The sequence below is a fragment of the Leptosomus discolor genome, chromosome 6 (genome assembly GCF_034619465.1).
Source record: "Leptosomus discolor isolate bLepDis1 chromosome 6, bLepDis1.hap2, whole genome shotgun sequence".
Classification (NCBI taxonomy): Eukaryota; Metazoa; Chordata; class Aves; order Leptosomiformes; family Leptosomidae; genus Leptosomus; species Leptosomus discolor.
In genome coordinates this window covers 21,775,316-21,845,806 of record NC_141396.1, presented here as the reverse complement: position 1 = coordinate 21,845,806, position 70,491 = coordinate 21,775,316, and the positions used below count along the sequence as shown (strand labels likewise).

At 44.6% G+C, this 70,491-nt stretch overlaps 3 protein-coding genes and 1 long non-coding RNA gene across 8 annotated transcripts in view; 2 read left to right on the top strand and 2 right to left on the bottom strand.

Annotated features, from left to right (window-relative positions):
* Positions 1–20,324, bottom strand: part of LOC104353676 (polyunsaturated fatty acid 5-lipoxygenase-like) — a 20,552-nt gene extending 228 nt beyond the window's left edge. The window contains exons 1-11 of the mRNA XM_086467294.1: positions 20,206–20,324; positions 19,192–19,298; positions 14,648–14,820; positions 13,770–13,916; positions 13,468–13,671; positions 13,134–13,220; positions 11,164–11,342; positions 8,373–8,494; positions 6,039–6,139; positions 2,120–2,290; positions 1–867 (exon numbers count right to left, since the gene is read on the bottom strand). The exon at positions 1–867 is cut by the window's left edge and continues 228 nt beyond it. Of these exons, the coding sequence (XP_086323420.1) occupies positions 688–867; positions 2,120–2,290; positions 6,039–6,139; positions 8,373–8,494; positions 11,164–11,342; positions 13,134–13,220; positions 13,468–13,671; positions 13,770–13,916; positions 14,648–14,820; positions 19,192–19,298; positions 20,206–20,324 (1,590 nt within the window). The 3' untranslated portion in view covers positions 1–687. The remainder of the gene's footprint in view (positions 868–2,119; positions 2,291–6,038; positions 6,140–8,372; positions 8,495–11,163; positions 11,343–13,133; positions 13,221–13,467; positions 13,672–13,769; positions 13,917–14,647; positions 14,821–19,191; positions 19,299–20,205) is intronic.
* Positions 20,325–33,641: 13,317 nt separating this feature from the next.
* On the top strand, positions 33,642–41,275 carry LOC147415339 (cytochrome P450 2H1-like). Of its 3 annotated transcripts, none has more exons than XM_086467135.1 (9): positions 33,642–33,821; positions 35,259–35,421; positions 36,279–36,428; positions 38,204–38,364; positions 38,734–38,910; positions 39,348–39,489; positions 39,784–39,971; positions 40,459–40,600; positions 41,094–41,275. In XM_086467135.1, exons 1-9 carry the CDS (start codon positions 33,642–33,644, stop codon positions 41,273–41,275), a joined length of 1,485 nt encoding a protein of 494 aa, XP_086323261.1. The 3 variants fall into 3 exon arrangements, with proteins under 3 accessions (XP_086323261.1, XP_086323260.1, XP_086323262.1); XM_086467134.1 differs by having other exon boundaries at positions 38,204–38,373; XM_086467136.1 differs by lacking the exon at positions 38,734–38,910.
* A 5,744-nt stretch (positions 41,276–47,019) lies between these two features.
* On the bottom strand, positions 47,020–50,648 carry LOC104341255 (biogenesis of lysosome-related organelles complex 1 subunit 2). 3 transcript variants are annotated; one of them, XM_086466508.1, is made up of 5 exons: positions 50,549–50,648; positions 49,643–49,759; positions 48,648–48,767; positions 48,058–48,162; positions 47,020–47,574 (listed from the first exon to the last, which is right to left on the bottom strand). In XM_086466508.1, the coding sequence occupies exons 1-5, from the start codon at positions 50,631–50,633 to the stop codon at positions 47,543–47,545; spliced, it is 459 nt and encodes a 152-aa protein (XP_086322634.1). In that variant the 5' UTR covers positions 50,634–50,648; the 3' UTR covers positions 47,020–47,542. The 3 variants fall into 3 exon arrangements, with proteins under 3 accessions (XP_086322634.1, XP_086322633.1, XP_086322635.1); XM_086466507.1 differs by having other exon boundaries at positions 50,582–50,633; XM_086466509.1 differs by having other exon boundaries at positions 47,020–47,571; positions 50,582–50,624.
* A 285-nt stretch (positions 50,649–50,933) lies between these two features.
* LOC147415338 (uncharacterized) lies at positions 50,934–52,735 on the top strand. The gene is made up of 2 exons (XR_015183537.1): positions 50,934–51,225; positions 52,054–52,735. It is a non-coding gene; the product is annotated as an uncharacterized LOC147415338 (long non-coding RNA).
* Positions 52,736–70,491: the final 17,756 nt, after the last annotated feature.

The window sequence follows — 70,491 nt, the reverse complement described above, 5'->3', positions numbered from 1 at the left end:
CTAAATAAAATAGACAAAACTCAGTTGTTTCTAAGGTGGAATATGCCAATTATCCTTAACTGGCCAGATCTAAAGATTCCTCTTAGAAGCTATCAGTTAACCCTTCTCCACAACTTTTATCATATCCCACAACACAGAAGAAACTGTCCACAAAAATGAGCAGCCTCAGCAATGAAACAGAAATAGAGCATAAGCACTGCTGGGTCTGTACTTGGTGACGTGGTGCTAAGCAAAACATTTGTCCATACATATGAGTGATATCAAACTCTGCTGGCAGAGGCTAAAACAAACCTTCCTAGTTTTATGTAGAAAATACATAGGCTTATGTAGGTACAAAATTTTCATCTCCTATGAATCAGGCTATCTCATTGCACATGAACTCGGTAAGAAAGTGATAAAAACCCATCAGCTATGTTAAGAAAATGTCTTGCTTCTACCCTCTAAGATTAACTAAAAAATCTTGGAAAAATAAACTTGTAACAAATTTCACCTAGAAGGTTGTCAACCAGACTTTGCAAGATGTCATAGTCAAATTTGTTTTGAAAGTTCAAATAGACTATGGGTCAGCTCTGACAGAAGGGGTGGGTTTCTTACTTTATCCACTTCTGAAAGTTCATTGAAAAGACGCATATGTAACAGGAAAGCATCATTAGCTCCACACGCCTCCAAATTCTCCTGGGTATCTGCTCAAATAGCAACGCTGTTGGGAATGCGATCTGGGGACAGGTAGTAGTAAGGAAGCTTTTTGTTCTTGTTGCGCTCAGTGACGGCATTGACAATCTCGTCCAGATTCTTGCGGAATTTTGCCATAGCCTCTTTCACTGGTTTCTCCACGAAGTGTTCATCTGGGTACATGCCCAGAAACAGCTAGTTGAAAAACACCAAGAAATCATGCTTTGAGAAAGCAAAGGCTATTCTGTTGCAACACTATGTCATCCAGCAGAACAACACTCAGAGCGTCACAAATGCTACTGTTAAAATAGTACTACCAGTATTTAAGCTAGCCTACGCTGGCACTGCCAATGAAAGATACTGTGCCATCCTCCCTCCACTGCTGGCTGTTTCTTTCCATCCCTGCATCTTTCTGCAGTGCTGGTTCAGTCTATGCAGCACAGTCTATGTGGCACCTCCTCCACCTGCAGGGAGCTGATCCACCAAAAAATAAGCACTTTTATTCAGGCTAGTGGTCAGCCAGATCAGCTTCCCAAGCCAGATCTCTGCATAACCACTCAAACATTTGTGCTGCTAAAGAAAAGGACAGCATGGGAGGGGAATGAACAGCCAAGGATGAAAAAGGAAGACAACTGCTTCTTTCAGTGACAGTGGAAGTTTCTGTTGACTTAAAAATGTCCTTCAAAGTTGAACCTGACAGTTGCTTTAGTCAGCTTGGACTCTAAGGGTGCCCGGATTGCCAATATGCATACTGGCATATTACCTGCTTTAGGTAACTATTTGCCATGGTACTACCCATACTACTAGCTTCTCAGCTGAAATCTGCTTTCTGCTTAAAAAGAAACTTGATTTGAAGTATCCTCTGTCTATCATCTTCCATTTAAGGATTTCAAAACACATCCTCCAGACACCGCCCTTGGGTGAGACAACCAAATACCTACAACTTAATTTTACATGAAGGAAATGGCTATAGACCATGCTGGCAAAGCCTCCTGTAGAATTCCACACCAGCCAGGCACAAGGCACAGCTGTAGAGCACGTGGCACTGGGGCAGATTTTCCAAAGGGACAGGACATGGGAACACAGCAGTACTGTAGCTTCTCCACCAGCACTGCTGGGGCAAAGGGTGGAGAAAACCCTTGTGCCTCTGCAGCCCTCTTCATTCCACACCAGCATCCTTACTCAGCAATGCCACGCTTGAGTTTAAAAACTTTCATTTTGGCTGAAACACAGCCTCAGAGTCAAAATACGACTTCTTGCTCAGAGCTGGTTTGCATCTGGCAGAACAAGGGCAAACCCACACCACTGATATATCTCCCAAAAAAAGGCAAACATGGTCAAGTCAAGCACAGAGCAGCACTACGATCTCATGAGTCCATGTGGTCTTGCCATGGCCCTTGTGGTCTCACCTACACCTCCACCACCTAGAGAAGTGAGGTTGACTTACTTCATTGTCTTGGAATTGGCTCAAGGCCCAGACAGCTCCAAGATGCCAACAAGAACGTCCCCTGTCTGGCAGACTCTCCACAATTTGCTCGATGGTGACTGTCCCCTTTTCTGTTGGAGGAGGGCAGCGCATTGTTGGTGGGGCATTGGGAATCCAGGAACACCAGTCATACTGCACAACAAAGTGAGAGAACACAGTGAAAAGCTACGGTGGCTGGTATTCAGGAATACTGCAAAGAAAATCAGGAGTCTTGACACCAGGGAGCTTGCTTCTGGCCTCTTGGAAAGAGAAGATGCTAACTAAAGGACAGAGAGATGCTCTAGAGAAGGACTGAAGGAGACAAGGAAGTCCTTACTGTCCTCCTCACAATCTCACAAGGGAGAAAGTTGGGTTGTCTAAATGGGAGCAGTTAATTTGCTAACCATGGGCATGCACCACACAGCCCAGATTCACCAGCCAGTCCAAAGACTTTTATTAAACAAAGATCTCCTCTGATAATCTGAGGCAGCCTCTGATAAAAAACCCTATAATTGATAAAATCTCCTTTTCTCCAGTTACTCTTTTCTGCAAAATTTGCTCTAAGAACACGCCCACAGTAGTGTGGTCAGGCAGTAAGTGAGGCAAAGGATGCTGGTGCATCATGGAATATGGCATGTGGATGTGGCCATGGTGAGCACCAGACTGGGAACTCAGAATCACTTCTGGCCTTCTTCAATGTTGTGGGATGGTGATGTCTCATTTTGCCTCGTATGTGACCACGAGTTTTGCCGCCATCTGAGGTGTTGCACTCACTGTAACTCTTTCTTTTCCATTTTTCTTTTTCACTACTCCTGCCCTGCCTGGAGGAAAGTCCATTTCATTTGTCTGCCATGCTTACACTCTCCAATGCATAGCCATCTCCTCCTACCCTCAGTTCTCTCTCTGCCATTTTTTCCCATGGCTGAAGATCCTTTTGCTGATGGGCTGAATGTCCTCTGCATGCCAAATCCCCCCTCTCATTCTCTGAAGGCTCTCCGCTAAGCTAACAGCCTGGGCAATATTAAGAGACCGTTTCTTAGTGATACTTGAACAGAGAGGATTTCCTGAAAGGGAGGTTGGGAGATGTCTCAGTCACTTGTAATGACAGTTTAGAAGTGAATAGTCACAGAGGTCCTCGGTCATCAGTGTGACACAAGAATGCCACCACTCTACACCTGCTCCAGGGCTCCTGAGCTGCAGGGCTGGACAGGAGGATCAACATGGAGAGTGATGTGGGATGTGTTTGGGAATAATCACCATAGGAAAGATGGTCTCCCTGATTATCTGTGAGATCATCCATGCCTGAAGCCAGGACATGTGCCAAAAAAAAAAAAAGCTCACTGAATCATTGAATCATCCCTCAAGTTGGAAGGGACCCATAAAGATCGAGTCCAACTCCCTGCTCTTCGCAGAACTACCTAAAACTAAACCATATGACTAAGAGCATCATCCAGACACTCCTTGAATTCTGACAGGTTTGGCACCGTGACCACTTCCCTGGGGAGCCTGTTCCAGTGACCAAGCACCCACTCAGTGAAGAAGCTCTGTGCAATACAGACTGACAGAGATTTGCTTCTGGCTGTGAAGTCTGCTTTCCAAAATGCCTTGATGTTGGAAGAAACGGCATTTGAAAGGCAGGCTGTTACTATAGTTTCAGGGTAGATACACATCAGTAAAGGCAGGCAGGGGTAACACACGCTGTCAGTGTGTGACACATTAAACATCACAGAGGAAGCTCAAAGTTGCCAGTTGGCTTGCAAACTCAACAAACAGGCAGCAATGCCCTTTCCATGTGTTGGGAATATTAAGCACATTGGTACTTCTGAAAACTCATCCATACTGACCAAAGCCTAGATCCTCACAGACATACTGCTTCGAATTTCTATATATGTCAGTGGGAGTTAAGTATCTAGATATCACTGAAGACTTTACCTTGTAGAGGCTTGTCTGAGCTGCTGCAGAAAGTAGAAGTGGACATCCTGCAGACATGCAAGGCAGCTTTCAACTAGTTAACTCAGGACCCTCGGTAAATGTTCCATCAGGCCAGCTAGATAGCTGTACTGCTGGGACTGAGCTGTTGGAAATAGCCAGCTGTACAAACTCAAGGACAGACGGCTTATGCAGCTACATGAACTGCAGTGACAGCACGGAGCTGCGCTGCACATGTTCCCTAAGCCACATCTGAAAATGGGGCGTGTGCTGCTTCGGCACAGGCATACTGCCAAGTTAGTGCAGCTTACGATAGCAACCCATGGTAGTTGCCCATGCATGCGCTCACAGCAAATGCAAAGTAAAGCCATTTAGCGTAACTCATTGCATTTCATTGCAGAATGTGCCACAGACTACCAGCACATATCATAATCAGGCAGTTCAGGTGATGTCTGGAAAGCATGGCAGGTAGACTGTGCACCTGAACCCTTCAGCATTTCTGAAAGGGGTCTTAGCAACCCATTTAAATGCTTAAAAAAATTGTTCCCCATAACAAAATCACTAAAACTAAAACATACAAGTTAGAACCCCTAAATTTGAGCTTTGGTACACATTTAGGACTCAAAGACGCCTTTCACAGCTTCTAAAATACTTGTTTCCACAGGCTTCATAGGGGTTCGCACATGGATCTGCAGTTAGGTTGGCCAGAAAGAGTAATGTAATGCCTATACATCTACTAAAAACATTTCTCAGACCCTGTAACGGGTCTGCGTGGCAAGGTTTTGGTAGCGGGGGGGGGCGGTTTATAGGAGTGGCTTCTGTCTGAAGTTGCTAGAAGTTTCCCCTACGTCAGATATAGCCAATGCCAGCCGGCTTTAAGACGGACCCGCCGCTGGCCAAGGCCGAGCCAATCAGCGACAGCGTTTTTCGCCTCTGTGATAACGTATTTAAGAGAGTGAAAAAGTTGTTGCGCAGCAGTAATTGCAGCGAGTGAGAGGGATGAGAATATGTGTCCTGCAGACACCAAGGTCAGTGAAGAAGGGGGGGAGGAGATGCTCCAGGCGCCTGAGCAGCGATTCCCCTGCGGCCTGTGGAGAAGACCACGGTGAGACAGGCTGTCCCCCTGCAGCCCATGGGCGGTGGAGCAGATGACTGCCTACACCCCGTGGAGGGCCCCCACGCCGGAGTAGGTGGATACCTAAAGGAATCTGTGACCCCGTGGGAAGCCTGCACCGGAGCAGGCTCCTGGCAGGACCTGTGGCCCGTGGAGAGAGAGAAGCCCACGCTGGAGCAGGTTTGCTGCCAGAGACCCCGTGAGGGGGGCTGACACTGGAGCAGTCGGTTCCTGAAGGACTGCACACCATGAAGGAGACCCACGCTGGAGCAGTTCGTGAAGGACTGAACTCGTGGGAAGACTCACGCTGGAGAAGTCATGGAGGACTTTCTCCCGTGAGGGGGACCCCCACATTGGAGTAGGGGAAACGTGTGAGGAATCCTCCCCCTGAGGAGGAAGGAGCAGCAGAAAACAACAGTGTGATGAACTGACCCTAACCCCCATTCCCTGTTTTCCCCCCTGTGCCGCTGGGGGGGGAGGAGGGAGGAAAATTGGGATCAAAGTTATGCCCGGGAACGGAGGGAGGGGTGGGGGGAAGGTGTTTTAAGATTTAGTTTTATTTCTCATTACTCCTCTCTGAGTTAATTGGCAATAAATTACGTTTTTCCTTTAATCGAGTCTATTTTGCCCGTGATGGTAAATGCTGAGTGATCTCCCTGTCCTTATCTCAACCCCACAAGCCTGTTGTTATTTTTTTTTTTTTCCTCTCCTCTCTCCTGTCCAGTTAAGGAGGGGGAGTGATAGAGTGGCTTTGGTGGGCACCTGGGATTTTGGCCAGGGTCAACCCACCACAGTCCCTGCCCTGGTAGATGCACCTCCCAGCCCAGAAAGAAGAACAGTCTTCCCAGAAATTCCTACCTGACCAAAATTCACAGCTGCATGCTGGGCAGATGTGGTGAATATTATCACTGTGAGATATTCTGCTAGCTTCTCTCGTGTCCTGATCATCTTGGGAAACCCTAAATGAGGGAGAAGAAAAGCTTAAGTAACCCAGCTATGAAGTAAGCCAGTTACCCAGTAGTAATCAGGTACTCAAATGGCACGAGTTAAAGGACCGTGCAGCAGTCACTGAAGAGCAGGGCATTCTCTTTCTGAATTTTGCTGTGTGGTCTAACAGGAGCTTCTCAACCTCTCTGTGCCTTGGCTGTCCAGCTGTAAAAACAGTGTGATCCTGCCTTACCTCATACAGGTTTGTGAGGCATCACCACTGTTTCCAACGTGACATTCCTTAAGGGATGGGCAAAGTATAACTACATCTTTAAAAAATACTGTATCCCTGTCCTCTCACCCTACCTACCCTGCAACAAGGAACTAGAGAGTCCACAGGGCAGGGGCCTCAGATGCGATCTTTTTCTTCAGTCTGCAGTGCAAGCGAGGAAGGTTCATGCCAAGGAGCAAATGATCATGCGCTTGTATTGATAAAGGGCTGAGGCCCAGCAATCAAGTGCGCTGGAAGTAAGAGTGCAGAGAGAGCTTATATGCTGAAATGGGAAGTGCAGAAATGAGAACTCCTGAAAGAGAAACAACAGAATGAGGAACAGAAATAGTTGCATCAAGCTGTCCTTGAAGGGGAATAATCAAATAGAGCTATAGAAAGAAAGAAGGGAATAGTCAGGGACCACGGGAATACCTTGCTGCCAAAGCACGCCCAAGCCTGTATCTCTCCTACCTCCACTAAATCACAGTCCTCTGTTGTACTCCCTGTCTCAGCCCAATGTGACCACAGGTCTCAGGATACCTAGAGACCTGTCTGCACCCTGGGGCAAGCTGTCCTTGCTCAGGCTGCCTGCGCCAGCTGCCTCACATCTCCACCACCAACCTCATGCAGATGTAAACTCAACCTGAGAGGGGCAAGAGGCCCATGGTAGCTCTAGCCAGCCACCAAGCCCAAAGAGGAGAGGATGCACCATCCCCTTCTGTGTCCTCCTATCCTAAGCACACTGTGCTCATCTTTAAAGGGGCTTGGCTTGCTCCTAGTCAGAGCAACCCTCCCAGGGCAGGAACGGAGACTGGAGAGGGAGACCTGGGCGCAACAGCCTCCCCCATTTATCCCCTTTCCATTCTTTACAGACCCAGCCAAGTCGTGTGTTGTCCGTCGTGTGTCGTGTCCCCCCCCCCGGCTCTCTTTGCCAGTCCTTGGAGCGGGGAGATGCTGCAGGCCTGGCAGGTTTCCCATGTGTAGTGGCAGTCCTGCCACCAGTGGTGCTTGTAGCATCCCACTCCAGTTCTAACCCTGGAAAAGCTCAGTACTTGTCCTGTATCAAGATACTTAGGTCAAGCACGAAGTTCCTACTAGCAGACCATTTCTAAGCTTTTCCTGAGAGACAAACAAAAATGATAGCAACTAGGTGCCCCCCAATCCTTTGTTTGTCCAGGTGAGTAGAGCCCAGGAGGCCGTTATACACCAGCGCATATTGGTAGTGAGTAGAAACAGCGCAGTTTTGCCTGGAAGTCTCACACACAAACATGTGTGCATGCAATGCCAGAGCCATCTGCCCCGGATCGCTGGCCAACAGGTGTTTTCAGATGTAAATCAGTCAGGACAGTATGAAGAATCCCTGTCCACCTGTATAAATTCCTGAAAACCTGATTGGACAAAATGTGAATGGAAGAAAAAAACACGTTTAGAAAAAGGCAGGAGAGTGTTAATTCAGGTGGGAGAACAGAGACATGTAATGGATGAGAGCTCCTACAGCCAAGTAATGGTTTGCAAGAAATGAGAGGCAATGAGAGCAGACAGAGCAAAGGAAAATATTTCTTGAAAAGAATGATGAGTATCTGCTCTTGAAGAGAACAGAACATCTCAAAGATGACACAGATGCTGAACAAATGTGAAGTGCTGCAAGATACTCCTGGGGGGGGTTCTTACTTGTTCTTATTTGGTGCAAGGTTTGGAGGAGAAGATTCGTCTCGCTGCTCCTTGTGATTTCTACCCGTCTGCCTGGTGGTTCCAACAGCACACACAGACAGCCCCTCCCCTAATGCTTAGAGCACGAGCAGATAAGATCAAAGGACCAATCCCCAGTGTACAGAGAGATTATATGAGTTGCCCAAGCTCATGGTGAGAAACTGTGGCAAAGGAAGGAGCTGTTTGCTGCGGGAGGGAGGGCCTGATCCAGGTCTCGCCCATAAAACTGAGCACTGCTGGCAGCAGGGACAAGCTGCAGACCTAGCTGGGCCATCATACCTTACCTGAGGCCTTCACGCCCCTCATCCCATAGACGTAAATGTCTTTGACGAAGGCCTGCAGCTCCACATCCTCACACACCACTTCGTCGTTCTCATAGTAGATGTGAATCACATCCTCTGCAAAACTGCAGACACGGGAACAAGTGAACAAGACAAAACGAAAAGGAGAAAGCAAGCCTGCCATTCTCTGAAGACGACCTACTGACCTTGCAAGAGGAGTCAGACGCTGTACGGGGAAAGACAGAAGGTCAAGAGCAGGTCTGAACACCCTCCTACGTCCTTCCCACAAGCAAGGGGAATGCACAGAGGCAACTTTGATTCATTTCTGACTGCAGCATCACTTCCTCCCCCAATAAAAACATGCTGGACCCTACTGCATCTCCTGAATGGTCCTGTGTGCTTTGTTCTCTTACTTGAGGCTTTGCTCCTGCCCAGACCTCTGTCATCACATGTACATCTTTTTCTTCACTTAATACAGACTTGCTCTGGCATATCCACACTGAGAACAGGGGTTGCCAAACTGTGATACCAGCACCATACCCTGTACGTGGGACACTCCAAAGCTGTTCCTGGATACCATTCAAATAGTTGATCCCCTTCTACCGCACATGCTTTTCACAAAACCCAAGTGGCACAATCCAAAGCGAGGGTGGCCCCGGAAATTTCACCCGGGGAGGAGAGGTCTAGAGCTCTTTCCTACACGCACTGCATACAGCAGACATCTCCCTGTTCACTTCCTCTTCTCAAAATCCCTCTTTCTATAAAAGGTTCCCAGGCTACCTCACCTCAGAAAGAAAGGCTCCTGAAACACTGAGATAACAAAAATAGATCTGAAAGCAGCAAGAATAGGTAAGCCTGATTTCCTGAAGATTCTCATTTCATGACTGACTGACTGGTTAACTGCACTATCCTGAGATACGCTGTTAGCTCTGCAGGTACCTATAATCTCTTGCTAAATATTTTGACAACAACCCATAGGGTGAAACATTTCACTGCAGAAGCTGACTGATGGGATTAAGAATTGTTATCCAATACAGATTTCTCCCCTAATAAGCTATAAATTTATTGCAATTTGTGTCCTTTTACAAATCTGTCAATGTGGTTTCTATTAGCCAAGTCAAGAGTAGTTATTGAGGCAGACAAACAACTGCACAAACACCAAGAGGTTTAAGTAATTTTGACTTCCAGAGGAAACCAAAGGAAAAGAAAAATCCTGCCACACACAGACAAAGCTGCCCTGCATGAGCTCTGCCTCCACCACCTGGAACCTGTACCAAATGCATACAGAAGGTAACCCCCCTCTTATACAACAGCAACATTTTAGACCCCGTTCCATGCAAATATAAGTTAGTGTATGAAGTGTGGGTGAGGTCTTTTGGGTTGGAATATCTTTGGGTTGGAATATCTATCTGGGGTTAGATCACAAATAAGAAGGTGAGTACTAGAGAAGGGGTATAAAAATTTGCCATGTGAGCTTCATTGTTTCTATAGGGACAACCGTATCAGCTTTCTTAAGTCTAGGCCATCTGCCAAGTGTGAAGCAATGCTGGGGATATTTCATCAAGAGTGAAGACTGACACCCCTGCAGAGTGTAGGAGGTTCATGGTGACTAGACACATGCATGACAGTGGGTTCATGGTCAGAACATCACACACTCAAAAGGGCACTGCCCATATCAAACATAAACCAAATTATTCACTTACGAACAATCTCTTAGCCAAGTTTGAGGCAGTGTATCCAGCTAGGGTAACAGCCACAGTCAAACTAAATTGAGTTGACTAAGTACTATCTGGTATTTGAAATGGCATATCTCAATCAGCAAGGAACACAGGAAAGAGAAGAGGGACAAAAAAACGGGCTACACCAAGACAACAACCACAGAAAAGTTATAACTTCCTTTTCTCTCAAATGGGCACTAACAATTGCAGGAAACATTGCAAGATAACCCCTTGCCAAAACACAGAGAAATCACAGGAGACAAAGGTGTATCCAACACTTCAAACACTACGCGTGCATTATAAACCGCCAACTTTGTGTACACAAAAGACCTGATTTTTAATGAACATACTTTTCAAAAGCCATGAGACCAGAAACAGCTGCATATTTAGGAAGCAACTTACGCCACGCAAAAATACATTGTTTGTTAAATCAAATGCCACTGTAGAATAAAACCCATATGAATCATTCTATTCTGAGGTAGTGTTCCATATCTGAAAAGGAGCCACGTTTGTGTGGTCGAGCAGCCTTGCAGTACCTGACTCAGAACTGATGCCCTTCCTGACAAAACTTGGGCATTGCAAGATTAAGGCATTTTAAGAAAGGTTTTGCTTGAATCAGTTAATGCCTAATTTATTGAGTTTCAAAACACAACTCTCATGCAAGCCAAGCTCACATTTCCACTCCATAAGAACCTTGACGAGCTCCCATGGCTGGCTCAGAGAGCTGGCTTCTCTCTTGGTTTGTGCATAGCTAAAAAAAAAGAAGAGCTAATTAAATTCCCTTTGCAGGGCTAAATTCCAACTCACTAAACTCTGAAATCCCATAGAAGAGTACATGCTTATAACAGGGCCTACAGGGCTGAAAAAAGCGGGGATTAACAGTCTTTCAAGGGTGTGTGCTTGACTATATATTTTTCCTCAGATGAGATATGCTGGATGGAAAAGGCACCACTTGACTAAACAGCCCAGGTGCTGTTCACAAGGCTGTGAGGAAGAGCAAAGTGAGCAGAGAGCAAATGAAATTGTGTCTCTGTGACAGTGAATTATTAGCCACTTCGAGAACTACGGTCTCTTACCTCTTTATAGCCTCCCAGACTTTAATGCCGTCATCCCGGTAATAGTAGTAAGGGATATCCTCTTTGCTGTCCATCCCTTTAGCTTTGATCTCCTCAGGGAAGCAGAGCGAGCTGTAAGTCAGGTCTTTCATGGCTCTCTGCACCATTTGTACATGTCCTCCTCCACCTGTAGCATTTGCCTCCAAGAAGAACGGCAAGACAAGAACATAGGAGATTATGTTCACTTTGTGCTAAGAGTGGCTTCCCAGATTCACAGGAGATGGTATTCAAAATGCTAGTGAATCTGTTTTTCAACGAGAAAACCACACCGCCACTCAAACAAATACCGCACTGCAGAGGTCTACTGCAACTTGCATTTTGACTTCAGAGATTTCACACCTCTCCCATGAATCCCTGTTAATATCCACATTTTCTCCATAGGTACAGCACCTGCTTATAATGGAATACAGCAATAAAGTACAGCAACATCGAAGTGTGAACCCAATGTACTTTCTGCCAGCCCTGTGCTCCAGAACTGACATGTGTGTGAAGGAAGGCAGCCAGGGGTGTGTTAGAACTGGGCTTTTGCTAAACCACCCACTGATGCTGCATAATGGTTTAGGAGAAAGTGTTTAGGAATGCAGGCTACCATTAGCCACCCTGGAATTTAAGCCAGGAAACCAGTCCCGCTGGGTGGCTACTGATGAGGACCGACCAGGGTTTCGGTATATGTTCGGTATATTACACTTGGGAAATGTTAACACTTGGAAAACACAGTGTGTCCACAACAAACAGCACTGAAAAACTCTTTAGATAATCACTGCACAAAAGCTCCCAAATGTTGCTTTCCTAGCATATGATGCTCGTGTTGTAGCAGTAGTCAGCTTACACTTATCGTCCTCCGTCTCGTTGTTCACCTACATCAGAATCAACAAATTCTGGAACTCCAGGATCCCCGCTGGCAGGTCTCAGCTATACACTCATCCCATATGCACAGGGCACGGGCATTATGCTTCTGTTCAAAGGGATGGGAGTGCCCGACAGGTCTCCACAGTCATCAGTGGAGTACAGAAGACAAATAAGGTGCCTGGATTTAACCTCTGTTTTCTCCTTGGGTGAAAAACTTTGAAGCATGGAAGCTATTTTTGATCTGGTAACAGACGTGTAAGGGGACCTGTCCTGAAACACAGGCTCCCTCTTTGGAAGGGCTGCTGAAGCCTCCCCACACTTCCCATTTGCTGCTAGCATGTTCTCACAGAGACTGCTGCATGCCAGCCTGTTGCAGTGCCTAGATGCAGCATGCCATCTGGGGTAGCCAAGGGAGGAAGAGCTGGGTACACGTTAAATACCAGGGCAGTCAGATTTAGATGTTCAGATTTGGCCTAAGAGCTGCACCACAGATCACGATATACGGCTGTGTTTCACTGACTCAGATGAAGCTGAGCTTTAATCCTAGCGGATCTGCGGATCTGCAGGTCTGCTGTTTATGGCAATTCAAGAAGACAGGCTGGAATCTACACCCATTATTTCTGGGCTTAAAAATCTACCTTATCTACACATCCTTCTCTGAGATGAAAATTTCCTTTTGCAATCACAAATTCTTTTCCTCACCACTCTGCCCCAAGATGAATAACTGAGTACTTAAAAGAAATTGGGGGCTTAACCACGTGCATATATGTGCAGCGATGTATGTGCATATTATGTTACCTTGCACTCCTATACTCATACGCCAAAACCACGACAGCTATGAATAAGTGAGATACTGACTCAGTACTGACATTGGCCAGTTCTGAATTGGCTACTTAGAAGTAAAAGACGACATCTTCACTACAACAAGGCATCAGTTCTACGTGCCAGTTTCTCAAGGGGTATTAGTTATGTTTGCCCTTTAGTAGAAAAGTCAAGAAACAAGGCGATATCTGGTGGTTAAAGGATAAACACACATATGGAACCATGAAGAATAAGGAAGATTCACAAATGGGATTACTTACCTTGTCAAAAAGGCCACATTCACAGATGAGCTGTTCTCGGGCTTTGGTATTGATGGCTATTGTGAACCGCATATGTGGCACCAAGAGCTGTGAAATGGGACAAACAGTGAAAGAAGGCAAATTCCCTGATTGAATTCAACAGCAACCAGGTGTAAAGTCTGAAGTCCAGGAAGTCCTGGTGGCTTAGCTGTATGTTGCCTTGCAGGGCAACAAACCAAACTATCTCAGCTGAGCTATCACCAGCACTTCCTTTTGGTTTGTCAAACTAACATGACCCACATTAGTCACATGGTTGCTCCCTGATCCACATACATCCCTTCATGCAAGAACCAACCTTAAAGAGGGGATGTACAGCAGGCAGCTGCCGGAACATAGCTATGCTGAACACCTCTGACACTAAGTGTGTCCGTAGGAGATGGGTCACTGTCTGGTGGATGTGGAAATCAGATGAGCGAACCCAAATTTTAGCTAGCAGCCAGTCATAGGTGGCATCTGAAGGAAGGAATATGGGATTGTCTGGCCCGGGCTTTTGACCAAGCTGAAAGATATCAAAAGAATACAAAACCCCAAGTCATTCATGTTTAAGATGAGACAACAAGCAATGTGTCCCTCTAAAGACCCTGACAGTATACCCACCTGGATCGCAATGGGTACAATTTTATTCTCCAAATTCTTATACAGCAGACAGATGGGTGCAGCCAAGTACTGTATTGTGCACGGGTCTGTTTTATTGGCATCCACACCATCCAGCAGCTCGTAGTCCACAATGAAAATGTTTCCTTGCTGGAGAAAAAAAAAAAAGAAAAAAAAGAAAAAAGCACTATGTGTTTTAATGCAGTGCAAGCAGCGAGGCTTGGAAAAAAGGTCGAGAAGTCTTGGCCAGAGGCTGGCTTGTGCCCTGTGGTTATGAGTAGCCACTGCCCCCCCTCGATCATGGTGGCTCAGGGATGATGCCATTGAGACAGCACGCACCTTTACACAAAGTACCTGACTTGTGTCTGCTGAGTCTGATAGTGAGCCCTTCAGCAAAGAGTGACTATATACTTGGCATTCACACAGTGACACTAAGATGCAAACAAGTTTCACACTGCCAGCTGTTTGTTTGTGGCCGTTGTACAAACAAAAGCAAGGCACCACCCTTGCCAACCCTTCTTCAGCATGTTAGTTCAACTCTGCATGTGACAACACAGTAAGACCCTACCAGGAAAGAGAGAGGCGCTTTCCCCTCTGAGGCAGTCAGTCCATCCCTAAACTTTCAGAGGAAACCACTGAAAAAGGACCCTTCACTTCCTGGCGACATCTCTTTAACTGGACCTGGAGAAAGGCATGGCCTGCAGCTCCAGGATAGCAGGAGAAAACACTAGTGTTGCCAGTCTGCAGAGACAACCAGCTTTGCCATGACCAACCATACAGCCTGAAGAGAGGAGATGTGGCTGAAGGCAGTTAGAACAGGGTTTGGAAGTTAGAGGACATGAGAAGGAACAGATGTAGTCTAACCCAACTCAAAGCCGTACCTTCACTTCCTCCTCCAGGGTCAGGTTCCTCTCCAGACTGCATTCTACCATATCCATAGTCACAGGGAACTTCTTGGGTATCTCTGTGCATCTCCGGATCAGCACAGGATTGCATCCATTCAGGAACTGGTAGCCAAACATAAAATCTTCCTTCCAGTGCTGCATCACATATTCTAAAGAAAAAACAAGGCTGCAGCATCAATATCTCCTCTGCATCAATATCCTGCTGCATTGTAGGATTCCTGCTTTTGTTCCCACCTTTTGCAATACTGCACTGCAACTTTGACTAAAAAAAGTAGCAAAAAAAAAGGACTCAAAACGTGCCATCAAATTTTAAGAAAAATCATTTAAGTTAAATGGACAATGTAATCTCTGCTTTTCACTTTGAGAAGAATTAGAATCATAGAATAGTTAGGGCTGGAAGGGACCTCCTAAGGTCACCTAGTCCAACCTCCCTGCAGTGAGCAGGGACATTTTTAGCTAGGTCAGAATGCCCACAGCCCTGTCCAAACTGACCTGGAATGTCTCCAGGGATGGGGCTTCTACCACCTCTCTGGGCAACCTGTCCCAGTGTTTCACCACCCTCATCGTAAAAAATGTCTTCCTTATGCCTGGTTTTAATCTGCCCTCTTTTAGTTTAAAACCATCACTCCTTGTCCTATTGCAACAGGCCCTGCTAAAAAGATTGCCCCCATCTTTCTTATAGGTCCCTTGAAGTACTGGAAGGCTGCTATAAGGTCTCCCTGGAGCCTTCTCTTCTCCAGGCTGAACAACCCCAACTCTCTCAGCCTGTCCTCATAGGGGAAGTGCTCTAGCCCCCTCATCATTTTTGTGGCCCTCCTCTGGACCCACTCCAACAGATCCATGTCTTTCCTGTGCTGAGGACGCCGGAGCTGGACACAGCAGTGCAAGTGGGCTCTCACCAGAATGGAGTAGAGGGGCAGAATCACCTCCCTCGACCTGCTGGCCATGCTGCTCTTGATGCAGCCCTGGATACCATTGACCTTCTGGGCTGTGAGTACACATTGCCAGCTCAGGTCCAATTAAATTGTTAATAATTTGTTTCTCCATGTACAGAAGCAATGAGGAGTAAAATATTCCACTCCTAAGAAAAATCTCTCTCCATCTGCAAACCACCTTCTCAGGTCTTCCATGATGTTTTTAATCTCACTCTTCAAATTCTCAGGGTATGCAGTACAGAGGGATGAGTCCAAAAAAGAAGGCACAGACAGGAGAAGGGAAATACAGAGCACTGTGGGCAGGGAAAGAACAGCAGTGGCTGGAGCGGTTCTCTTGGTTGGAGCTGGGTGAGGGTCACCTGGGGAAGAGTTCTGACTTTGACTCAGTAAAACTGCTCATTCGTTGTTTCGCTTGTTATAAAAACATTTTTTTTCCTCTGTTTATTTTTCAATTGCTAATATAAACCTATATTAACATCTCTTCTTAATAAAATGCTAGTTTTGGGTACTCCATCTCTTTTCTACTAAATGTGTAGTACTGCTGGATGTTTTCCACAATTGCAGTGTTCTGTTTCATAATGTCATGTTGCCACTTCATCCTACAAGTTCAGAGTCAGAAAAAACATGATTGATGTGAAAAATCCCATTGGTGTCTGTCCTAGGTTACAGTGTAAAATGTGCCAAAAGGGAAAAAAAAAAGTATTCTATTACCATCTTCAGGAGCTGTTGAGACCAGGTGGGGCGGTGCTCCCTGCCTCCCCCCTCTGGACTATCTCCTGTTACTGGCCACAAGAATGCCTTATCGCCTGACCCATCGATAACTCGCTCCTGGGCTATCTCCTGTTAATGGCCCATCAAGGAACTGCCGCACGACTCCCCATCCCGTTGTGAGATGCTCCGCCCGGGGGGAAGGAGCCAAGCAGTCCATGCCAAATAAAAACTGAGATTTCGAACACCCTAGCAGCCTTCTTCCACTGGATTCCCAGAGGAGTTTTTCACCCCCACTGGAGTTCCAGAGGACAAGAGCTACCTACCTACCACTGGACCTTCGGAGGAAGACCAGACCCTTTTACCTGATCGCTGCTTCAACAGAACTACATCCATCGCTTCAGGAGGACTGCAGCCAGCATCTTATCGGACTGCTACTGCCACCCTAACAGGGTGTCAGGTTGTATTTCTGACTCTGTTAGTGTAAACCAGCGGGTTGTTTGTTTTTCCCTGCCTTGTGTTATATATATATATATATTAGTAAAGAACTGTTATTCCTATTCCCCATATCTTTGCCTGAAGGCCCGTTAATTTCAAAATTATAATAATTTGGAGGGAAGGGGGTTGCACTTTCCATTTCAAGGGAGGCTCCTGCCTTCCTTCGCAGACACCTGTCTTTCAAACCAAGACAGTGTCTTCAGGAGAAAAATAGTGGAAAAAGTTTTCCACTATTGCCTATTTTCAGACAAGGCAGAACTTTTTCTTAAAGCAATTTATTTTTCTACAAAGGGTGAAAGGATGAAAAAGATAGGCCCGAAGGAATGCAGTGATCATTAAAAAAAAAGTCTCGAAACTTACAAGACCTTCTAACAGAGAAGAAAAAAGTTAAGTTTACTTAAAGTTGACATTTACATCATCTCTGTCAATTGCACAATGAGTCTGGAGCTCTATCTGAAGTTTACACCAAGCAAAAAATGACTCATCGCCTTGGACAGAAACTGCATGACTGAAAAATGCCTTGAACCACCTTCTCCATTAGCCCTGTTTCTGCCAAGGCTTGCATATAAGCAGATTCAGAGTTGCATTAACGTAACTGAAACCGATGCTTAACGTTTAAAACTCAGAATTGGAGCTTTCCTCATGAGTATGGAAATCTTATCAATAAAATTAGTTGTAGATACTATCTAATTTTTTTCTGTTAAACGTACTTTAACAAGCAATCTTATTAAATGTAACAAATTCCTGTAATTAGCTTTTAATAGCTCTGGCCACCTTGTCTGCTTTATTTTATACCTGAGACCACAGAAATTATTCTTATTTCTGTTAACTGGTCCTTAGGCAGCCTGAAGAACAGCAAAACTTCAGAGCAGTAGGGACAAGTATTTTCCTTTGCAGAGTCTGAACAGGCTATTCACACACATTTGAGGAGCCACACACTAACCAATTTACAGTACCTGTGTATCTATTATATCCAATATTACAGTAAAATAAATACAGTTGGGTCTGGCTCACAGACCAAAGGCTTCCCAGCCCTGCTTTACAGAAACGACACCATGAAACTCCAAACCGCGTATCTGTCCGCAATTCTTTTTACTGTGTTTTCAAGTAACTACTAAGATTTCCATATTGAAAAGGGTTAAAGAAAAGACGTATTTTTGTAGTATTTTGTTAATACTACATCAATGGAGTTTTTAACAGTATGAAAGATATTGCAGAAACTGAATGGCCCTGCATACAAAAGTGAAACAGCCTTAGTTAGAGAGGGACTTTTGTCTTCTAGTAAGATGTATGAAATGGCAAGCACAGCAGGATATTTAATGCAGTATGCACGACAAATTCTGACACATTTTTGAAAAGCAATGATATTTTGGATAAATGCTACAAGCCTTTTCAGGCCTAGCTCACACCAATTTCCAGTATGAACCACAGCTCCTCAGGTTGTGGTCTGATGGCTCATCCTGGCTGCAGCAGGATCAGGTGAAGAAGCTACAGCTCCCAGGTCATTCCCAGCTCTTTGCAACCCACCCCTAGATCTGCTGGCGTAACAGCATGGGCTTTCATGCCTGAAACAAATCCTGTCAAAATGACTCCTGTTGGGAAAAACTTACTGCTGAAAAGCATTTGAGCTGCCCTGTGTCATTGACACAAATGGCCCACAAGAACTGACCGAGGGGAGCTACAAAGTGAGGTTATGACAGAAGAACTGTGGCAGTAGTACCCTCATTGTGTTGGGACAGGGTCAAGAAGCTGGGACTGTTAGCAGCAGTGTAACCAGGACTGAGCACATGGCTGGGACGTTAGGCAACAGCCTTTGATCTGGTCTGTGTAAGAGGCAAGAGGGGTCACCCTCGTACTTGCCTTTAGTGGAGAACATTTCCAAACATGCCTCCTTGGAGATTTTCCATGTATTTAGATGGCTGAAGTGGGACATACACAATCGAACTTTCAAAAATGCCTTAACAGCTAATACGCTCTGAAAAGCACTCCCAGTAAGCCATCTCTAGGTTTAGATGTGAAATACTTATGAAAACTTGTCCTATGGGACTTGCACCTACCTGAAAACACATTTCTAAAAGCCAGAAGGGACTATGATGCCCAACTGGCCTGACCTCCGGAATAGCTCAGGACAGAGAAGGGTCACTGATCAATTCCCAATTTTAGTCTGTGTGAGATCATAGCTTCGCTTTTTGATCTTGCAGGCTGTGGTGTGTTCAGCAGCCCAGGATTACAGTTTATTTATCAAAAACCATGGGAGAGGAGAAGTGGCCTTCTAGGCTTAGAAGTGTCTGTCAGGCACTTCCATCCTAATCAGGTATGTACAAGACAACTAATTAGTCGTTCTACCATGCAAACACTAGTGAATACTGATAAACCCACCAGAGATTGTGTTGCTGATTCTGACAAAGATCCTCTCAAAATCTGCAAAATCACTCCAGGAGGACTGGAACATATGCATGAAACGGTTGACATAAAGATTCTCCATCCTAAAAATGAAACAAAACAGAACATCTCTGAAAAAAATAATCTCCAGCTTCCTCAATACCCTTCCCCGGCTGTTGTTTTGAAATCCAATCAGAGAAGAGTGAAATAGCATTCCCATCAGATAAGGGTGAAATATCATCCCCAGTATGCCACACTAAACACATTCTTCTGAATGTAGACAAGCTGATTGTGTGCTGGCTTGGGTGTGTTCCCCTGGCTTGCAGAACCTATGCATATTGCACCTATGCACAAAGTAGGCAAACCACATAGATCTGGGGCAAAATATAGCATCTTGCTACTCAGTTCTGGCAGAAGGGAAACTGCTGTGAGTGGCACATATGGAGGCAGAGCTCTGCTTTGTGGTAACTTGCTAGCAAGCATTTGCCCTTTGACACCTCTCCCTCCTTTTCTGATGTTTCCCTTTTGCAGATCTCCAAGCCTCTTGATGGCAACCCAAAGTCCCTAATAGAAGTTTCTGCAAGTCCTAGCATGGATGATGTCAGACTTCGCACTTGCCTTGAGCGGGTTGCTTCTGCCACGGCTTGTCTTCACTCTGGGAGGATCATACACTGTGACACTGGAACACAGGAGGGTCTACCTGAACACGAGGAAAAACTTTCCTTTGAGGGTGACAGAGCACTGGAACAGGCTGCCCAGGGAGGCTGTGGAGTCTCCTTCCCTGGAGATATTCAAAACCCACCTGGATGCAGTCCTGTGCAACCTGCTCTAGGTGAAGCTGCTTTAGCAGGGGGGTTGGACTAGCTGATCTCCAGAGATCCCTTCGAACCCCTACCATGCTGTGATTCTGTGATCTACAGTGAAGTTACATTTACATTAACTCTGATCACAGTTGCCCAGAAGTACTCATTCTTTCTACTCCTTCTGTCTTGTTTCAGATTATTCCCTAACTGTACTGGGACCGCTGCTGCCTGTAACCACAATCCACTTCCACTCAGGTAGTCCCCTGTACAATGGGAGCCTTTGGCCAACGAGCAGTAAAGTGCACACAGATGGATGCGAAGGAGCATGGCGCTACAGTCATAGATGGCTTGTCACATGTTGAAAGATGCATTTTTAGTTACATTAGAACAGGGAGGTTTGCAAAACCTTTAGGTGTTTTTTCTTAATCAGATGGCAAGGCAATCACCCCAGACAGAGATTCATCATATGCCAAGATGTGTTTCTTGGGAAGAGGTGTCTAATTGCTTTCTGGAGGTGCACAGCTCTGTCCTGTGAGGAAAGCTGTATCAAAACCTTATATTGACTATCTTAACTTCTGAAACGTTATCTTAGATGAGTATCAAGACAGGTCAATCCATCATTACTCATCCCTGAACTGGGAAGCAGTGATGCTGATCACTGTTGACAGAACACAGATAAACTGTCCAGAAAGCCCTGCACTGTTAAAACTACTGAATTCTTGATGCTTTTGCTGAAGAGTGGCATCGCTATGCTGTCTCACAGACTCAGCATTATGGCAGGAGAGCAGCAAGTAGGGAGACTTCTGCTTAGGTCTTGGTGGAGTGGGCCCAGTGTGGTGGGAGGTCTGTGCCTTCCTGAGTGTGCATCCCCAGTGCAATCTGCCTCTTCATAAATTTCAGAAAAACATTCAAACTGAGGCTTCTCACGTTATCTGTCCAAAGTTTGTTCCAAATTCTCAGTGGGAGGAGGAAGAGCAGAAGGAGAGCTGTTCACGTACCAAAAATATAATAATGGAGTTAATACTCCGCTGTCAGAAAAGTTGTCCTGGAATGGCTCCACTTGCTGCATTTGCCTTCACCAAATTTCTTGCTGTCTTCTTCCTAGGAATTTTGTGTTGTTTCCTGTTAGCCTATGTAAAAATAATGTAAAGCAGCAGAAGAATGGACACCAGCCTCCTCCACTTGCTAGCTCACAGGGTCCCTGCAGAACATAGGGCTTTAAAGGGGAAATCACTTTCCTCTGCAGGACAAACTCCAGCCTCAGCAGCATCATGGTGAATTTGGACATTCACTTCAACAAGACAGAGATCTGGTGTCTGTTGTAGATAAGCCACAAGTGTCTTACCATTAAAAGTTTTTAAATGCTGAAATATGGTAAATTGCAGCATGTGTTTTCTAAGACATGGTCATGAAACAGAGTCCTGCAGAGTTGTCTGCCTGAGGAAGTTTTTAACCTAATAGACAGCTGTAAAGATTTTTTGCTTGTCTCTATCTGTACTTTTCATGGAAAATGCCCTGCAAAATCTGAGTGCAGGGTATGGAAAGCAGACATAGAGACTTGTCTACAGCAGAACGTCTCTGGTCTTAAAAAAGATGCCCTGAACTAAAAGACAGCATATAAGGCTGCTGCAGTGAGATTGGCACAGCTCCACATTACCTACCACGCGCTGTGTCTGACACCCACTGTCAGCCCAGCAGCTTGCTGCTGCTGCAACAACACTGAGCCGGTGTTTGGCACAAGCTAGTTGCAGAGCATCCTGCGGCTTTCCACACTGAGGGAAAATCATGTGGTGCTTCATGCTAAGAGCAGGTAGACGATAGTTTCTAATGCTGAATATTTCTGAATAACCATGCGGGCAGGCCATGAGTCCAGCAAAGAGCTACCTCTCTGGGATAACAGGCCAGCACTTGGCCAAATCACACCCCAGCAGCAGGATGTGGGTAAGCATCACTTTTTCTCTCCTCTCTCAAAAGGGAATTGGAGGATGCTGGGCTTGCAGCAGTGCCTTCTTGTGTTGACACACAGGACTATGACCCTGTTTAGTCTGGGAGAAAAGCCCTAGAGGACTCCTTCAGCCACATTTACAACATTGTTCTAGAGTTAGACCCTGATCTCCCACTGGCTGCTGGCAACATGTTGAACCCTGGTGATCCTGCCCAAGTCCAGCTCTTAGAAGGGAACGATCTTTATTTCCCCAAGCAAGACAAGTGGGGAGAGACAGTTTATGAGTTTGAGGCAAAAAAGAGGAATACATAGGAGCCCAGACATTTCCAGAAGGCTGGATGGTATCGTGATACTGGCATTAAAAGAAAGCAAGATGTTGGACCTCTGCAAATCCCTGATTCACGGCAGATGAAAATCCCAGCATGGACAGTACCAGCCAAGAAAGCACACTGGGATCTCATAACACTCAGAGGAGCCTGAACACCTTATATAATCACTGGTGGGACTGAACAGCAAAAGGACATCCTCTCGCCTGTATCCTCCCATTTTGTTCAGAAATTATTAACAAATTAGCCAAGCAGAAGCAGTTGTTAATTTCTCAAAATAACACAGTATCAGTTAACACAGAGGATTCAGCCAATGATGGTTTTGGTTTTGGTTTTGGTTTTGGTTTTGGTTTTGGTTTGCCACAGGGCACCTACCCCCCTTTCAATGGGCTGTTTAAGAATGACCTATTTCCAAACACTGTTCCACACTATTTCTTTTCTGGTAAGGAAAATGCATCAGTGGCGGGCAGGAACCCAGCCACCTCCCATAAACTACCTCCATGACTGTACTGCAAGGAAAGGACTTCACTTCTGTTCACTTTCAAAAAGCATTTTTAATATTAACATATGAGTACATGGCCTTTAGAAATAGAACTGACTGATTTTGTTTACTGAAACACAATCATGATAACAAACAGGGTTGGTTGGTTTGTTTTCAAAAAATTGTTGGTGGATTTGAGTGAAAACTAGAATACAAAACCAGAATTTACTTACTGTTGGAGAGTTATGGTTCTGTCACCATACTACATCAACTTTGTCATTAGATGAATTAAGCACATCCTAAATTGTACAGCAACACACAGCTGGAAATGTGTGCGGAATGAGTGTAAGAGCCAGCAGCCAAGCCTGGGTCAGATGAATGCTCCATCTGTGCCAAAGCTTGTCTAACAGTGGCTGGGAGTGCGTGAGTATGTGAATGTGTATGGCACACAGTTCTGGCTGCTTGCAACATACTCTGTACTGACAGTCAAAGAGACAAAAAGGTGGCGTTTGGGAGAGAGGAGAAAGCTTTCCTCACCCCTCCAGTCACAGCCCTTGATGAGGATGAGGAGAAGACTGAGCTTTCGAGAGGGACTGTAGCAAGAATTTCAGTTGCCTAACTCTTGATGGGATTAATTTGTTAGTCCATGAGATTAAGGGTGTGATTCTTGGATTGAACAGGAGACCAAGTGCTGCTTGGCATTAGATGGCAGTACTGAGAACTGGCCTGAAGGATAAATTGCTGTCTGGCCTGCTTGTCTTAGGGGCAGTCTGTTGAACAGAAGGAAAAATTTGTGGGTCTTCAGTGTTAAAACTGTGTAGGCATTCAGCTTCAACGAGCGCAAAATGATCAACCTCTTTGTACAATTTCTCTGGCAAGGAGTATATGACATTTAGCACAAGCTCTAAACAAACATCACACAGACTTGCCCAAATTTCTGTAGCCTTGCCGTACATGTGTTGCATATATCCCAATGTTGCAGGCTGAAATATGTCAGATATGGTCCATGTGACCCTCCTCTGCTGATGTAATCACATTGTACGTGGCCCATTAGGTTGTACAACACATTGCCCTCACTGGGGCAAACAATGTGTTCAGCTAGAGGCCTGGGAAGAAAGAGGCTCTGCAGAGCATCTGAGAAAGCAGCTAGTTTGCAGCACCTTGCCCACTCCAGCACAAAACTTTCCTTGGTGAGCAGCAATCTAGAGGGATTGCTTTGTGTACTATGATGATTTGAACCCCATCAGCTCTCATTGGGTCTGGGATAAATGAACCAGCACTAGAAAAGGAGTGGAGGAATGTCCCAGACCACCACTAGCTCATCTCTCCCGGTCTTAGGGACTCCTACCAAATGGCCTGTCACAGAGGTTACAGATCTCTGGACCCCAGCTTTCAAAGTGACAGTTATGGTGACTTGTGTCTCTGGATAGTAAGGGGAACGAGGAGTCCTTCCACTCCATTTATCCTTGCTCTGTGCTCCCTCCACTGAGGTCTCTTGCTCAGGCTGGGAGATTGGGCCAATCCGTGATTACACAATGACACAGGACTTTTCCATATAGAGCAAACAAATCTCCAGCAGTGCTGTGCAGCACTCCAGAAGTATCCTGTCATGATGTATCTTGCTGCATCTGCAGGACCCTGTCTCTGCAGGTCCTTGTGGGTATTGCTTCTCTTTTAAGAGGGGAAAAATGTGGCATATATGTAGCATCGTCTTTGTGCAGTGCCATCTGTCACAGGGGCTTCTTTTTATTTATGGTTTTGGTTTGGGAATTAAAAATGTTTGGAGTCTTCAGGGAGCAAAAAGAAGGATAAGAAAAGCAAATATTTGTAGCATGACTGATTGGACTGGTGTTGGTGCACTGCAAGGAAGGCCTTCCTCTGTATAACTGGAGGTAGAACAACAGCCTACTGACATCACTCCAAGGTCTCCCAAGTCAATGCAAGACAATATTGGAAGAAAATTCTCAGGCAGGGCTCCTTAAAGGTTTTTTTCCTGCTGTAGACCATTTGCTGTAGGTGCGTGACTTAGTCTACCTTTCTTTAGAGCTTGTGACATTCTGCTGCCAGCCTTAAAATGAAGGGAGGAAAAAGTAGTTAACTGCAGAGGTTACCCTCAGAGTGATACGGTCGCTTGGTTCCTGTTAGGTTTATAACTCTACCTTTAGAACTGAAAAACGTCTCAGTACAAATATTTGTGGTTTTATTCCTGTAGTCATCAGTGGAGTGATTACAAATGAGCATTTATGGGTGTAGTTAATCTCACCTATGATGACAATCTCAACCCCAAAACACACCTGTCTGACCCCATTAACTCTAGTGGGCATGTAGGCAATCATCTGGGATGCAGATGCATTGGCTGTGGAGCATGTTATTTTAATTTTTGAGATATAAGAAAAAGACCACATTTTTTTGCCAGTGGAGGGTTGAGGAAAAAATGGAGAGAGGTGAGAGGAGAAGCATATAAAGAAAGGAATTCGTATTGCTTTTTTGATTCTTCTTCCTTTTTTTTTTCCCCCAAAAATTTACTTAACCCAGCACAGCCATAAGCAATTTATCAGATTATCACACTGATAGGGCGAGGCTATATATCCACGACACCAGTAGGTGACAAATTTCTATATATATCAATAAAACATTACATGAAAAAACAATGGCTGAGGCAAGTAGCTTAAAATACTTTTAAAATTTGTGTACTATGGTCACGAATTATCCAGATAGCTGTATTTGTTTCTATAAACACATGCTGTATCATCTTATCTAAGTTTGTTTGTTACTTTCAATTGCTCTTTACATCAGCCAAGATTTATTTCCCTTTGTGGCAGAAGGGGAAATGCCTCACAGGTGCCTCCTTGACCTTTGTAAATCCCTACTTCTTCCTCCTCTGTAGCCCATAGTCCCCTTCAGGCTCTCAGAACTGGAGCCGCTGCCCTGCTCCAAGAGACCTGCTGTTCACTGTCTGCACCCTCATCCTGCCTTGATTCTGCCACATATTTTCTTTTAATCCTCTCTGCCTGCTGCCCCCAGATAGTTCCTGCTTACTGACCAGGTTTTTGTGCTGAGGTTACCTGCTAGCAGCACTCCAAGACCTCTGCATCTGACACATCTCCTTCAGGGAATGACGACAGACCTACGCTGCTTGGAGCTGCTTTCCTGGGCTCATATTTTACCTAAAGCCCCCTCTCCTCTTGGCCTCCAAGTATGTAGTCTATGAGCCACTCAAAATTCAGGACCTGCAGTTAGTGGTTGGGCTGACGATTTTCTGCCTTAATGGCTCATTTTCCCAAAGGCAGCAGAGTGCAATCTGCAAAATACTTACAGATGAACCCATGGAAAGCAAAACAAATTACTCTGTCTCCAATAGTGGACCAAACCACAATGTCATAGGGACAAATTCAGTCTTGAGGCTAGGGCTTTGGGAAGCTCAACTCAGACTTAGGAAAAATACTCTATTATATAAAAAGAAGATAGTAATGTTCCTTTATTTTTTTTTTCTTTTTCAATTTTTCCTTTATTAAGGCTGAAATACTTTCAGGCAAGCCTTTGCTCTTGCTTGATCTATAGATCCCCTCAGGTACACCTGGATCAAATAGTAAATATTACTCCTTCCTTAATATGTTTTAGTCTGAAGAGTCAATGTACCTTTACATTGAAAGGTACATTGAAAGAGGTCATGGCAGTTCACTTTTCATTTTCTATGAAAGCTGTTTAGAAAGCCTGACGTTGTACCCTTTCAGCTGATGCCAGGATTAACTGAGTTCATTAAGAAACATTTAACCAACCCATTTGCACTGATTGATCAAATATCCTTCTTGCCATGTCCTTGTGAAATATCAGATAAGCTGTGCAACGTGTATGGTTAGTTCTTATTTATAATTTGTTTTGCTTCCAGCAGCTGTATCATCTGAGCTATTGAATACTAACAGAATGTATTGTACTGTACCACATGTGATCACAGTGCATCTTTTACCTTAGCACTACTGGGAGATTTACTTCAGTTGATAACTATTTGAAAGTCACACAGGGAGAAGGCAGTGGTACATACCCAGATTTTTTTGACAGTTTTTTGTTGAAATGTACATATATTTTACACCTCTTAAGTCGGGAAAATAAATCATAGTTGATGTTTTCCTCTTCCACTATTACAAATGAGTTTAAGCCAAAGGATAGAGGATACCTTTCATGTTTATGAGAGAGAATGCGTTAGGCACCATTATTTCCAGAGGAGGTGACAAGTGCAGAAGATGATGAGGAGATGGGCCACCTTTCACACTTAAGGGAGGCAGGGATGAGAGCTGCAGCAGAAGAGTGTTTATGTGGGCCTTGTTCACCCAGTGGTCCCCCACATGAAGCCTGTAGTGGGGAGGACTGGGAGAGCTTGTTACATGCTTTGGCTGTGGCATGGGATGAAAGAATCAAGACACGAACCTGGACAGCAGCCACAGAAGAGAATGGTCCCTGTGGGCTCTGAACCAATTACTATCAAACATTAAATTAAACTCAAATACAATGATTAGCTTAGAAAAATCTCACCTCAGCATGAAGTACGCACATGTTTTGCTTTAATCAGGTGAACTCTGGCTCTGGTCCATTGACAAGTTCATCTTTTATGTTACCTTTCAAGCTGCTGCTACCCAGGTACCGCTTGTGAGTTCATGCAAGTTCTTGTTTGTCGTGGAGTGCAGGTCATGAACGCTGCATTGGTTCACCATTTGCTGCCAGAGCATTTCATGGCTGATCTCCACCGTGACGAGTAGAAAAGACATCTCAGAAACTCCCTCTCAAACCTGCATCTCCTTTTCCCTCTGTTACCATGTGGCTGGTGTAGGCCCTCACACAGGGAATGACGGGGTCTTTGGGCAATGCAACCACCGCTCCTCCTTGTCTTACCTGTCGCTGTCCTTGTACACCACAGCCCCCCTGCACGTTCACCGGTTTGGCACTGACTTCTACAGAGAAAGGTCCCTCCCAGGCAGTGCCCTTCACTCTGTCCTGGACTCTCTGCACTTCTCTTTGATTTGTAGTATATTAAACACACTTCCCTCACTTTCTTCCATTTTCTGACATGGCCCCTATTTCTCAATTTATTCTATATTTCCTCAGTTACCATTCAGAGTAGGGAAACGTGATTCACACTTTTACTGCACTTGCTGTATCTTGGCATGGTTAGGAGAAAGGCCTGATACTAATACCTGTAAACTTGAATTTAAAATGCTGCCAGTTTCTGGAGTTTTCTCCATTTGAAACCTAGCCTCCCAAATGATAAGAAAACATGTAAATCCATCTGTGGGAATGAGAAGGATCATCCAGGCTGATGAGAAGGATAGCCAATAGTGTGTTCTCCTGCAGACATCTGTGTTATTATTGTGCTAGGGGTTTCTTGTACGATATCGAGGAAATTGCTACAGCCTGTCTTTCTACTCAATCAACAGGAAGATGGTGTCACCATGGTGAAGAATCCTCCTCCACCACCATCCTCCTGCTAGAACTGTCCAGTGTTTTGGATGCATGATTTCTCATCTGTTTTCTTTAGCACTGTAGTTACTTGATACTACGAAGAGTAGCCAAAGGTTTTGTTACTTCATGATTGCTGAATTTTTCTTGAATTTTAAATTGTCAGTTGGTGAATTTTTCCATCATTTTTCTTTATGATATGCACTGTTTTCAGAACATACAGACTATCAGCAAGTTATATGTTTCTATGGTTTTTTGCAATGATGATAAGCAACTTCTTAAAGTTGCCGGATGCCTCTAATTATAGCCCTAGGCCGAGTTTCAGCAGGTCTATGTTCAGGTCCTGTTAGTACTGCAGATTCCCTGCTCAGCCTTTGGAAAGGTATGCTGAGCACTCTTCGCCATGATGATGGTGTTATAGTTGAGGACAGCTGATAAATTTGCCCCTTCACTTCTTTATCTCCCAGGGATGGACTTTTCAAATGACCTGCTGTACACTGTGGTGCAGCTGGTTCAGGAGAAGCTCCACTGACCATGCAGACATCTGGGAGCAGCAATCTCAGGATATCTGCTAAGCTCTGACAGCTTCTTTGAAATTTGGTAGCTTTCACTTCTGTGTTTCTCTTTACCATGTATAGCACTGGGACTGACTTTTCCCATTTCCTGACTTTTTTTTGCCTGGCTTGGGGAAGTGCCTGGTCTTTCTTAACACTGACTGTAATCTAGGGCTAAGCATCTTGGCTTTATTCAAAGATGATGGCATATAGCAGCAACATAGCGATTTACTGTTGGTGGAGTCACAGTACAGGTCACATGAAGGCTGTTATCAGCTTAATTTCCTTGCCCTTTGGGAGACTAAACAAACAATTTGCCATATATTGCAAATGACCAATGAACTTCATTGTCTTCAACCTTTTTCAGCTGAGTTATGTTTTGGGTCTAGTGACTTCATACATTAATATTTAACGAAGCTTTTTGAGCTAGCAGGTCAAATGTAGTTTCTGTGATCTGAAAACTAATGATGTGGTTTGTACCCTATCTCTAGTACTACCTGTGTAGCATGTTACAAATATGACTGTTATACAAACAGTTGAATGCTGAAGTTGTCACTGAACCTTAATACCTGCTGACCATGGCAGATTCTTTGTCAAATTGTTGCCAGAAATAAGGCAAAGGTTGATATTGTGATTTTCTACAGGACACTAAAGAAAGGCCTATCTGAAAGCATAAAAGTTTAGTAGCTGAGATGTTGTTATTCACAGCAGAACAGGCAAGACGATTTCCACAGGCTACTCTGCTAACCCACTCAACGAAAATGTTCAGTGAAAAGTCACATTGTAACGTTAAGGACATAGGAGCCCGAGGATGGATGTACTGGATCATGACAATAGGCAAACCAGCCCAGAATCCTGTTCAATAGTGGCTTAAAAATGAGTTCCCAAGGAAGAGAATAAAAGCATGACAACCACAGGGGCATATGCTTTCAGATTGCTCCAGTCTCCAGTGATTCCAGAGCTATCAGTGTACCCTTTGAGTACCCTCAATGGATTTTTCTCCCATGAATTTGTCCAATTACTTCTTGCACACATACATCTTGCTATGTACAAACACAGGTGGATCCCAGGAGCCAGCCCATACATGCATGCCACTAGGCAGGCCCAGCAAAGCAACAGAAGACATTCAGAGGAAGGCCTGGATTTTGTAAGATTGGTTCATACAGTGGCATCCCACCCTGTCAATTTGAGCTCGAATTCACAGGTGGAGCCAGAGAATGGTGCCATTTCATAACAAGAGCAGAGGCCCCAGCATCTGCTTTCATACCACACTGGGAAGAAAGCAGAGTCTTTCAGGTGCTTCTTGTGTATCAGAACTGTATCAGGATGAGTCTTTCATACTCAAATAAGCCTTTCATACTCAAATAATTCCTGTCTTTCTGTCATCAGTGACGACCCGAGACCTTTGGCAGTTAAATCTCTTCCCAGTGAGACTCACGGATCCCTCCAAGCAGTTCTGGCTTTATCCCAACACCATTTTGAAACCCTTCAGGGATTATGCGAGTAATTAGGTAAAGAACAAAAGAAACATGTCTAGATGTGGGAGTGATGCTGCAAGCAAAGCCATGCTTTTCCAGTGCATTAGGCTTCACAGCAGTCGTTCACCCTCAGGGCTACCAATAGAGGAATGCAAGACACCTCATCTGCAAAAGTAAAGGAAAAGAAAATGCAAACAACTTCAGTGTTTCCCTGATGACAATAAAACTGACTGTTCTCAGCAATGTAATCATCCCTCCAGAAATGGCCTAGAAGGTTCCTCTCAGTTTCACTCATCTGCCCACTTCTGGTTTTAAATGCCCTTGGGTACAGTATTCAGAGCAGTGCCGTTGTAGCAGAATTTGCTGAATTTGTTGCTGATAAAGAAGATCATTAGGACCGGGAGAGATGTGCAGGGAACTAGAGTCATCTGCCTCCAAACAGATCCCTAGCAGTCAGACATGTAAATCTGTGTAAGTCCCCTGAGGCTCCCTTTGTAGTCAAGGGAAACAAATAAACTTCTTCAGTGACTGACTCATTTCACACTAAACTAGGTGAATAAGAAAACGCAGATGACCCATTCTCTGGAAGTATCGGTGTTCTCCACTAGGGGAGACTAGCTGAATTGTGCGCCCACTGTTTTAATACCTAAATTTATGTGGGAAATGTTTCTGTCCTTGCTGCTGTAGAATCTGCTAGTCCTCAGCTAACTGGGCTAAAGATAAAATCTGCCCGTTCTTTAAATACCACTTTGACAGCTCATTAGAAAACAAAGTCTGGTGTTCACAGTGTATCTGGCTATTTTTGTGCACATGAAAGTGCAGATGTAAGCACTCAAAACCTGATTGAACCAATGTGGACTCAAGTTCCAAGCCAATCAGTTGGTGCAGGAAGGAAAATGCCTTTCACAGCCTATTACCATTACCTGAGAGACAAATAAGAGACTTAGATATATATAAAAGAAAATATATCTATAGAGAAAGAAGTTGTATAAGGACATAAAAGAATATATCTGTTTTAACACTTCCTTCCAGTGTCTCACACCACCTAAGGGGTCAGTATCATTTTGGCTATGTATCTCAAAAGAAGTAATGGGATGGGCTGAGTGTTGGCGGGTGGCAGAGCCTGTTCCACTTTCTCAGAGGAACTGAGATAGTCCCTGATGTGGTTGTTTAGGTGGTATCTGTCTCATCTGACATTAGTTGACCGAAAGCCTGGATGAGCTCCCTGTCTAGTGTGTGGAGAGAAATAGGCACTGCCAGAGGACACTGACACCCATTTAATGCTCACCCGCTATCAAAAGGTGCTGGACAGAGACCCGGCTGTCTGAGGCGAAGAGCAGGAGAGCGGTCAGAGTGTGATCGGAGCCTGTGGGGTGACAGGGGAGGGCTCTTCTGTGGGGCAAGATCTACCCAGGAAGCATAGAAATGGGGACTTCTCACCCGTGCTGGGGACCTGGGGCTGTAAACCACAAAGCTTCTCAACAACAGGGGGAAAAACAGAAAAGGAAAAAAAACAACCACCACCCAACAACTTGTTTCAAACGCAGCCATCCAGGGAGATTTGCTACAGAGCAACTCTGTTTGACCCACTCCATTTTACTTGCCAGCATTATCCACTGCATCATCTTTGAGTACCAGTTGCATAGACAGGAAATATGTGATCTTTGTTAATCTGAGATAGTCATGAAAATAATATCCTTTGGCACTGATTCTCATTCAGAGTGAGTTTAAGAGTACCTTCATGTCTCTTTCTTATTGCACAGATTTCCTTCAGTGATGAAACTAATTGGTTTTTTTTATTCCAGTAATCTTCCCATTCCCTTCCTTAAGCTGCAGTGTTATCAGCTTCCATTCTCTACACCCCATGTCCTCTTCCCTTGTTTATTTGTCTTCCCACTGGGGCTTCACTGGGTCTGAATTAACATTGCTTTAGGTCTATGACATGACTCACAAAACTCAAGTTTAGTAACATTCATTAACCCTAATAACCAAAGGGTAATTCATGCTCTTGACACCTAAACAATGTCAGAAAGTAAGTATAATTTTGCACTTACTAAATTCCTTTTTCTCACCTTGTACCTACTTCACTGGTTTACTGCGCTACAGGTTTCCTGAAACCTGAGCTAATGCTATTTGGTAATTATGTGTCTAGTTCAGGAAAGGTGTACCTGTTATCCAGACTCCTTTGCATACCTGCTTAGTTTTAAGAACACACCATCCACCCAGCCCTGGCCAGCAGCAAGCCTGAGTGCCTGCTGAATGTGCAGCCCATTCCACATCTCCTTGTACAGTGATGTTTCCTCCAAGGTTCCCTGACTTGCTTTAGTCATCTTGCTATAACTACCATGTTCAAACGTGCTCCAAGAGAGGATCAGTATCTCCTTACATAAGGTCACATAAAAAGGAAACACACAGCCTAATGCCACGCCTTGTAGTTGGGGCTGGGTAGAAAGTAGGGGAATGGCAGGGGAGGCACATTAGACCCAAGAGGCTGTAGGAGTCTGAGTACAGTGTTTACAGTAGACCACTAGTACTTTACGGACACTATGTGTGATGTACAGACGAGTTTTGGCAACAAAGTCCTGGGATCAGCTCTTCGGTCTCAGGTGACTGAATCACTACTCTGCTCTATTTCTCTGCCAGAAAACATACATAGTTCTCACCCTGTTTGTAGGGTTTTGGATTCCTGTGGTGAGGAGGAGTGGGAAGCATAAGATTCAATTTAAGATTTTACATTGTATTAATCACTCAGTATTAATTAAACCAGTCATTCTGTTAAGCTGTGTTCAGGGTGCCTTTACCTTTCATGGATCTTCACACGTCCTATGGATTTCCAATTAGTTTCTAGAAACATCAGAAAGGAGACTGCAGGTTGCTGTAGGATTTGTGGTTTGGGGACAACCTGTGAAGATGCAAATGCTGTGGATAGTATGGTTCGTCTGGTTAAAATATCAGATTAGGACAAGATGAGTGTATCCCTCAAAATCTGGAAGTGTGACAATTGCATAATTTCATTCCAGAAATGAAGGTGAAATGCCTAGGAAGAACTTGGAGTCGTGTCCTTTTTCAATGACACCACCTTCCTCTACTATGCTTATATACTAGAGTGGCTGACAGATGTCAATCTACGCACGAGGGCAAAACCATGATTTCCTCAGTCTTACATAAACCCAGAGGAACACAAGATGGCGAGGCAAAAAAATCAGTATGCAAACAATTACTTCATCTCTAGTTTGTTCATTCTTATCTTGAGCAGATTAATAAGTAATCTCATATCTCAGCAGGAATAGGAAGGCACTATTGGTTAATTTAATCCATGTGCTTTGGTATCACAGCATATAAACAAGCATGGATTTACACATGCAACATCAGGCTCTTCTGACACTTGACTTCTCTTCCTCAGCCCACCATGGAGCTCCTGGGAATGACCACTATTTTCTTGCTGGTCTGCATCTCGTGCCTTCTTCTGTTTGCCACATGGAGAAGTATATCACAAAAAGAGAAGCTGCCTCCTGGTCCCACCACACTCCCTGTTGTTGGAAACTTGTTCCAGATGAACCCGTGGAACTTGCCTGAAAGCTTCAAGAAGGTAAGGCACTGTCTTCTTTCCTATGTTGTCTCCATTGCATACAGAACAAAGTCTGGTCTAGACTGTCTCAGCTTAATTCACAAGCTTAATTTGCATCGACTAAATGTCAGACTCGAACAGAAACAAATTGTTTCCCAGAAATACGTGCTTCTGAATTCTATATATTGCAATAATCTGTATATCTAAGTCTATATCTTAAGTCTATATATTGCAAGTCTGAGTCTATACATTTGCAATTATTAATGATGAGTCCTTTGCTGACCTCCCAGCAGTACTGCTAATTGCAGTGGATCGGCAATCAGGACACTGATGCTACTGCGATATTCAGTATACTCCTCCTGTGCCCAACTCCCCACCACACTGGCAACGCAGCCTGGCCCTTTTTTGGGGAGGACCCTCCTCCATTTTTCTGCCGCTCCTCCCTAGCAGATAGGTAGGATCTTGTGGGAGCAGAAGCAGTAAGTGAAGGGGTTGAAGAAAAAAAGTTTGGAGGTGAATTGTGCTGTCCGTTCCCTCCTCTGGCTGATGTCACCCCTCTGACAAACAGAACCTGGGTGTGGCAAGGTCTGGGAGGGGACAGGTGGAAGGAGTTCAGCTGGAGTGCCTGTTCCTTATGGGACTGTGAGGGAATGGTGACAGATGGATGGGAAGGGCAGGTGTCCCTGTGATTTTCAGAGCAAAATTTTGGCGATGGCCAACATCACCACGTGTATCGTCAGACACACACATACCTGTATGAGCTCCTTTTTGCCTTGGTGCTTGCAAACGTTGAGAACCATGAGCACCCTCAGGCATCCTGCTTTGCTTCAGAGCACTAGGTGATACAGTTTCCCACAATAAGAAAAAAACGTGTGACTATATCTAGTTTGGTCTTAAAAAGTGAACACGAGGAGAAGCATTCCAGGTCAAACTAAGTAGCCCAGGAATCTTTCTGCAATTGTAGCCAAAAGCAGATACCTGGGAAAGAGTACATGATTAGTGCAAGGATGCAGTGACTCTCTGCTGAGATACTCACCCGGTTTCCAGAGTCTGTGGCCCAGGAGATTTTAGAGGTGACTGTGGTATGTTTGTGCTCAAAAACCCTTTAGGCACTTGCTTTTATATAAGTGTATATAATTGCTTTTTGAGCCCATGTAAACTGTTATCCACTCTGACCTGTAGAAAGCCATACCAGACAATTTTGCCAGCCCTATGAAGAACTATTTTCTTTTCTGGGATTTGGACTTGACACCTCACCATTTCTATTCGTATCCTCTTATTTCTTGTACAATTCTCTCTTTCCCTGGCTGTAATTCACAGCTGAAAGATGTCTGCATTGCTGCTAATCAAGGCCATGTCTCAGCAATCCACGTCACCCCTCAGACCCCTTTGCTACAAACTTCTTTTCACATCGTGAACATTCAGACATGTTGTTCTTTGTGTTTCTCTTTCCTACAGCTCAGCGAAAAGTACGGTCCTGTCTTCACAATAGATTTAGGCCCACAAAAAGCTGTGGTGCTGCATGGCTATGATGCTGTGAAAGAAGCTCTGATTGATCAGGCAGATGACTTCAGTGGAAGAGGCAATCTACCACTATTTCAGAGACTCTCCCAAGGCACAGGTGTGTCCCTGGTAATGTTAGCTTACAAAGCTGATACACCCAGTGCTTCAGGATCCCAGCTGAGAGGGCAGTGGAGGAGGGAATGGTGGATTTCATTTACTACTTTCATGCATACGAATTAGCAATAAAAGACTAAAAGCCCAACTCATTACTTGGACCCCTGAGTAAACTGGACCCCTGGAGAACTGTTTAAGGTCACAGGCTGGCTTCAGTGAGTGCCTTTCTATTTTCAGCATCCTTCAAATTCTGGATAAAATTTTGTTCATTGAATGTGCCTCTAAGATCTTATGCTTATTCTCCCATTTCTGAAAATACTGGCAATATACATACAGCTAAGAACCAGCAAAAGTAAAGTCCACAGCACAACAAATACAAGATAATATAGGCTGTCCCAGTAAGGGACACATTCAAGATTAAGCCCTGAGCTTATTCACCAAGGCAGTTCCAAGTATGGCATTTATCTGGGTAAATAGTACCTATTCCATGGTGCTATAGTACGGTATTAATGGCATTGTCAATAACGATACGCTGCGTGAAGGTACATAGCAGAACATTTGAGCAGTTATGCCACGTGCCTAAGGCCAAGATCAATTCAGTACCAGTGTTACCTTCTTATTTACATCCTAACATAGTTTTTCTTACTCTGGGAATAAACTCAGTTTTACTCAAAGTGCTCTGATGGGTTGCATTTGTCACCTCCAGAACTGCAGAGAAATTACATTTTTGCGCATATAGCAATTGCAGCATAACTCCACAGGGAGGTGTCTTTGCATGTTGAGAACTTACTGTGTAGATCCCGTTCAAGGAAAAAAAAACTCTGTTTCCTCATGGAGGTCTATTTTTCCTTCCTGTGTCAGGCATTGTGACCAGCAATGGGGAGACCTGGAAGCAGCTCCGACGATTTGTGCTCACCACCTTGCGGGATTTTGGGATGGGGAAGAAGGGCATCGAGGAGCGAATCCAGGAGGAAGCTCATTTTCTGGTGGAGAGGATCAGGAACACACACGGTAGGACATGGACTTTGCCTGCTGGAACTCCCTGCACATCTGCAATGAGACGATGAGTGGTGTAGGGCTGCTTCACCAAATCTATGACCCAAGAAGTGGGCATGTGGCTGCTGTTGCTGCTCCCTGCTCCAATGGGCAAAGTTATCACTGCTGGGAGTGGGTCAGTCAAAGGCACTGTAACAGTATGGAGGGATAAATGTAGGAGACTGCTGTTGGAAAGCATCCTTTAACCTGTTCTGCTTGAGGAACAAGACAGTAAGTGGCAAAGGGAATGGCTTGGCCCCAAAGCCCAGGTTTTGGTGGAATTCAGCCATAGACACAGGGCTGGGCACTGCCAGGTAACCAAGCAACATGCACGTCCTTGCTTTGTCTCTCTAAGTAAATGGATCTTGAAGAAGTGGGTGACCAGAGAACTCATTTACAGATATTTGGGGTTGGGTCCAGTCCATCTGAACACTAGCCAATACCTCCCAGTATTGGTGGGGGCATGCAATGGGAACAGGGCCTATAGGCTGCTTTTGAGGGCAGGGCATAATGTAGCCCCCTTGGTTTCAACCTAGAAATGCGTATTCCAGTAGTATGTAAGACAATGTTACTTCTAAGTACTTGGGCTGAGAGTGGCACAGTACCAGCCTGCATCACAGGCTTCCTTTCCACAGCCAGCCTTCAATGTGTGCTTATTCTGCAAGGGGAAAAAAGCAGACGGCTCTAAACAGACGGTGAAGCATTGCTGTTTCCCATGAGCCACTAGAAAAATCTGTCTGGCTTCATAGATAAACATTCCTGCCACAAATCAGAGAAAACACTCTCACCTGCATTGCTCTTATGCTTTCACTAGCATGGTAATATGGTATTTCCTGTGCCCTACTGCAAGCCTCCATCTCTGGCTCACCTTGTTATGGCATTTTTTACTGTGTACTAAAAGGCTTTGCAAGCAAGATATATGCAACTGAAAAGTATAAAGCCATTATTTATTCTTAATACAAATAATAAATATCTAGGACTAGTTATCTACTAGGCTCAGCATTAACATGCTCACCACCTCTGACAAGACATCTGCTGGGTCTTCAATGGCCAGAGAGTCATCTGTCAGGAAGAGATGGGCTGGTGCTGTTGCTCCTTGGAACAGGCTGATCCTCAATGCTGCCAAGTTGCCATTTTCTGACTTTTAGTGTTTCATATCTTTTCATGTTGTTGTTTCTCCTCTTGAAACCTTGAGATGTACTCTATGACTGTCTGCAATTATACCTTTCCTTTCTTTCTTGGGTTTAATCTCACTTTTTTCTCGCACCGTAGCTCTCTTAGAAGCTTATGCAGCTGTGCTAATTCAAACTAGACTTTGATCACAGGCATTTGAACCCCTAGGGGAGGGTTATACAATTGATGTTACATTAAGAGAGTTCGTAAACAGGATGCAATAACCTAGAGACATGGCTTAGGTAAAGACCTTATGGTTTAATTGGGTTTTGGTGGGAATCTTTAGACCGTTTCTAATAAACAGTCTATAAGGCAGACAGGTGTGTGTCAGCTGAAGAGGAACCAAGACCAGTGTTCTGCTGAGAACAGGACAAAAGAGATAGTTAAACCATTCAAACAGGGAAATCAGTTCACTTCAAGTAGGGAAGAATACGTTGGACAAGCCCTTCCCCATCCTTTCAAAGAACTGCAAAACTCTGGGTCTCAAGAGGATGTGAACGTCCCTGTAGCGTCAGAGGAGGGGATGATGCCTGAGATACTGAAAGCAAGATATCATTGTTGTTTTTTTGTGGTTGCAGAGCAACCCTTCAACCCCGGCACCTTCTTGGTCCACGCTGTTTCCAACATCATCTGCTCAATCGTCTTTGGGGATAGGTTTGACTACGAGGACAAGAAATTTCTAAATTTAATTGAGTTGCTAGAGGAAAACAACGAACTCCAGAACTGTATACAAGCACAGGTGTGTACAGTTTTAGTTAATTAATAGATTTCTTAATTATTCTATTATTTTATTAATGAATATTTATTCGTGTTATTAATTTTTAATTGGACTGGATTTTCCCAAATTTGGAGACATTTTTGGAAGCCAAAAAGGCAGTTAAATAACCAACTCCTGTTGTTTCTTCTTACCTTATGGAACTGCCATTGTATGTCCAAAGAATGATATCATGGCAGAAGTGGCAAGTAAAAGGCATTAAATCCAGCTGAATAATAAAGGCCTACTGTTCCAAAACAGCTCGGTTGCTCAATTTTTATAGTTACAGATAGGGGAACATTTTATTGTACCCACATGAATCAGAATGTGCTTTCCATCGTTTTATTTTTACAGTTATACAATTTCTTCCCAACTGTCATGGAGTATTTACCTGGGCCTCATCAAAAAATGATAAAAAATCTTGAAAAAGTTGATCAATTTACTGTTGAAATCATAGCGGAGCACCAGAAAACCCTGGATCCCAGTTGTCCTCGAGATTTTATTGATGCTTTTCTCAACAAAATGGAGCAGGTAATGTTGAGTGAGAGATTTATTGGATTGTAAGAAAACCACGGCTTGAATTTCAACTTCATTTCAGTTGTGGCAGGGCACTGGGCTTTTTGCAAATACAGAGGGGAACTTGCTTTTCTTCGCACATTAACTTCATTCTATCCTCTCCATTTTCTTATCAAGGATTTTTAAACACATAATTAATAGCACTAGCCAAAGTTAGGGAAGCTGAAGACCAACCTGGTGGATGTAATTCGATGCTCTTCCTGTATTAAAAAATGTTTAATACTATTATTTAGTAAAAGTACCATAAATGCTGGTGTTCTGGAGAGTGAGTGTCATATTTTTGAAAGGACATTAGATGTGCTTAAAAACATACATTATGGGTACAGGACTTTCCTTATTAAACAAACTGCCTAGCTTTGTCATTCAAAACATTCTGTCAAATGTTCCTCCAGGAGAAAGGGAATGGTCACTCAGAATTCAATGTTGAGACCTTAAGCAGAACCACGCTTGACTTGTTCCTCGCAGGAACAGGGACCACCAGCACCACGCTGAGACATGGACTTCTGATTCTCCACAAATACCCAGAGATAGCAGGTAATAGAAAAGGAAATAAATAATTAAATACTTTTTTAATAGGTCATGGGATCAATTTAGACAATTCTTGTCACCACCACATGTGGCAATGGTCCCCTGACTAAGGAAACATGTATTTTCAGTGTGGAAATGTATATTGGTCTTAGTTCTATTCACAGGAGAGAGATACTAGTACTAAGTACATTCATATATTCCTGGTATGCTAAAAGCAAGTTTTGTTCTAGATATGGGGAGAGGTTTAGGCAAACAGATGTGGCACTTTTGTCCATTCAACACTTACTTATTTCCTAACAGAGAAAATGCAAAAGGAGATTGACAGTGTGATTGGCCGAGACCGAAGCCCCTGCATGGCAGATCGGAGCCAGATGCCCTACACAGATGCTGTGGTCCATGAAATCCAGAGATTCATTGATTTCCTTCCACTAAATGTCCCACATGCTGTGATTAAAGACACCAAGTTCAGAGACTATTTTATCCCCAAGGTCTGTTCCACTGTGTCTGAGAAACGCCATAATCTCTTGAAAACAATGATGTGTTCTATTCATTGTATTTTATTTTATTTTATTTTCAAAAACACTGAAATGTGATATAAAATTGGAATAATTTTGTTTAGAAGGGGATTCTGGAAGTTATTGAGTCCAACCCCTTGTATTTGAAAGAAAAACCCAAACTTCATCCTCTAGGTAAAGAGGGAGATAGAGCTTTCTATCTTTTTCATGTTAATGCAAGGAATCAAAGTTCAAATTTATTTGGAAGCAATATTAAATACTCTAATCAGACTCACCATTAAAATTCATTAAAAAAAAAAATCTTTGTCATACCAATGGCACACATTTTTGTTCATTAAATGCTCATTTTAAACTTCCTAAACTTTGGCTGTCCTTCTATTCAGCTCTGGGAACTTCTCAGTGCCTCTTTCCTTTAGGATGTCTCCATTTTAACTTCCTCCTCCTCTCTTTGTTATTTCAGGATACTCTAATATTCCCTGTGCTGACTCCTATCCTACATGATAGCAAGGAATTTCCAAATCCAGAAAAATTTGATCCAGGACATTTCCTGAATGCAAATGGTACCTTTAGAAAGAGTAACTACTTCATGCCATTTTCTGCAGGTAAGAACTCTTTCTATTTCAGATCCTAGACTATCCTCTCCTAGAACCTCTTTGAAGATTTTAGTGGCTCTGTCACCATGGGCCGTACACTGATGTTTGGTGATCTGCTGGAGTCACTTCTGGGCAGCTCTAACCCCTGTACTAGAGTTTCAGCTGACATCCTTCTTTAGCATACACAAAAGCTCCTCCAACGCACTCTACAAGAAGAGATGTTTGAAGCGGGACTCAGCCATGCAACTTCTCTCTCTCTCCAAACTTACCATCAAACAGCAGCAGAACATGAGAGACCGAAGCCTTCAAACTGCCTTTGCCCACTGAGCACTCTCATTCTTCTAGACACTTAGGCCCTAGTTTAATTCATTTGCTTTCCCAAAATGCTGCAGTGCTGTCTGTCCATTCTGAGATGTCTGAACTTTCATGGAACAGTGGTTAAAATAAGTTACCAGCAAAATACTCCATTGTCACCTCACTTTGTATTATTTTTCGCTTGCAGGAAAACGCATCTGTGCAGGAGAAGGTCTGGCCCGGATGGAGATATTCATATTTTTAACAGCCATTCTGCAGAACTTTACTTTGAAACCTGTTATGGATCACAAAGGCATTGACATTACCCCAATAGCCAGCGTTCTGGCAAATATGCCCCGACCTTATGAGGTCTCTTTTCTTCCACGTTAGCCAAGTGAAGACAGTTGCCAGTTCCCAAGCTCATGAAAGCTCTGGTTGAATGAAAGTCATTTCCCAGTCTGTTGAGACTGAAACACTCAGATCATTTGCTGGGTTCTCTCATGTGTGATGATAATGAAGGTTTGCGAAACTATGATTTACATTGTGAATTTATATTGTAGCACACTGAACTGTTGTTTTCTGAGATCCCAGAAGAACATCTTTCAGTGAAAAACCTGCGTCCCCAAACCTTATACCCCCAAATGTCTTCCCAGTCTTGTACATATCTGACTGAATCATTTCACTCATTTATATGAAATATATTATAGCTTGAAGACTGAGCTGGCCTATGACCTATAAAACTTTCATTCTTAGTAACAATGTGGGAGAAAGCTGGACTGACCCTAAGAGACCTACCAGAACCCCAACTGTGGTTACAGAGCCGTCCATTGTGGCAGAGGAGGACAAATTAAATAATACTGGGATTCCCCCAGTGCCATTTACCACATGAACAGCAGCTTGCATCTTCCCATTGTTTTATGAAGCATGTAAATATCACTACAGCAATGTTACAGTCAGGCAAAAAAAGATAAAAAGCATTTACATGAGTTGCCAAGCACATGCACAGATGTAGGACTGCAATATCAGAAAGCAGGGGCAAACATCAATCAGTAACAAACCTTGCATTAATAAATCCTGTCATACTTTTACAGCATGCTTGTCTTCTGCCTGTAATTGTTGCTTATATGTTTGTCCTCTGATGGGATGCTGCAAATACAACAATGGATTTATCTTCAGGCCATTATATACACTTGTGATTATCATCCCCTTGGCTATCTTTTAACATTTCTATTGAACACAGAGTTCCAGCTTAAAAAGTGTACTCCACTCCAGAAGAGTTGTTTTTCAGCTGTTGGACATGTTGCAGTTTCCACTAATGATTTAAGAGCCCGTTCTGAAGACTGTGGATATTTCCACAGAGTACTGCTCTGAAAGTTGGATGACTTCAGAACAACCTGTTAGAGCAGCTGGGCAGAACTGTCTTCAGGTGCTGGGGAAAAAAATCCTTCTCTGGAACTGAACTCTTCTGTTTCTGCTTAAGGAGCTGTATGTGCTAGGCTGATTTTCACCCCCCCGGTTTGCAGTTGCAGTCCAAGTCCTCAAGAATGGATTTGGCTCCAAAGCAGTTGCAGAGACCGCTTTGATGAGATACTTTGTCCCTTGACTCTCACCTGCCAGCCCTCCCTTTCCTCTGTTCTCTTCTGTGTTCTTCGCTTCAAGCACCCACTACTTTCTTATTATATTTTTGTTGTAGTTTAACCCTGGTCAGCAACTAAGCACCACACAGCCACTTGCTCGCTCCCCCCCACCCCAGTGGGCGGAGGGAGAAAACTGCAGGGGGGGGGGGGGGGGGGGGGGGGGGAGAAAGAAAAAAAAGAGTAAAATTCGTGGGTTGAGATAAACAGTTTAATGGGACAGAAAAGGAAGGGAAAATATTAATAATAACAATAATACCAATAACAACAACAACAACAATAAAAATAATAATAATATTACACAAAACAAGTGATGCACAATGCAGCTACTCACCATGTACTGACTGATGCCCAGCCAGTCCCCGAGCAGTGGCCCCTGGCCAGCTTGCATCAGTTGTCCTGGCTGTGTATCCTCCCAGCTTCTTGTGCATCCCAGCCTACTCGCTGCTGGGGTGGTGTGAGAAGCTGAAAAGTCCTTGACTTAGTGTAAACACTGCTTAGCAACGACTACAACATCAGTGTATCGTCAACATTAGTTTCAGCCTACATCCAAAACACAGCACTACGCCAGCTAGTAGGAGGAAAATTAACTCTATCCCAGCAGAAACCAGGACAATTTTCCACCAGCAAATGCTGCAGAAGAGAAGACATAGAGATTTGATCACCCCCTGTACCGCTGTACCTCCTTTGGAACTTCTCACAGACTCTCCAGGTGAAATGTCTGAATAGCAACCAAGTAGTGCCTCTGGTTTTGGACTACACGTTTCCCCAGTACAATGCTGTTCACACACACCTAGCTATGTCTCTTCCACGGTGCTACTCTCCAAGAACGTGTCATCCTTACCACGATTTGGATTCTACCAGACACACAGAGGACCCTCAGGCAGAGAAGGGAATAGTTATTCAGGGGCAGAACTGGGAACAGCTCTCAGCCTAATTGGGATGCCACTGTCACACAATCCCCCAGTCAGCCAGGAGTCAGTCTCCAAAACTTCCTCCTAGTAAAGAGTCACTTGTGGGACAAGCTCCTCTTCCCATTTCTGCTTCCTGGAGGTGAGATACTCAAGAGTTTGTGAAGGAATTTGCTATTTCTTACCTCTCTCAGCTGAAAACACTAAGCGCTTGCTGGCAATGCATGGCTAGATGGATTTCTATCTTCAGAGTTCCTGGAGGTTTTCATCTTTGTAGTTTTAAAATAGCATTGTATTTTCTATACGTAGAAAAGCAATTTTTTCAACAGGAACAAGACTTGGTCCTGACTTTGCCTTTACTGCTGTGCCTTGTGAAGTTTCCTCTGCTGACACTTCGCCCCCTTGTGGCCCTCCTGCCATCCTGTCAAGGAAAGACAACGAGCAGAGAAAGGCCGTATTGTTTTTCTTTGACGTTTGCTATGCCCCGATCACGCAGATTCCTAGACCTTCCAACAGCATGCTGGGTTGCATGTGGTGAGTGGATCTCTTCATCAAAGCAACTACCAAATGCACCTGTGCTTAAAACAAGACACGGCTAAGCCAGCAGTTCTACAAAACCAAATCCAAATAGGAGTGTCACTGGAATACATTTAAACCTATTCTTGAGCCTGCTCTTTGCCTTGCTATAAACATACAAAGGAGACACCGGGCCCCTGCCTAGGAAGAGGTGGGATGGGGCAGGCCAGGAAGCACCCCGCAGACGGAGCCTTCTCCAGGTGAGGTAAGCACAGAGGGAACGAGACACATTGGGTATACTTTCATGTGACTGTGTTACATACCCACTGTCACTCAGTCCCCTTGATTCCCTTGAGCTTGAGGCTTGAGAAGCTGTTGACAACAGCTGCATGGATGCTCTTTTGGAGGGCACCATTCCAATTTCAGTCATGACACTGACAGCAGCCTCGGCTTTCAAAACATGTCTTTGGAGACCTGAGAAGTGCAGATCAGGGCTTACAGCTAGTATGTGTGTACCCCACAGCGGTGTTTTGTAGTCACAGTCTGCTTCATCATGAAATTCCTGTTCTCTGCTGAGCAGAGGAAAAACTCTAGCCCTCGTGCCCGTGAGAATGTGTTCTTGCTTAGCTAGCACTAGCCTATTCTTGGGTGCAACCCTTTCAACCCAAACACTCTGACTATCCGTATATCTAGCTCCAGTGCTAGGAAAACTTCCTACTGGGCTGCTGTCATGTCCATAGCTGCCTTTGGCAACACAGCATGCTCCAGGCACACAGTATGGAGGGAAATTCTTGCTGCCACAAGGCAAGTTTGGTACCTTACGCCATGCCCAAGAAGGGTGAGGCACATAACTCTCTCCTCTTTTCTTTTAAGAAAGACTAGCAGCCGCGAAATATCTTCACTATAATGTGTGTCCCCACGGCCTCAAGATGAAAAGGTGCCCTGCTGGGCTCAAGGCACTTGGAAGTGCTAGGGCATGAAACACAAAACAGAGAGGAGCACTGTGCTGTTCTTCTTGGCCACTTCAGGAATTTACACAGCAAGGCTGCTGTCATGATGCCAGTGACAGTGAATCCTTCCTACTGCGGAACGCTGAATTTTGGCACCCCAAATGGAATGCGGACAGTATGCGTTAAGGGAGGGTGACTGGGACACACCTTAAGACAGTTTGGTACCCTGCTTGGATCTGTGGAGTCTGTCTCCCATTGAGGGTCTGAGCCCACGGTCACATCCAATAAAGGCGTGGACTTGCAGCTACACTGGCAGTGTGCTGCCATTAGAGCATGGAGTGTGTCCACGCCACGTCCCATTCTACATTCAGCATGTGACTGGCAGCTTATCTGCCACAAGCAGAACTCATCTGGCTTGCTGCCATGCCTAGTGTCCTATGCCAAGTCACACAGGGCTTGCTATTACTCTTACCACAGGGAGATGATCACAATTCTCTAGACAGCAGGTGGCCAGCTCTCCATTGTAATTTCATGGGATACACCCTGTCACCCTTTCATCTTGGCCTCTGCACCTAGCCAGAATGCAGGGCTAGCTGCATCCCTGCAGTGGAGAACAATTCCTTTTGCATGCCAGCAGGTGCTCTGTGTCTCTAGCACCATCTTCCCAGAAAGAGCTGGGAATCAAAGAGACCACCAGGCTGGAAGATCAGTGGTCTTGTTTCAATCCTAGAACAACCTGGCCTGGTAAGCATTTCAGTGGCTGGTCAGCTCTGGGCGATGGCCATCTATCCAGAACCATTTCCAACCCGATACGAATCAGTAACTTTTCTGTTCTTCAAGATGGGGTAGGGGCCAGGGAGGGACTTACAGGTAGGGGATCAGGGACTAAGCTTGCAGCCACATGCAAGTGCTATACGCTATAATGAAAATCCTCATGCTGCTAGGGAACAGAGGAGCTCCAAGCAGCACCCTCACGTTTCTACACCAGCAGCCAAACATCTGTAATCCTCTTCCAAAACAGCAAAGTGAAAGGATGGTACTACCAAAAATACTGGTGAGTCTGGCTGAATCACATCTAGCTCTTATATTATCTACAGGAGAAACAGGACTTTTAGATCGTCTGCCACCTTGTGACACCACTTCCCAGCATCAGAGATCACCAAGCAGGCCACTGTTCAGGCTATAATTCAAATGCCAGTCTCTAGGCACAAAGACCTGAGATCTGGCTGGCTAGATCCTCTTGTCCAGTAGAACTGCAAATGCACCACAAATCTTGAGAAGATGGCAATCTGTAAACAGGGTTTTTTTTGGTAAAAAGTCTTTAAAACAGGCTGCTGTTCTACATGGTGTAACTCCCTCCAACACAGAAATGCTAACTCATCTGTTGGTACCTCTCCCTGTTGGGTTACAGGATGTTGCTTTGAAAACAATACTGAAATGTCTAATTTGCTTTCACAGGTAGAGAAGTCATCAGTGAGCTATCTATGGATAAAAGCAATACAGATGCAAATGGCTGGATACCCCGGGAGACTTAAACCCTGTGCTTTAAAGATGCTCATTAAAGTGAGCTCAGCCCTTTCTCAAATCCTGCATCAAGGCCATACAGAATAGTATTTTCTATCTTAAACCCAGGATTTTTAAAGCGATGGTGAAGACTCTCAAAGGTCATTTGCTTTGCTGCTTTTAAAGCACTAGGGAAAAGTGTTCATCTTGACTATTTACAGTGGCTGTACACTGACTGACAGCAGTACCTGTTCAGTAAGAAGGGCTCTGCTAAATTAGCCATGGGGAACTGTTAATCTGTCAGAAAAGAAGCTTTTTGTGCTGGGCCTGCCTCTGCAAAAACTACTAGGATCAACATTTGTTGGTGTAGTAGAGAAAGGATCTGTTTAGTTAACTGAGCATGTGATAAAGCAACACTTTTGCAATTTCACCTGAGGTCCAGACAGTGAAAGAATATAATTGCAGAAATGCTTGATGCAGAGTTTAAAACATGTTCTCTTCTATGACCTCCAGCAGCTAGGAATGAGTTTGTCTTTATTAACAGACCCTTCATTAAAAAAAAATAAAAAGACAACTTACATAATCTTCCCAACAGGAATTTGAGATTCCAGAGAGACAAATGCAGCAAGTTCTTTTATTGTAAATTTATACTAATTAGTCTCTCTATTTCAAACAGATAAAGGTGGATACCAAAATGAAGTGTTTTCAATACCATGCTCATAACTCCAAAGGCCCAGGTATCTTCTCAATGCAGAGTTCAACGAAGGAAAAAAAATGACGTTTAGGTCCTGCTGCTACTAAAGGAAAATGTCTTCATAGGTTATGCAGAGCTTTTCCTAGATAGGGTATTTCATGGGGGACACAGGACTAACACACAGACGGCCAGTATCAACACACGGGTTAGGGACAGGCTTCTACTTTTCACTGCAGAACGACTGAGGCAACAGAACCTCTTGAGAAGAGGAAAATATTATTCAGCCTTAAGCCTGAATACAGACTACTGTATTCAGTAGACAGAAAAAGTTACCAGTCTTGATGTAGCTGTAACCAAATCCTTGTCAACATACAGAACTGCTGTGGTGCAACTTAAACAGACATCAGTCTGACTCACAGTCCAACTCCAACTTAAAGACTGTTGTAATTTCATCGTTTCTCCAGTTTTTTGTACTTGGCTTCTGCAGAAGGAAAAACAACAACATTTTAGGACTGGACTGGTAAAAGCTTTGAATCCTGTAAGCTGCTATACATCTTAAAATTCAAGTTAATTTACAGTATCACTCAGGGTCATTTTTTACTAAAGCATTCAGGCAAATAAATTGTACAACACATTTTTTTAAAAAAACAGGTGCTTAAGTCAGACAAATAATATTCATTTAAGCCAAGGGGACTTGGGCGCCTGGTGGAACTTTATGAATCCCTCTATCTGCAGGATTAAACATCTGTCTTTAAAATTTGGGTCAGTGTACACTGTAAAAGAGAAATCAAACCTCACTAATAAGCTGTAGTTCCATAATACCTGCACTTCACATACAATGTTCATTGCTCAAAAGCAGCATAGGCAACTCAGATCTGTTAAATAGAGGAGTTTACTTTGTCTTTTTAAATCCCTTTGCAAGGGACTATGCTGCTAGGTAGTAACAGTAGAGGACAATAGTTACCAAGTTTTTTGGAATATGCATCCAATTTATAAGCTGCCTGCTCCAGAGCTGCAACCTGTTCCTCAATTAGGCTGATTTGTTCCAAATATGGTTGAAGAGCAGCATCTTAAAAAAAGCAGAAAAATCATATATGTCAGTTCTCAGTAATCCACTTCCAAGAAACAGTTCACACTCAAAACACAGTAATTTCTCACTACATTCTTCAGAAAGAACAATTTAAAAGCTCCTTCCCCTGACCCAAAATCAAGTGGTGATACCGACAGCCATGTTCCAGGAAAGCATGAAATGTTCAAGAGTATTGGCTAGACTTAACACAAGTAACAATACAATGTGAATCAGAAGAAGTGATACTTCCTAGCAGATCCAAATCTTGGGGACGTACATTCAGGTGTGTTTTCTCTTACGCTAGTCTACGTAGTCTTTAGCTGTAAAGACATACACAAGATTGGCACTGTATAGCAGCAGGTCTATTCCAGTGAGTTTTCTCCCCTTCAGCACCTAGTGGAGTGTGAACTACCTGACTCTGAGATGCTTCATTTCCCAAACAAGTGTACCGTTCATTACACCCCTACCTTATTTGGTTTACTTACATTTTTGATTTAAATCCTTCAGATTTCTACTGATGTTTATAGCAATATCTTTCATTTCTAGGTACTTCAAGCTAGTCAGCTTATTCATGTTTTCCAAGAGTTTGTAGTCTTCACTGGTGGCTTAAAAAGAATAGAGTTTATTTCAATTAGAAGTCCATGCAGTTTGAATTAGATGCAGAGCCTTCAAGAGGACAAGAGATTTCAAACCGATAGCCCAATGTAACAAAGAACAGTTCAGATGGTGATACAGGTATCAGTATAACGCTCTACAAAAGGAGAGATGACATTTTATGAATTGTAAAAGTCAAACGGAGTGATTAATACTTCTTCACTTGCAATTTTTTTTAATTTTTGAGGGAGAGAAATTGACTAATTCCTCACATTTCTACTCCTACTCTGTCAGTTAAACACTTACATTTACAAAACTGATAGCACAAATCCAGACTAGTAATCTGTACCATATACCTTTCAAGTCCATCCAAACCCGTCGTGCTGTGAAGTGCTTTCAAAATTACAGCCTAGAGAATCCACTAACTTGTTGAGCAGTTTACTTTGCTCCAGTTGCACAGCAGTTTATTCTAAAGCATGACTGTTAGAAAACATGTGTAATCCTTGCTCTCATTCAGAAAAAAAAATAGATGCACATGTTCCACATTCAGTTGTGCTTCTCTTGTAGTCCTTCTTAGCCTAGACCCCTTTTATTTGTTTGCTTGTTTTCCCATGTACAAGCTTCTGCAAGACTAAAAAGAATTTTTCTTTAAGTTGCTAATGTCACACTGAATTATTTTGAAAAACACTTGCGCTATTCTGGGACTTCATTAATACGACTGATCTCAGTGTTCTTCGTAGTCTAGCAACATGCCAGACCTGAACTGCCAGTCTTGCTAGATACGATCTAAATAGGTATAGTTTAGACAAACTACACAACGGCTTTCTTTAAAAGAAAATGAAAAGAAACAAAAACTTACTTACAGGTCGGTGTTGCAGTGCCTTACCTGTCAGTTCACCTGTTAAATAAGTGGCCATTTTGTTGAACATGTCCTTACAGAGTTCATTGATGTCTGCCTCTGCTGGTTCCTTAGCTTCCTCCGCTGTTTCAACAGCAGGATCCTCTAAGCAGGGTACAGACATTGCAGGGTTAGGTGAAAGATAGCAGGTACAGAAACACACCATAAAGATTAAATGGTCCTTTTGTTTCCCCTTCAAATCGACTACACCCGCTTTCCGTATATGTTGTCTACTTTACACTAAAGGGTTACAAACCCCGGCAGTTTTCTTGAAGCAGCATAGAGATTATTTCAAAATAATACTTCAGGGAGCAGGCAAGGGACAGGCACCTGGCCTGACAGCATTTGCAAGTATCAGCCCCCTCCCGTGCTTAGACGACAGGAAAGGAATTTGGGGAGAACTTTTGAGTGACTTTGTGCACGACGCTACTGATGTTTACTTCTAGTCACTGATTCGGAACAGAAGAAGAGCAACCCCAGTCCGTTTCACGAGGGGCTACAACAGACCCCCACCTGTGGAAAGCGATAATCACCGCTTTTCTTCTCCAAACCCGCTCCCACCACAACCTGCCCTTGTTCTGCTCTTCGCAGGAGCAGTTCAGCAGCTCCTCCTCAACCCGACAGGTTGCTCTTTACTTTGTCGGCAGCTTTTGCCGGCTTGAACAAAAAGCTGCCTCGAGGCCCGCGGCTCCCGCCGGCCGAAGCAGCGGCGCGGAGGGACGACCGGCACACGGAGCTAAGCCGCCGGCGGGACGCAGCCGCCGGGCTCCAGGGGAGCAGCCGGCCGGCCCCCACCCCACCGCCGCCGGGCGGCTCCTCCCCGCGCCGCGCCGCGCCGGGAGCAGGCCGCGGCCTGGCAGGGCCCAGCCATCACTATGCGGCCTAGGGGCGAACCCGGAGACGGCCCCCCCGGTCCCGGCCCCTTACGCTTGGCGGGCTGCGCGCCGGCCTCGGGCAGCCCCTCCGCCGCGGTCGCCATGGCGACAGACCCCCTCCCGCGGCGCCCGCTTCCGCCTTCGACCCCGCGCAAGGCCGCGGCCCCGCCCCTCGCTGCCGGGGCGCATGCGCGGCTGCGGGCGGCCCGGCGGGGGCAGCGGCGGCGGGGACTGGGGCTGCCGGCGGCGCCCGGCGCTGGGCCCTGGCCGGCGGGGATGGCAGCGCCGTGCCGGCCCCTCGTCACGGCCCCGGCTCGCTGCCCGCCGGGTCACGCTGCAGCCGAGATCTGACAGCCGCCCCGCGCGTGGGTCCGGGGTGTCTCCCCCCGGCTGCTGGCCGTGCCGTGACGGGAGGCCTGCGCTACGGCGTACAGCGGGGTCTGATGGGCGGCGGCTTCAGTTGCGGGAACGAGCAAGAACCAACAGCCTTCATCACGGCGGGAGGAGAAAGACGAGTACCCAGATGTAAAACGTGGCACGCGTTTACTTTTTAGCAGCTGTAAAAGGAGCGACGCAGCCCGGGAAGAGCAGGGTTTGTGCTCGGCGCGGCTGCGCTGCCGGTTTGAATTTCCCGCGCTCTGACACCAGGGCTGAACTATTTACTGCAAGAGCACCAGGAGCACGTACACACTGCAGGCCAGTTGCAAGGGCTGCTGCTAGCCCGCCCCTCACGAGCAAACTCTAGCCTTGTGTTTGAGGATGTTTTTCTTCGGCTTAGCTGACCCACTTGCAGCTGAGTGTCTTAATGCAGCTTAAAAGCAGCTCTGCTTTTACTAATGATGTGGTGAGGAGACAACTGCTGGCACGCCACAGACTGCCTTAAGCATTGCTGCAGTTGCCACAGCAGTGTCTACAGGGGTTTTTTGAGTCCATAGTGTAAGTAAAACCATATAGAGATGGTGCAGCTAAGCACCATATCTGTTGAAAAGATCTGCTATTGCTAAGTATACAAAGTTTTATTTACAAAGAAAAAAGAAAGGGAATTCCTCCCCTCCTCTTAAGCAGTAAATGTGATAGATTTTTGCTGTTTATGGTTTTTCGGGGGGGGGGGGGGGGGGGGGAGTTGTTTGGTTTGTTCTTGTTTTGTTTTTCCAGTACAACAGTATGTATTTCTCACTCTTAGATGAGATGTCTTACACCACTGCTGCTTAGTTTTTAGTCAAGCAAAAGTTGTTTCTGCAAGTAGTTTCCATTGAGAAGGTACTAGAAGTGTAACTGTTCTTGCTTGGCAAGGAGCGCTCATTCCCTGGACTGACTTAAAACTCAAATGCATCTCCAACCCCCTGAGTGGTCCCTGGCTTTCCTCCGATGGGACAGGCACTAACAAGGGGTAACATAGCAATGCATAAATGACATCATCACTTTACACCACTTGTGGATGGAGAAGCTCACATGTTCAAAGGAAAAATGTTTCCCTTTAAAAATTTTAAAACTACTTATGTACATCAATGCATTTCTTCTTAGAAAACAGAATCATACCATCGTGGAGATCATGCTCCAGAAACAAGGTGTGGCATCCGACCGCAGAGACGTTGTGAAATGTCTTAAACGCTCGCCTTGCCTGAAGGAGACAACAGGAGGGCAGGGAAGCAAAGGACCACATCCTGCAGAGGTGGCGTGGGGGTTCCCATGAGCCAGCGTCCCCTTTCGGAGATGTTTTGTTTCTGCACCTGTGCCCCAGGCGAGGTCAGTCATCAGTCACCGAGGCGAGGACCCTTGTCACAGAGTGCGCGTGCCCTGACCCCACCAGCCCCCTGACCCATTTCTAGAGGGCTCTTGCTGAGAAGTGCACATGCCCCAGGGTAGCCCCTGACTCAGTTCTAGAAGATTCCCATCCCAGAGTGCACATGCTCACAGTGGTCTTGTTAATCGACCTCTAAGGGGTGGGGATAGAGACTTAAAAAAGGCCCCAAGGCAAGGAAATGGTGCACGCCCACCGCCTGAGGGTCTGCCTGCCGCATCTTGGCGATGCAGGGTCCGAGGGTGCTGATATCTTAGACTCTGTCTCTTTCCTCCTTCCTCTTATTCTCAACTATTACCAGGGCCAAGCGTTGCGGTCACGTTTGCCTTTACGGGGCATTGTCGTTGTGTTTGGCTTCAACAAGCATTGTGGTTGTATTTGGCTTTAATAAATGTTGGGATTGTGCTTTCCTTTGCCAACCCTCAATTCTGTTACCATTCTCATTACGATTACCGGTTGTTGCCAATGTTAAAAAAAAGTTACTAAAGTAAAGCTAATTGGAATTCTGAACCTTTGAGGAATTGTCGTTGTTCCTCGCTGCCACGCAGAAATTCAAAACTACCTCCCCTTGTCCCACCGAGTGGGACAGGACACAAGGGGACAGGGTCCCCACCTGAAGTCCAGTAAAGTCAGTTGAAATCTTGGCAATCTCCGGTAGACCCTAACAAGCTTTGCAGTTTTAAGACCAGAGAAGCTGCAGAGCAAGGCAACGCAGGAGGCTATGTGAACTTTCTCATAAACCGGAGTTTCGCGTAGGCAATGATAAGGAAGATAACAGTCATGCAGAAGAGAGCCACTATGTTTTCCCACATTGCCCAGCTGGTAGGTGCGATTCCTTGGCTGCACAGGTATGCTTCACCAGAACACCTGCAGAAAAGCATGGGGCAGAAGCTGGTATTACCATATGGTGCTAGTCTTCAGGTAGTATTTTTCCTGTTCCACAAAGACTCCTCTACCCTCAACTCTACAAAACAGGTGACACAAATAGAGTAACTTCATAACCTATCGCCATTAAAGCTTAAGGGACAAATCTAGATCTCTGGTTCTCATCATTTTTCAGTAGTATCCTAACTGTTGTTTATAGATAGCTGGCAATTTATGAGTAAACCTCAGAACCACATTAAACCATGAAAAGTACAAAAGCATTGGTTTCACACAGCAATCGCTGGAGGTCCATAGCAGGGGTTTGGGGTCCAAAAGCCGTGGAAACAGTGCTCTAGCCCTGTTCCCTGCAATAACCTCAGTTTGCCAGCCCTCTAGCATGTGTCTTGAAATACTTGTGTGGCTGCAACTTAAGGTATCAGTAGTGAAGAGCATTTCAAAAGGGGCAGTAGCACTGGGAGATAGATACCTTGGCTCTCTGCTGTACCTGCAGGGAGGTTAATATTTACAAACATTACACATTTCACAAATATTTACAAACAAGCTCAGAGGGGCAGGTATGTTTCAGATCACAGGTCTACTGCTTCCCAGCAATTTTGCAGCTGTCCACACATTGCATTTCTGTTGCTAAGTGACCCTGGGTGTGCTTAAGAAAACTGATCAGCCAGGCTAGGTTATCAATATATCAATAAATATAATTTAACTCATTGCCTGGTTTTAGGAGTAAGGTTTCATCCCTACCTCACTCTTGGGTAATTGTGAATTTTTACTACATAATCCTAAAATACATTACTTTGGGACAATAATATTGGGACTGGCCTGTGAGCGCTTATTCTGTGAATAATATGAAAATCTGAAACAGTCAGACTTCTCTTTAAGCAAGCCATTAAAATTCAGGCCCAAGAGCCACCATGAGTTAGAGACTTACATTTCTCCTGAAATATCAGCGGGACAACTCCCTCCATCTCCCACAGATGCTGTAACATTTGGATTCTTCTCACCACAGAAGTAGAGATCTGTGAATTCATTCACTTGAAGAGCCTAAAGAAAGAGGCAGACACCAGATTTTTACAGAGTTAGTGATTTGGGGGGCTAAAACTGAAACACCTCAAAGGAACTTGAACATTAGAAGACACATATCACCATTCTTTGAATTATATGTTTATCTTCCTTTTTATTTTGAAACTCTTAATCACTGCCATTCTCAGGAACTGCTTCAAGTTCTACATGCGGGATGGTTTGGTGTCTGATTCTTTGGCTTCAAAGTTACATTTCAGTGATTTAGCCGTGGGTTTCTGTCTTGCCAGCTACAAGTTCCTGTTCATCTACTTTCATCTGGGTCAATCTACTGACCCAGAAAACCATGTGGCTGCATGCAGACACCCCAGCAGCAGCACACTGAAGCAGATGGCACCCTCATCCAAGGCAAGAGGGGAATCCTGGGCTAACTGCAATCTCAGGGACACGGCCAGTCAACATGGTCTTGCCCACACCACCCTGCACTAGCACCAGTGTTCATTTCACTCATTTTTACTCAAAAGAGGGAAACTATTCCTCCCAAATAGGCTTGGCCAGGATGAAGAGGGAGATGGAAGCACAACTCCTACCTGTGGCCAATGGGTGACCTGCTGCGTCTAGTTACTGAGTTTCAAGCAGCTGCACCCTGTAGATCACAGAATCACAGCATGGTAGGGGTTCGAAGGGACCTCTGGAGATCAGCTAGTCCAACCCCCCTGCTAAAGCAGCTTCACCTAGAGCAGGTTGCACAGGACTGCATCCAGGTGGGTTTTGAATATCTCCAGGGAAGGAGACTCCACAGCCTCCCTGGGCAGCCTGTTCCAGTGCTCTGTCACCCTCAAAGGAAAGTTTTTCCTCGTGTTCAGGTAGACCCTCCTGTGTTCCAGTGTCACAGTGTATGATCCTCCCGGAGTGAAGATAAGCCGTGGCAGAAGCAACCCGCTCAAGGCAAGTGCGAAGTCTGACATCATCCATGCTAGGACTTGCAGAAACTTCTATTAGGGACTTTGGGTTGCCATCAAGAGGCTTGGAGATCTGCAAAAGGGAAACATCAGAAAAGGAGGGAGAGGTGTCAAAGGGCAAATGCTTGCTAGCAAGTTACCACAAAGCAGAGCTCTGCCTCCATATGTGCCACTCACAGCAGTTTCCCTTCTGCCAGAACTGAGTAGCAAGATGCTATATTTTGCCCCAGATCTATGTGGTTTGCCTACTTTGTGCATAGGTGCGATATGCATAGGTTCTGCAAGCCAGGGGAACACACCCAAGCCAGCACACAATCAGCTTGTCTACATTCAGAAGAATGTGTTTAGTGTGGCATACTGGGGATGATATTTCACCCTTATCTGATGGGAATGCTATTTCACCCTTCTCTGATTGGATTTCAAAACAACAGCCTTCCCAGACACTACAAACAGTAGTACAGTAATCACAACCATGTACTACAGTACAGCAGTGCTTGACAAGGATACCACCTTGCAAAAGACTGGGAAGACACAAACTGGGACAAGGTCTCTGACTCACAGAGCTTACAGTCCATTGCCTGAAAAACTGACCCTTTCTTTAATTCTTCACTCACTACCATACAGCTCTTTCTATCCCTGCTGCAGCTAAATGCTTTGTAAAACACCTCACAGTCTCTCTGGAAGCTGGCAGCTCTCTCCACTGCTGTTCATCTCCTTGAAATGCATGAACAGCAGAGTAGCCAACAGCTATTACCACAAAACACTTAATGCAAACAGTTACAGCTACATGGCAATTTCCCTACGCAAGGAAGGACTCGGCAGCAGGAAGACTGCAAAGATAACAATCTAATTTGTGTATCTACCTAGAAGGATCTTCTCGTACATTGTCTGGGATCCCAGCTCAAGACATGACAAACCTAGACACTAGGTAATATTTGTCAAAGAAAAGCTTTGCAGAAGAAGGGACTCTTTCCTCCATCACACTGGTATAAATAACGCAGATCTTCAATTCAGAATAATCGCTCCTGATTAACATAGGAATGAATGAGAGCAGAATTATCCAGTAATCCCTTCATCATCTGCAAAATGACCTCTCCGTGGTGTGGTAACTGATTTTCAACCTTGGCCTGGCAGGCCTCTGGGAAAGGAAAATCTGTGATACAATGCTGATGTGATTATGAAAGTCAATTAGTCATAGAGAAATAAGACCATTGATATCGAGCTGAAAATCATTCTTCCTTGGAGTTACACCTCCACCTCCCTTGCTTACAGAAAAAGTAAAAACCACACAGATAACTAGTAGCTCCTTGTTACCACAGTGAATATTCCTCTTCTGAGGTCTCCATCTCTGCTTTCAGAGAGAAGGTATATGACTTTTCTCTCCCTGCTTTGCTCTAGCCAAGTATTTTCACCACGGATCTGCACAAACACAGACTTTCTAACAGGAGCAAATTTACACTTCATGCTTCCTAGAGCCTCCTGTTTCTGCCACCGCACACACTAACACATGCACACTTGCCACTATCAAAAGCCACACAAAGAGAGTGGTAGAGGTTGCAACTGCAAAATGTTAGAGATGCACGTAGGGACAGAGCTTAGGGACTGACTGTTTGGTGACATGATGTGTCTGAGAGCACTCGTGTGGTCACAGGGCTTGGGACAGACCTGAAGGCTCTGCGCTGATTCCTGTACCTCATGGCCACATCACTGCTGCTGTGGGACTGCTTTTATTGTCACCCATGGGGGTCTCCTTGCACTAACTTACTCCAGAAATGATTGCTCTGGTGGCTGAGAAGGGAAGAGAGTCTTCTGTGTGGCTGTACCTGGAGGAAGTGCGGGGGACAACTTCAGCAAATGTCACCCACATATTTTACGATCTCAGATAATGAGAAGTCAACAGGTTTCACTGAGAAAAAAAAATGTTGTACCTACCCAAGGCATAGGAATGGTGTCTACACAAAACGACTCGGTGTTTTTATACTGATAACCACTGAGTGAGAGATGAAGTCAGTAGTAGTCAGTCACGTAAAGCCATGTCTGTGTGATTATAACTGGAAAAATCACTGTACCAGGAAATGTCAGACATGTCTAGAAAAAAACGTAAGGTCCTGGAAACTCTGAATCTGAGCTCAGAGCTGATTCCAGGGAAAATCAGACCAGCAAGGATCACCAGGGACAGCTCCACTGCTTGCTGAGAGGTAAAGAAGGGAGATCTCAGTGCTGCCAGCAGTAAAACTCTATCAAAGAAGAAAATCCTATCCACACGCTTACACACGCTGTCTTAAAAGTACTGTAGTGAGATGCCAGAGCAACCCCTCTACCAGCCGGTGGAGATTTACAATGTTGGCAAAGGACAAGAAATATTTCTAAAAAATGCTTAAGGTGATTAACATGATATAGCAGCAGCAGAGGGCACCAGTCACAACATCTCACTTCTTCAGAGCCCAGAGCAACCCTGGCCAGGGCAGTCCCCTCCACCCTGCAAGGTCCCTTGGAGGGTCTGGCAGTTCTCCAGGACTCCCCTTTGCACCTCTGCCAGGACGCTTCCCTCCTCCGACCACTTGGCTTTGGGTCCTGCCTCAGTTCCACTCTTCTCTTAGGATGCTTACCCTAGCTTCTCCCTATGTGATCCTTGCCCACACCGTGGTCATTCCCACCCTCACAGCTTGTGCTCTGAGCCCCCTTGGCACCCTCCCCTCCTTCCAGGGGAAGGTGGAAGGAGCCCTGTCACAGGTACATCTCCCTGCCTGCCCCTCACCCTGTGGGACCAGCCCAGAGATGTGCCTGACCCAAAACCCCCACTCCCGGGCTTCCACCACTCCTTCACGTCCTCCACAATGACCCACACCTGGAATTTAAAAGGTCATGGTCACTATCACTCTTATTTCATGAATCTATCATAAGACATTCTAGGAAACTCTGATCTCATCATTTTGCTACAAAGAAAGGGTTTCTTTTTCTTAGTCCTGCTGATAACCTCCCAGAGCACGGTGGACTATCTAAGCATAGTCAGCAAGTTACTTCTAAACCAAACCACCTTCCACCTGAAACAAGCTGGGTTTCAGGAATGCGAGAGAATGGTGGCGATAACCCATGGAAGACCTACAGTATTAAAGGCGTAAAGTTCATACCAGAATTCACATCATACTCATGTCAGATATTTCTCTGTTTTTTTTCACTGACTCACATCCAGACCCTCAAAAGCCAAAACCCTCCCATAGCTGCATCACAGCTGCTCTCTCTTATCTCCCCTCCAGATCTGAATGCACAGCCATCCCTCCGCTGGCGCCCTATGCATGGGAAGTCAGGCCACAGACATTGCTGGCTTGGTGACACAGAACCCTTGCAAAGTTCTCACAAATCATTCCTGCTGCACTCATCATTCCTGCTGCACTCATCGCTGTGGTGGTCATAGGGAAGTAGTGCATGATTTCTTTTAGCAGCAGCATGTTCTCATGCTGTAGCGTGTGAAGGGCTGTCTTGTTCATGTGGTTCGTTCTGAATGTCACCAACTCACCCAAGTAGTCATCCTGTAAGAGAACCTGAAAATCAACCGCCAGTAGCAGCAAGATGCCACCATCTTTAAGGAGAAAAGGACAGAATTTGAATCTTACCTGTTACGGCAATGAAAAGCCAAGCTCTTCCTTCAATAACCTTAGTGAAACCCAACTGACTTTAAAGGAATGACTGGAGAATTAGAGTCTTTGCAATGGAAAATAGTTGGATTTATTGGTCCTATCAATTTGATTAGCTTTGTGAATGACCAAACAAACAATAAAAGAACAGTTTGATGATTTAACTTTGCATTAGGAAGAAACAAGTGAAATTTTCTAGCTTTAAGTGCCCCAAAATTTGGAAAACCAAAAATACACATCCAAAATATATTCTGAAATGTTATTGGCCTAACAAGACTTGGTGTGAAAATACCATTTGTTACTTAGACAAAACATGTTACTTATAGGAAACCCAGTTTTACAAGCACTTTTTTTTGTCAGGGAATTTACTCATAGTGAAAATGCTCATCTTGAAAGTCCCAGAGACAGATGAACTTTGGCAGGTCAAACTACACCAAAAGGAATACAAAAAACTATAAAGAAGTATCACAGAAAAGCTGCAGATATGTAACTTTTTCCATCATATTTCTTTTCCAGCTGTCCAAGGGTTTTGCCTTATTCCCCTGACTTCTCTTAAACTGACTTCTCCCATTAAAATGTGCATTTATAAATGATGAAGCCATAAACAACTAATGCAGTTTGACTTGACCATCTGTACAGCACAGGCAAAGAGTTTTTGCTTGTTAGACCAGCAGCACAATCTTTAAAGGTTCAGCCAGGCTGAGTTCAAAAATTGCCAGCAATGATAAAACTACTACCAGTCCTACTTGTTATCTGATTTTTTCTGTCTCTAGCTACTGGCTCTTGACATGATTTTGACTGCAAGGTTTAAGTATTTCTATTGATGAAGCAGATAAATTTTTGGAAGAGAGAAACTGATAACAATGAAACCAAAGTGCTACCTTTCACTCAACAGTGTCTTTACATTTCTTTGGAAATATGTTGAGTGGATCACTCTTCTTGAAGTTGCCTGAAGAAACAGCAAGACAAAAATACAAGGAAGCCTATTTCTCCTCCTATGTATACCAGCTGTATGTTGACATACTGGCATAGATGTCTGAAAAGTTGCTCTAATTTATCCCTACAAAACTAAGATCTGTATCAATCCTCAGATATTTTTTTTAAAAAAGTGTGTTTAACTCTCCACCATGGCTGAGTCACACACAATCACTTCACCAGAACATGCTCTTGCAAAAAAATTACTCCCCAGGAAAGTAACTTGTTCAGAGCAATCTCCCACCAAAAGGACAAGCCACTCCTCCCCTCCACAGTGCTCCCATTTCCAGGAAAGCATGTTCTGCCAGCCAATGGTGAAGGAAATGGGAACAGAGAAACTTAGCCCGTGCAGTGAAGTTGCACCGTGAGTTTCTGAAAGCAGCCAAAGCCTTCAGACAACTACCTGTCGGCGACACCCTTTATTCTCATAATTTCTGAGGTCTTTCAGGAATTGGTCTCACAAGATTTCAGTGTTTATAAAGTCTTTATGAATTCTTAGTGTTGTCCGATCACCTGTGCGCAGTTCCCAGTGAGTCTCCTTAGGCAGTTTCCCACACGCTGGGTTAACTGCTGAGGCACAGATTCCCTTTTAATGACTGATAACAACTGTTCTGGGAGATTTTTCACATAAACTGTTTGAGCCAAGCAGAACCTTCACACAGAACTCATCCAGACTGGGGGTGAGCTGCTAACTTATCCCCAAACTTGCATTTCTGGATCCCCATCTGTATAACTCTGGAACACCTATGGAAAGACCTTTTGTCATTAGATGCCTAGATAAATTTGTAAATCTGAGTATGATCCAAATGTGATCCGTTACTTCAGCAAAGCCCCTTGCCTTTCTGTGGGTTACCCAAATGCAGCCCAGCCTGCTCTGCCACTGAACTGGTCTCTTCAGACGCTCCTGCTTCCAGTACATATATTTTGCAAAACCTCCTGCATCATCCTATTATTACATCCGTTAATTTCTGCTTGAGATACAGGTACTGTTAAGAAAGTTTTCTTGCCAGAAACATTCCTCATGCATGCTTTGAGAAAACTAGTTTGTACCTTTGCTGTCAAGGTACCCCTGTAAAACAAAAGGGAGAAGAAACATAACTAAATCTGGACCGTTCTTAGTTATTTCTGCTTACTTCCATCTATGCAGACAGAAGCACCAGTACTCCCACTTTCAAACCATGTAGCACTCATTAGCCTTTGAGATCTAATGATGCCAGAAAAATCAGGTTTCAGCAGAGCAGATCCTGGGAAGGAGAAGGTTTCCAGATGGCCTTTCATTCCTCAAACAAGAAAAGCCTGCTGTGAAATGCTGCTGCTAGAACGGCTTGAACATACTGAAACAACCCAGGCTTAAGCAGGATCCAATGGTGTAAATACATTACTTTTAGGTTAAAATTTAAAAACCATTTTTCTTCGTGTCTGAAACCAACCCGATTTTCTGAGGTCCGCTGTCAAGTCTGTTGTAGACACATGGGACCAGCTTCTGACCTTTTGTTTCCACAGGGCCAGAGAAACCAGAACTGCTTGTTTTAGGCCTGACCAAACACAGCTTTCCTGCCATTTGAAGTTCAGCAGTGAGCAGGCAAGCGCTGGACAAAGCCAGAATGTTCAAAGCTTTACACAAACACCGTGTGAGACCTGATCATCAGAGTACCAGGCTAGCTTTCTCAGCATGCATGTCTGGTTTTCAACATGCCCTTCAGGTAGATTACCCTGCAATTATTAGGATAATGATTAATGCTGATTATTGATTACTGATTAACAGTGATTGCTACAAACCCTTAGTACCTACAATGAGAGTGGCAGCAGCTAGTACCATAGGCACCATGCTCTAGAACATGCAAAAAAGATATTTACAAACTTGGCAGACCTGGAAAACTTACTAAGCAGCTTTGACAATTACTCTTACAATATCTTCCTCACAGACGGGAGAGAACTGGCTCATTATCTCATGTAGCTTGTCCAGATCTGACGCCAGAAAAAGAAAAGGAAGGCTGGAGTTTGAATTTGACACTACCCAAGCCCTGAGGGCAGGAATAGAGCTCCTTTTGCCGTCATATCTGCAGTATCTTTGAGGCAAACGGTACAGCTCAGCTTATGTCTGAACTGAAACAAAAATTCAGGCTAAGAGCTGCAGGCTGCAAGTAAAGAACACTGTATTATAGATAGAGTATCTTACAGTCATTTAAGTGAGGTGAGAGTCATCCATATGCTTCAGCCTCCCCAGAGATGGTGGCTCTTACATTGCCGTGCTTCCAGCACAGACAAAAGGACTCAGAGACTCTGCTGCCAAGTCTTCAGGAAGACCAATGTTCCACTTGCCTATGGAGATTTCTCCTGAAATGGATCCTGAAGAGGCAGCAAGTGGAGAGGGAGGAACTACATGCGATAGCTGTCAGTCTGCACATGATGTTAGTCACTTCATGTACGTGGGGAAGGTGCTTAGACAAGGCACTGAAAAGTGAATAAAGAGCTCTACAGGCAAGCACCAAGTTGAGAAAGAAATGACTCTTCAGTGACCCATATAAAAGGATGTTCTCAGTCTAGTTCCCACAGCTGACACAAACTGCGGTAATTACATTGAGTGTAGGGCGTTCCTCTGCTGTATCCGTGCAGTTCTGCTGAACTGTCTGGCCAGACTACTTCCCAGGAACCTCTGCCATATACCGGTATATGCAGGCAGTCAAAAGCCTGAATTAACTTCAGAATGAACCCTGATTAAGTTAAATATTTCTAGCATTGGAGGCTAACCTCTATGGATTAATTAGTCCTACAACGCCTGAATCAAGGGGCTGCAGCAGTGACCATGAGGCAGCAGAAACCACCGTGGGCATGTTCCCATGCTCTGAGTGAGCACTGTGAATAATTACAGGAAATGGCTAGGCCCCTTCAAAGACCAACGAGTTGCTCTGTGAAGAGGAGGCTCAAAACCACTCCCAGATGTGGGAACAGATCAATCCATCAGTGTGCTCTGTAACCAGGGAATTGGACCAGAGGCTGGGAAAGGACCTTGTGCTTCTATCTCGGTGGGGCTGTTCCAGGCTATTGGATCAGGTTGGTGACATCATGCTCTCAAAATTCATTGTCGTGATCTGAGGAGTCTTTTATTTAATAGCTTCAGTAATGAAAGGGAGTTCAACCAGGGAGCTAAAAGTGTTGTTAGTTCAACTGGAAATCGTTAAGACCTAGGCGAGTAATATTGCTGAGACAGACCTCTATCCCTCTGACTGTGCAATGCACTAGGAAAATAGGATGGATGCAATCAGGTTCCACTGCCTAAAAGCCAAGCTAGAAGACATAAACACAGAGGTAGATCTGAGCCTTCCCTTGAAGGAGAGATACCCAGAACACAATGGGGTACAATAATGGGGCGGGATTTGTGATGTTTACCCAAACCCTGAATGCATCGATGAACAGAGAATTTATCAGTCAGGTGTATTATACTACGGGGAAAATTTAACTCCATCTCAGCCAGACCAAATACACACACATAGTTTGTAACGCATGAAACAATCTGCATTAAGTAGCCATCGCTACAGTGACGATAAGAGACTAGCCAGTTATAGTGGTTTCCATACCCAGAGTCCTCCTGTAGTTTTCCAGGAGCTCTACCTGTGGCTCCACGAATGTATGCTTTTTCTCATCGTGCTCCAAGTTCGGGGCTATTATGTCCCATGGTTTCAGAGGAACTGAGTCTGGTCTTTGTACCTGGTACCTACTACAGATCTAAGAGGGGAAGAAAAAGGACCAACCATTGATAAATGCAGCTGAACCTGATTGCAAAGCAAAACAGCCCTGGACAATGCTTATCCTACTATCTCCAGGTGACATCACAAATTACAGAAATGTAAATGAGCCAACTATTGATTTTCAGGATTACACCAACATAACGGAGCAGAATTTGACCTTCTCCAGACCACATATACGGATGCGTAACCAGTCAGATAGGTGTGGCTGAGGATAGGCTGTGTTCTTTGTGCACTTTCCCAGACTGAGATGTTTTGACAAGGTCGACAGGTTTGAAAGACCAAATTCAACATGAACTTCATCATCTCAGGCTAAAATAGGTTATATTTTTCAGGGATCCTGTTCATTTCTCACTATTAATGTCCCTTCATACCCTTAACACTCTCTGGCACTAAGAACACATCTCCCAGTGTGTAGAAGAGATGTTTTTCTGATCCCCTACTTACCTCTCCTATGAATCCCGACACAGGCAAGTACCTGAGTTCAAAGTATGCTTGCCCACCATACAGGAAAGTGCAGTAAAACGTTCCAGCAACAGCCCGTGCATCAAAGAAAGCAGAGAAGATGTGATACTGCAGGGGCCCAGGAGCACTGAAGTATATGGACAGTGGCTCCTCACTGGCTCCTCTGTTAAGACAGAGATGAACCAAGACAAAAGTCATGGCCAGAATTCTCCTGCCCTTCCCATGGATATAGGTTTATCTTTGCAGCCATCAGTAACCAACCTCACAGCACATGAACATGGCCAATAAGAAAATAAAAGAGGGAAAACTGCTCTTCGCAACAACTAGACAGCCTAAAAGTTACTCATAAGGAGGGTAAAGAGAGCAGAATATGGAAAATAAGTTACAGTGTCTGTGTGAGACTGTTTCTATCACACCTTAATAATTTAGAAAAATGTTGACCTCTTGTAACTGCGTTTGGCTGAGGGATGGAGGTCTTAGAGGATTTCTGGCAGGTGTGAAAAGAGGAGGCTTTTTATAGCGTCTTCACTGAAGGAAGGCTGTGGCACGACTGAGCCTTTACTACATGTACAAGAACCCACATAGACACCCTTATAACATATTCCTGGGCCACCAGGCTTGTGTGGCTCTAGTAACAGGGTGGGAAACTGAGTGAATGAGAAAGGCCTTTGCATAGGATTTCAAAGTATGAGCTGCAAGGCTTCAAAGTTTACACACTGCTGGGCATTTCTGGGACAGTTTCACTCTTTAACATTTGACTGGCTTTGTTTACAGGATGAATTTTCCATAATTTCTGATGGCTCAGTGATCTTAATCTTAGTCTGTTATGGCAGCTTCCCAGGCAAAGTTGCATCAGGTGTCAGTCATATGCAGATACTGACTGATTTTTTATGTACTTCCTGAACTGATTTTTTTGTTGTTGTTAATTTCCTTGTCAGAAGCACATGACCAACCCTATCTACAGCAGGTTTAAGTGCTTACTGCTGCTGTGCACATCTAAGTCATTCATAAATGCCAGCCAGCCCTAGCCAGGTACTCAGAATGACTGTCACACTGCAGCAAAAAACTGAGCCAGAGGAGAACAAGCTGGGGTCCTGGCAATTGAATTCAATTGTTTTGATGGCAGTCAAGGTAGAAGAGGTGCTTTCTGAGGCTTCATACATTTCACTCCGAGTCCTTTTGCCTACTGGATATCATTAATAGTGTTAGCTTGCATTTATCAGGGCTCTCTGTGTTCTTCACAGATACGAGGAAGGGCAAATACCCTGAGGATACTAAACCTCAGAGCAGAGAACTGACTCACAAAAGAGCTGTTCAGTGAATAACGGCCCAGTGAAAATTGTTGACTTCCCAAGCCCATCTTCACCCCACCAGCTCCTCACGTCTGTACCTCTGAGATTCCCAGATTTGATGGTTTCGTAGGGACAATCAGTAGCTGAACAGTATCTCTCATCCTCGGAGGGAGCCAGCCTGGCCTGGAAGAAATCAGACAGCTTGACCTGCACTAGAAGTGCTCTGATTCCTTGTCGCCCACCTGTGACCACAATGAATCTGGCTGGAGTAATGTTGCAAAGACAGACCCTCTTCTGGTGACATGACCTGACAACTCTGGCAATATCTTTTAAAATGCCTATTACAATGGAATGGATGACCTTATTTCTCTTTTCCTGCAGGAAAGCCAAGATCAGGTTCCTGTCTTCCATCACGTACAGCAGAGGCACTCCACAGGCACTGGACATTTGCAGCTTGGCAATGGACTCACTGTCTTGACACAGACCCACTGTTTTGATCACCTCTTGAAACCTTTCAAGTCACCGTCAGTGGCATTTGTCCGCAAGATGTCATTCAAGGTCTGTTGTTTGGCTATGAGGATCTTTGAATTGCCCACACATTGTCATACCTTGCACAACAATGCTACTAGCATTTGTCTTCATCTGTCCCTTGAGGATAAGATCTGGGAAGGTGACCTTCAGACGTTCTTGGAGAGCTGCATGCACATGGCTGGGATCAGCTGGGATCACTTTGCTTCGCAGCTCAGTACCATGTGTGTACGTGCCATCCCTGCTAAAGAGTAACGATGCAATGCAGTGCCTCACCTCACTCAGTGATGATAAAGCAACTTTTGGAGGAAATGATTGAGGATAATCATTGCCAAAGTAATCTTCTCTTTAGAGGTGGTTCTCGTGTACCATTTCCACAGGCTTTGGAGAAGATACAGGCACCTTTTTACTGCCCCTGTGACAGAGAAGTGGTCTGTTAATGCCACTGCAGAGGAGCCACCATATCATACATTGCAGACTTTTAAAAAGAACATGGCGCATTGGTACAATGATTTGAGCCAGGAAGAGAAGAAAAATACTGTTTATTTGCTGTAGCATTGACTAAGCAGAGCCAAGTCACCACAATCTCATTGAAAAGGCCATGCCAGTTGGACATCTGTAGGCAACTGGAGTACTAGTTTATGTCTCTAGTGAGAGTTTTGTCTCAGCAGCACAGGACTCAGTTCAATGGATAGAAAAGCAATCAGCTCAGAAAAAACAGAGAGTGAAGATCTCAGCTGCTCTGTCTAAGAAACTGAAAGCCCGGTCCTGCCTCTTCCTGAAAGGCTATAATTTTGTCACTGTCATCATCACCTCCTTCAATCAAGACAGTAAGTGGTGAATGCTAGACAAAAATGGATAATAAATGGCCATAAAGTCTAATAAATAAAGCAGCTGAGACCTTTTGGAATAGTGACCACCAAAGCAATGGCTGTTTTGCCGTATCTTGAAATCTGATGCCCAAAGCAAGTACGGGCTTTGCCTGTGCTCAGGCCAGTCCTGCATTTCCTTGCCTTGTGCGTGGCTGGCTTGGATATGTTCAGTGATGCACTAAGTGATTTCCAGCAGAATCTCCCAGTGCTTTTTCCCCAACTTTGTGCACGCATGGAAGAAGAGCGGGCTGACTGCAAGCAGTTTGTCTTCAAACACCTGGAAAATACAGAGAATAACTAAGTTGCTCACATTTACTATGATCTTTGGTGGTAGTATTTGCTTACTTTCCTATTAAGTAGGTGACTGGACATCCGACTAAAAGGATGCATAAAACAAGTCTCTTGCCCAATGGTCATGTATTTGCTGCTTGCAGAGTAATGTCACACCAGTAAGAGATGGACAAGTCAGGAGTTACAGAATCCTCACTGAAGTGAGGCACCTATATAATAAACTGTTGGCCCAGCTTGCATCCTGGACAGACTGATGGAGGAAGCCTGGACTGATGGAGATAATCTGGCAGAAACTTGCACCAGTATTGCTGAACAATGCTTAACGTCCCATACTAGAAACTGCTTCTTTTCAAAGCTGCCAACCTCCTCTCCCTCTCCAGGGCAAAATAAACTTCAAATTAAATTAATCCAACAGTCAAACGTCACAAGACCTATGATCTTATCTGTGTCTATTTCCCTCAATACTATCTGTTTCCTTCTACTCAATGGAATCAGTTTTCTATGACGATCTACAGTTTACTTTGTGCAAAAGTTGTAGGTTTTTGACTTCTGAAAAGCAACATTGCCATAGATTGGGCACAGCGTAAGTAGCATCAAACAAAAGCAGTACAATTCTCCTCAGCTTATCTACAGTTACAAGCAAGAAGAATTTGGAAGTATTGGTCTTTGTAGGCTGATGTAAGTGTAGCAGTGGTAATTTTCATGGGTTTCTGCATAGCATGTATGATGGTACCTCTGACAAAAAAAATCCTGTAACATGGTAACAGCAGTAATCATTGTTCTCCAGGACTTCCACAATCTTCTTGTTAATAAAGCTGTCAACAGCTATCTGCTCCTTGTTTTGTGGTGCCGGGGCAGATGAGATGCAGAGGTCAAAGCAATACAGTTTATGACAAACGAGGTCACCTGAAACGATACAAGATGAGTAATATTACAGCTCACTTCACCCAGTCAGGAATATTGGTTTCACACAGAAACATCCTTCCAGGAAATACAGTTAACTTCACACTGCAATAGCTGCTCCTTCACTAGGAAGAAGAGCATTAGTTTTGCCTACTGCAGATGCATTTGGGCAATGTATAAACAGGTATTAGGGTCTAAGTGAAATTCTGTATTTGAATGAAAGAAAAAGATCGCAGAATCATAGAAGAGGCCAGCTTGGAAGGGATCGTGAAAGACCATCTGGTCTGGCCTCTGTGGGAAATGGAGCCCAGGTGAGATTATCTAGTGCCCTATTCAATCGCATCTTGAAAACCTCCAGCGACGGGGACTCTACCAGCTGCTACCAATGGGGACAACATTGCCCTCTTACTTGAGGGCTTGAGAGATGTTCCCGTTTCAGAGAACAATGCTCTGAGCCTGCAGACTAGCTGCAGGTTGCAGCCTAGATAGACTGGTTTTGGAGACCCTTACCACATTTCCTTTCTCCATACTGCTGACAAGTTTCTGTCTTACTGTTGGTATTCATCCTTCCTAGGACATCTGCAGAGTCACAGAGCAAATGGACAGGGCATTAACATGTGTGTGCTCAGTCTCTCTCCTGTACTGTTCCTTGTGCTGTTTTTGATCAGGCACAATTAAAATGAAGTAGATCATTGCGGGCTGACTTTTCATATTCTATGGCCAGACCAGAGCCAGGGATCAGGAACAAGCCTGGAGATCAGACAGGTTAAAGAAGGTCAGACAGTAAATATTAGGAGCTGAAGAATTCTTACAAGAACAGTTTGCAGGATTTCAGACCTTAACAGGCAATGGCGATTAAGGAAGAGTCCCTTCAGCTCCAGGGTATCGCCTTTTCTATGTGTTCTACCTCCGGCTCTGTGGTATCACTGAGGTCTTTGTGGAGGAGGCATAAGGTCAGGTTCTACAAATGTTTATGGCAGCTTCCACTGCCATAGGAGGCCGCTTGTCTTCCCCTAGAAGCATTGGTAGGGTGGCCTCAATTGGTCTTCTACCTTGCTTTGCAAGTATTTCTTTACAGATATCCAGGTGGTAACTTGCATGTCCTTGAGGATATTGGCATGCATCTGTGAAAAACACCCAGGAAATGATGTTCTGGTTTTTTCTTTCACATTTAACAATCCACATTCATTCCAGTAACTGAAAAGTTACAGAACAGGACGTAGCAAGGTGGGCCTTTTCCTTTTCATCATTACGGTAGGATGTATCACCACTACATTTGCAGCTATGCTTTGCTACACCTCAGTTTCCTTTTCCAGCTTTTAGCCATGCTACAGCTAGAAGGAATTTTCCTAGTAGCCCTCCTCTTACTAGGATCAAAGCTTATTAATAGGAAGCTCAAAATTAAATAGCGAAACTATCCAACTGCCTCCTGATGTGTCCCAGTTTCTGGTGCACAGGACTTTCTCACAGCCACCTTCTATTCCCTCTCCACCAGGCTGTTCTCTCCGGCCTCTTCAGATAGGTCCCTCAAACTGTGGCCAAGGCCACCACAAACTCTTTGTCTAGAACAGCTGGTTTGCCTTGCTTGCTTTTACCACACCTCACCTCTTCAGTCTCTACATTTCTCTCTGCGCCAGACTACACCACACAGCTTCTGGATAGAGAAGAGGATTAATTGCAGAACTTACTGAACTGAAGACTCGTTTAAAAGGCTGATACTTGTCTAGGATGTTCAGCATCTCAGAACAGACCAATCGCTGTAGAGCCTAATTCCTGCTGTGTAGGTGATCGGATGTTGTTAGAGTTTCAGAAGAATTCTGTTAGCATAGGTCCTCTTTGGCTCTACAGGAATTTTCCACAAGTCCTTATATGCAGAATTTAACAAATTTCAATTCCCAGTAGTTCTTAGTGGGTACTGAATGCTTAGTGCCCTTTGGCAGATGAAATAATCCTGTTCTGCCAGTAGATGAATAAAAAGTTCTGCTCAGGAGCCAACACTATATGAGTCATTTCTAGTGGCATTTCTGAGTCCCCACCACAGAACTTGTGAAAAGCCAGGGGTCATAAAACACGGATAGCTTCCAAGAAGGACACATTTTGTAGTGCATTTTTTTAATGTGAGCAATGTATTGCATCCTTGTACTCCACACAAATTCTGAGCAACAATATGCATCAGGATATCACTGAGTTTTGGAGAGCATCCCATCAGACACAGGCTCTGGTCATAACCACCACATATACCCCTGGCCTAAGCACTCAATCTTTAGTTCCAGTCCTCATGCAACTGCTCTGACTTGGCAACGTAACAAGGTCAGGCAGAGATCTTATTGTCACAGGCAAATCAAGAACATTATAGATGGCACATTAGTTTCTACAAATGCCTGTGCTTGTTTAGGCATATGTGAAAGATAACCATGACACCTGAGAGCAGACAACACACATCACTCCTGAGAATAAAGACTTCAAACCCAAGCCATGGTGGTTTGCTGTGTGTTGTCTCACTGAGCCCAGTCTGGGATGAGAAAATATTAGTAAGGGTGAAGACCCTGAGAGCATCAAGAAGACCCCAGGAGTTCCAGACCATCTCTTACCA

Excerpts from the sequence above, each read along its gene's own strand:
- LOC147415339 (XM_086467134.1), top strand. The coding sequence starts at position 33,642 with ATGGAGCTCCTGGGAATGACCACTATTTTCTTGCTGGTCTGCATCTCG. Across the intron at positions 35,422-36,278 it reads GAGACTCTCCCAAGGCACAG|GCATTGTGACCAGCAATGGG; the intron begins GTGTGTCCCTGG and ends TTCCTGTGTCAG. Across the intron at positions 38,374-38,733 it reads TACAAGCACAGGTGTGTACA|TTATACAATTTCTTCCCAAC; the intron begins GTTTTAGTTAAT and ends TTATTTTTACAG.
- LOC104341255 (XM_086466508.1), bottom strand. The coding sequence starts at position 50,633 with ATGGCGACCGCGGCGGAGGGGCTGCCCGAGGCCGGCGCGCAGCCCGCC. Across the intron at positions 49,760-50,548 it reads ACCGGGGGGGCCGTCTCCGG|AGGATCCTGCTGTTGAAACA; the intron begins GTTCGCCCCTAG and ends TACCCTGCTTAG. Across the intron at positions 47,575-48,057 it reads TGCATATTCCAAAAAACTTG|AAGCCAAGTACAAAAAACTG; the intron begins GTAACTATTGTC and ends TTCCTTCTGCAG.